General features: G+C 41.1%; 1 protein-coding gene across 3 annotated transcripts; it reads left to right on the top strand.

Moving 5' to 3' along the window:
• Positions 1-12,246: 12,246 nt before the first annotated feature.
• On the top strand, positions 12,247-52,611 carry Nab1 (NGFI-A binding protein 1). Of its 3 annotated transcripts, XM_051190137.1 has the most exons (9): positions 12,255-12,400; positions 12,615-12,761; positions 21,868-22,702; positions 32,595-32,728; positions 33,978-34,029; positions 43,412-43,501; positions 45,411-45,570; positions 48,183-48,299; positions 50,720-52,611. In XM_051190137.1, exons 3-9 carry the CDS (start codon positions 21,887-21,889, stop codon positions 50,806-50,808), a joined length of 1,458 nt encoding a protein of 485 aa, XP_051046094.1. In that variant the 5' UTR covers positions 12,255-12,400; positions 12,615-12,761; positions 21,868-21,886; the 3' UTR covers positions 50,809-52,611. The 3 variants fall into 3 exon arrangements, with proteins under 3 accessions (XP_051046095.1, XP_051046093.1, XP_051046094.1); XM_051190138.1 differs by lacking the exon at positions 12,615-12,761 and having other exon boundaries at positions 12,247-12,400; positions 45,414-45,570; XM_051190136.1 differs by lacking the exon at positions 12,615-12,761 and having other exon boundaries at positions 12,248-12,400.
• Positions 52,612-72,089: the final 19,478 nt, after the last annotated feature.

Here is a 72,089-nt window from a genome sequence, read left to right on the forward strand (position 1 = left end):
TGCATCTTCTTCGAATCCCCCATGACAGCACCCCTTACCAGCAGGAAGTAGTTTGGAAAGAACGACACCTAAATTCCCAAATATTGTCTATAAATGTTTGTTTTCATTTAAATGGACTTGGTTATAAAAAATTAATTAATTAATTAATTTTTTAAAAAAGAAAGTACTCAACATCCTTAGCTATCAGGGAAATGCAAATCAAAACAACTCCGAGATACCATCTTACTCCTGCCAGAAAGGCTAAAATTAGAAACACCAATGACAACTCATGCTGGAGAGGATGTGGAGAAAGGGGAACACTCCTCCACTGCTGGTGGGAGTGCAAACTCATACAGCCAGTTTGGAGATCAGTATGGCAGTTCCTCAGGAAAATGTCAATTAGTTTACCACAGGACCCGGCAATCCCCCTCTTAGGCATATACCCAAATGATCCACATCCATGTAACAAAGACATGTGCTCAACTATGTTCATAGCAGCATTATTTGTAACAGCAAGAACCTGGAAGCAACCTAGATGCCCCTCAACTGAAGAATGGATAAAGAAAATGTGGCACATCTACACAATGGAATACTACTCTGCAGAAAAAAAAAATAATGGAATCTTGAAATTCACAGGCAAGTGGATGGAACTTGAAGAAACCATCCTGAATGAGGTAACCCAGTCACAAAAAGAGGAACATGGTATGTACTTGCTCATATATGGATTATAGACACAGAGCAAACGATCACCAGCCTATAATTCACACCACCAGAGGAACTAGGATACAAGGTGTATTCTAAGAGATTCATATAAAGTCCCTCACAGAAGGGGGAAGGGACAAGTCCCCCAGAGCACAGGGGAAGTGGGGGGGCAGCGAATGGAGAGAGAAGAAAGAGAAGGTGAGGAGAGGAAAGCACGTGTGACTAGGAAGATTGTGTCAGGGTGGGAATAGAAAGGTAGAAGAGAGAGAGAGAGAGAGAGAGAGAGAGAGAGAGAGAACATAAAAGAGGAAGACATTATTTGTTTGAAGAGAAAACTGAACCTAAAGAAAGGTCTAGAAACCTACAAGACTGCCACCAACTAACAATTTGGGTGCTTACTTTTTAATCAGTCATTGAAGTCCCCAAGCTGCTCAAGGTACCTATACCTATAATATCTTACTTAAGGAATGTCCTATTGGAGATTTTGCTAAAATAGAAACTAAATCATGATACATAGAGAATGGCAAAAATCTTAGAATGCTTAACATTTTTACTACTACTCAGGTGTGGTGGTATCACTACAGTCCCAGTACTCAAGAGGCAAGGACAGGAGGGTCAGCATAAACTGGAGATCAGCTAGGCCTACATGGTAAGTTCCAGGTCAGCTAGGGCTACAGTAAGACCCTATTCAACACACATACATACACACACATCACATATATACACACACATATGCACAAACACAATATAAACACACACACCCCACATATGTACATACACAATACACACATACAACACAAACACACACACACACACCACATATGTACATACATACACACACCACATACATACACACACATACAACATAAACACACACACACCACACTCACATATTATTGGCACCTATTATTATTAGGTAAGCTTGGGTCAGTATAAACTCTAAAAGTGTAGCTGCAATGATATGTGACTAGATCCACCCTTGGTACTCCTTTTTTAGTAGTCTATGTAGAATATGTTCACTGAGCACCGTCCTTTTAAAGTGTCGCCTCCTAATTTGTTGTGACAGTTAACCTGACTCATCAGTATGAACACTCGATATTTCGGTAGCTGGTTGGATGTTCAGGCTAACTATGCTAATGTAGTCAAAGCATTCAGTACATCTGGGTGGGGTTGAACCCCTTTTGCTTTCGTGTGTACGTATTTGTGGGTGTGCACCTCTCTGAGTGTAGAGACCAGAGGTCAACATCACTCTCCACCTTAATCCTTGAGATAAATAAGGTCTCTCCTTGGATGGGGAGCTCATAAGTTCTCTAGCTTGGCTGGCCATTCCAGGGTCTGTCCTGCCTCTGTTTCCCCAGCTTGGGGTTACATGTGGGGGTGCCTGGGCTCTAAACTCAGGTCTCATTGCTTTCACAGAAGGGACCTTACTGACTGAGCTGCCTCTCACGTCTCTGCTTCTTACACACCTGTACTTGATGCACAACTTCTCCCGGTCCAGAGATCCCTCTTTGTGTGGGTCTCTGTTATTCTATTCACCCTCAGGTTATTCACTGTCTTGGCTCCACCCCCATCTCTGCTCAGGCCAGGAGCACAGTTCTGTGGCTCTCTCAGAGGGAACTGAGAATTTAGTCTCGGACTTTTCTGCAGTCTTTGCCCCAGCAATACTGTACTCAGTACTTTTTCTTTTATTTTTCACTCTTCCATGACAGCCATGTCCCATTCAGGGAGCTTCTTCTACACACACGGGTACCTGCCCCTCCAAGTCTTGCCCACTTGCTTCATAAAAGCCTCTCTTCATCTCTCTCCTTTCACCTTGTTTCTTTGTTCCTTTTATAAGGCAGGAAGGGGCCTTATTTTGATTACTGAGTCACACATCTTTTGTCAAGGAAAGAAAAAGAATTTCTCCCTGTCCTTACACAGAGCTCCTAACCAGGTAACTGTGTCTTTTCCTGCTAAGTGTCAACCTACTGATGGAGATGGCTTGAGACCTATCAGGGAAAGTGGGCAGAGGGTGCTAATCTCAGCAAATCCAGCAAAGAGGAACAACCTGGAGCAGTGAGGCACAAGAAGCCGAAGACTAAAGGGCAAGCAAGGGAAAAATGTTTGAATAAATCTCAGAGACTACATTTGTTCACTTAAACATTTGCTGTAATTCCCACCTAATATTCTGCCTTCAGACTTTTAGGTTAGCAATGCATGCTGTACATTTCCTTAGCTGTGGGTATTAGATGATTTCTAAGATGCTGTCTAGTTCCCCAACACTGTAACAGAATAACTTCCCATGCCTGTTCTAAGCCTTTGTAGTCGGTCTTAAGACTCCAACCAATCCATTTGTTTGCATTCCACCTGGCTTTGCATTGAGAGCTCAATACTACCAATTTACAGAGAAACTATGGGAAGCCAAAATTACTTTAATACTTACTTTCTGTGAGGTATTTAAATATACTTTAAATATTCAAAGGAGGTTGAAGTAGGGGAACTTTATAATCCTTCACCCCTTAAAATTCCACAGCACCTTGAATAAAATGCAATGAATGCTGATTTGTTTGGTTTTGTGTAGCAAAGAAGCTATTTCTTAATTCATTACTCTTAAATCCATCAATTATTGTATTTATCTTTCATTTGTTAAAGATAATAAATATCCTAATTTAACTTTTTATATCCTCCATACACTTTAAGAGACAAAAGTTTTCAAAAAAAAATCTATTTAACCCTCATCATACTTTCAAGGTTTTAAATTTCATATTGCAAAGTAGGGGGAATTTGAATTACATTTCTGTTATATGAATGCTGAACATGACTCAGTTAATTGCAGGATCACTACCACACAGAGCGGAAAATTCATTAAGTAGAGAGCTGCTATGAGGCAGTAATGGTGGATAATAGAATTATACTGACCTTAGATCCTGCGGGTCATCAGCCTAATGTTACTTTCTCTCTGTATGCTTCCTTTGTTTGAGTCACTGAAGCATTTTAAAGAACCCTTCCTAAGGTAATAAATCAGCGTTCTTTCAGTATAATTCTCACTCTCGTGCCAGAGCCACCACCTTCTGTACATTTTTCATTAAAAATGGTTTTAGATTTAAACAATATAGATCTTAAAATTTTATTTTATGGGCATTGGTGTTTTGCCTGCCTGCCTGCCTGCTTACCTGTGGGAAGATGTTGGATCCCCTGGAACTGGGGTTACAGACAGTTGTGTGCTACCGTGTGGGTGCTGAGATCAAACCTGGGTTCTCTGGAAGAACAGCCAGTGCTCTTAACTGCTGAGCCCCTTGGTTCTGAAAGATCTGATTCTTGGCTTTGTAGTCTAGCTTTCCTATGGGACTTAGTATTTAAGTAATCTGCATTTTGATTTCCTCTTTGTGTATATGTGTGAGTGCGTGAATGTGTGTGCTTGTGTGTGTGTGTGTGTGTGTGTGTGTGTGTGTGTGTGTGTAGTTCTCCTTGCTGGTCGTGGGCTGGCTCCAACAGTCAGACATTATTAATGTTAGGCCACAGAATGCTGTGGATGTCCCAGGACACCTTCAGGTGTCCTCCCCTTCAACCTTGCTTGAGGAAGAATCTCTGTTTGCATAAGCAGTTTAGACCATGAATTTCCAGAGCCTCTAGTCCAGGCCTCCCACATGGCTGTAGGAACCCTGGATTTACAAGTGAGTGCTAGAGTGCCTAGCTTTATGTGAGGTATTGGGGTTCAAACTCAGGCCCTCATAGTTGCCCAGTGTAATACTTTGTTATTCAAGTTAATAGAATCTAAACACTCCTGTAAGGGGCTTTCTGGGTTAGCCTCTGGGCTTATCTGGGAGGATTCTCTTGACTAGGTTAACTGAAGGGCTAGCCTCAGTCAGGCAGTGGTGGTGCTCACCTTTAATCCCAGCACTCAGGAGGCAGAGGTAGGAGGATCTCTGAGTTTGAAGCCAGCCTGATCTACAGAGCTAGTTCCAGGACAAACAAGCAGGGCTACACAGAGAAACCCTGTCTCGAAAAACAAACAGAAAAAGGCTAGTGGGGAATGCTGAAAGTGGATGGCACCATTTTCTAGGCTTGGGCCCTGAACTTTACAAAATGGAGAAAAGTGAGATGAGCACATTCATTACTTTCTGCATCCTGGTTGTGGATATGGTGTGACCAGCTGTTTCAAGCTCCAGAAGATGTGACTTGCTGGTTACAATGAACTCTACCCATGAACCATGAGCCAAAAAAATCCCTGTTAGTCAGGGTTTCTATTGCTGTGAAGGGACACCATGATCATAGCAACTCTTATAAAGAAAAACATTTACTTGAGTGGCTAATAGTTTCAGAGGTTCAGTCCATTATCATCATGGTTAGATATGGTGGCATGCAGCCAGACATAGTGCTAGAGAAGGTGCTGAGGGTTCTGCATCTTGATCCACATGCAACAGGAAGTGAACTGTGTTCCACACTGGGCATAGCTTGAGCACAGGACATGCCAGAGCCACCCCCACAGTGACAACTTCCTCCAACAAGGCCAAACCTCCTAATAGTCCCACTACATTTTGGGAGTCATTCCACTCCTGGCCCCCATAGGCTGGCCACCATATAATAATGTGAAAAATGCATTCAGTTCAACCTCAAAAGTCCCCATAGTCTATACTAGTCTCAAACTTATTTAAAAGTCTAAAGTTCCAAGTCTCTTTTGAGATTCATGCAATCTCTTAACTGTAATCCCCTGTAAAATCAAAGTTAAAAAGCAGATCATATACTTCCAACATATATCGGCACAGGATATACATTACTGTTCCAAAATGTAGAAAAGGGATGATAGTGAGGAAATATTGGATCAAAGCAGGCCCGAAATCCATCTGGGTGAACTCCAAATTCTGCATCTCCGTGTCTGATGTCAAAGCTCTCCTTACTTCAGATCTCCAATTCCACTTAGATTTGTTGACTACAATATACTTCTTTCTCCTGGGCTAGTTCCACTCCGTTTAGCGGCTCTCCTCCACTGGTATCCCATGTCTCTGGCATCTTGGGGTCTCCAAGGCATTCCAGGCTTCTCCTTCACAGCTTTATGCAATGGCCTCTCTGGGATTTCATTCAGGAACACTCTTGACATATGACTGGCCTTAGTGGCTTTCCTTAGTCAAGGAGGAAGATTCCATCACCTCCTTCTATCCTTGCCTCTAAAACCAGAATCACATAGCTGAAGCTGCCAAACTCTGCCAATTGCTGGACTGGAACATGGCTCCTTCATTCAATTACATCTTCACCAGCTTTCTGTTTTCAGTGGTTTCTTCTACTGCCTAAGCTTGGCTGTCCTTGAGCTTACTGCCTTCAAACTCAGAGATCCTCCTGTCTCTGCCTCTGCCTCTGCCTCTGGGGTTCTGGGATTAAGGCATATACCACCACACCTGGCTCTAAGATTTTCTTTAATTCCTTTTCACAAGTTGGAAACTAAGCTGGGTGAGATCTTTCCCTGAGGTTACCACACCCTTCTTCCATTTCTTAATTTGTTTAGCTCTTTGAACACAGGACTAAACTCCATTCTACTTCCTGGAGCTCCTTTTCTCCTCGATTTGTACATTTCTTATTTTTCTTTGCTCAGCTTGCACCATATTATTATAAATTTTCATTAGGGTCAACACTAATACATGACAGATTATTTTGTTTTGAGATTTCCTCTGCTAATAGAATTAATCCAAATCTCTTCATGTCAGTCTCAGGCAGACTGTTCAGACAAGGGCAAAAAGTACCCACATTCATCATCAAAATATCACAATAATGATCTCTAGGTGGCATACTAAATTATTCTTCTCTGAAACCTCTTGAGCCAGGTTCCCACCATTCAAGTAACTCTTTGCACCACTGTCTTCCATGTTCTTACTAGGATGGCCCATTAAGCCCCACTTAAAGCATTCCACTGCTTTTCTAGTTCATAGTCCCAAAGTCCGTATTTCTCCAAACAAAAACATGTTCTGGCCTATTACAATACCCATCTTCTCATACCAACTTGTGTTAATTAGGGTTTTTGTTGCTGTAAAGAGAAACAAAGACCACAACAACTCTTATAAAAGAAAACATTGAATTGGGGTGGCTTACAGTTTCAGAGGTTTGGTCCTTTATCATCATGAAGGGACATGGTAGCATGCTGGAGACATGGTGTTTGAGAAGTTGAGAATTCTACATCTTGATCTATAAGCAAGAGGAAGTGTATTGATGGAAGTTTCTGTCCTGCCCAGTACCACAGCCACAGTTTATTAGTCCCAAAAAAAAACACACAGAGCTTATATTAACTATAAACTGTTTGGCCTCCTGCTCAGGCTTATTACTATCTAGCTCTTACAACTTAAATCAACCCATAATTCTAATGTATATTTGGCCATGTGGCTTGGTACCTTTTCTCAGTAAGACAGTCTCATCTTGCTTTCTCTGAATCTGGCAGGTGACTGTGTCTCACCTTTTCTCTTCCCACAATTCTCTAGTCTGGTAATCCTAATTTTACTTCCTGCCTGGTGGCCAATCAGCATTTTATTAAACCACTATGAGTGACAAATCTTTACAGTGAACAAGAGCATTATCCCACATCAGAACTGAACTGTTTACTACACTGAGAATAGCTTGAGCATAGAGCCCACACCCACAGTCCCACACTTCTTCCAACAAGGCCATACCTACTCCAATAAGGCCACGCCTTCTACTATTGCCACTCTCTATGGGAGCCATTTTCTTTTAAACCACCATACTCTTTGTCCTTTAAGTTGCTTTTGTCAGGATACTTTGTCACAGAACAGGGAAGAAAATGTGTGTATACACAGCAAATACTTTATCTATTAAGCCACTACCTCCTTAGCTTCCACAGCATGTTTGGACACATACACACTACGGGGATGGTCAAATCTAGCTAAGTTACATACGTACTACTTAGCAGTCACCATTTTTGTGATGAAAACATTTTCAAAATTATATCATATTGGTAATTCTGTCACAAAGTTGTACAGCAAATCTCCCAGACTTACTTCTCTTTCCTAAATGAAGCCTGGTATATCCTTAGCCAACCTCTTCCCACTGACCTGAAGCCATCCCAACTCCCATTAAATATCATTGTGTTTCTTCTCATATAAGATAGATCGGCTTTCTGAGATTCCACATGAATGAGATCATGGGGTATTTATCTTTCTGTGCCTGGCTTATTTTGTTTAACATAGTGTTCCAGGTTCACAAACAGTGTTGCAAATGACAAGATTTTGTGCCCTTTATAAGGACTAAATAGTATTTTATTGTGCATATACCACATTTTCTTTGCTCATCCACTGATAAGAAACTTGTTGATTTCATACCTTGGCTGTTAAAGACATCTCTCTGACATTGATTTCATGTCCTTTCAATACATTGCCAGTAACATATATTAATTATTGACATATGATTTGGCAATTCTTGTTTTGAATTTTAAGGAAACTTTATATTGTTGTTTCATCAGTCACCATTCTTAATTACCAATTTCACAACTTACTTTCCTTAGCAGTTTTCTTTTATACATTTGGGTTTACTTTGCTCAAGTACATCTATTTAAAAGATGTTTTGATATCTTTATTTCAGTGAATTTCACTTGCCTCAGTGGAGGACAACCTTAAAAGGGAAACAATGTTTTCAAATTCTAGCTACAGACTAAGGCCTGCCAGAGGCTCTGAAGGAAACCTAGTATCTCTCCCTCCCTCCCCCTCTCTTTTTTAAGGCAGAATTTAGTAAGTGTAAGAGGATTAGAGGCAGACTGGCACCAACTTGGATTTCTCCCTTCGGAGGACAGAAGGAGAAGTATAAGGGGAGTCATTTCCTCAGCATGTAATTTGCTGCTATCTGATGCCACCATCCACAGCAATCTTGATTCTTCTGGGCCAGCTTCCCATGCTCCGGAAGCCATTAGAAGACAGGGAAAGGGTGGCACGCATTTGCTACAAGTCATCCTGTTTTTAAAGGTGCACTGTTTGCACCCATTGAGGCTTTTTGATGGCATACATTATATTCTTTTATCATTTTGAATCCACATCCAAAAACTCTTCAAAAATTATGATTTCTAAACTCTAAAGAGAAAATTTGGCTTCTTTCAGGATAAATATTAGATTTGACTATGTGATATGACACATTTCACATTGGTTAAAATTAGCAGTAGAGGAGAAAAAAATAGCTCCTGAATCTTTATCGGGGAATGATAGAAGCTAAGACAATAGCCTAGAATGGGCTTTCAGATTCTTAAAAAAGTGTTTTCAAAGATTAGAACAATCTAGATTTAAGTCATGAGAAATCGCTCTATGTACCCCTTCCTTTGGAGATAAGGAGTAACCCTGGGATGCCTGCAGATGGTGTACCCAAGAATAAACATGAGCTAATAAGGGATGAGGGACAATACTTCCTAGGCTACTTTCCAAATCACTAAAACTAAGCTCAGAACTTATTGTATTTAACAACCTTTGCAATTTATTTAAAGAAAAGAAATTTGTGCCTGAAAATATAATATGAATTATTCAAAAAATCAGACATTATTTTGGAACTTATTATATTGCAATACCCTTAATATTTTATTGAATGAATTACATACGTGCTCAGAAGTAGATAGCATACGCTTTAGATTCTTCTATTAGGAAATAAAATTCATACTAAAAACATCAACAAAGCACACAAGAAGTCATTTGCTAGTAAGTTCCTCTTTTCTATTTCATTCAGTTACTCAACAAATATTTATTTACTAGTATGTGTCAGCCACTGTTTAGCAACACACACACACACACACACACACACACACACACACACACACACACCTCTAAACAAAAGACCAAGAGACAGAAACAGATGCCAATTAAAGATGACATCCCAGTACGCTCCAAGCTCTTTCTGGAATATGGAATGAGACAGGGTCTTTCCATTTTAAAGAACTTGAGTTGTATTTCATTGTGACTTGTATTTGAAGAGTGCGCATGATGATGGTCTTATGGCTAGTCCATGTATCTGTGAGAGTATATAAGGAATGAAACACTAAAAAGAAATAGATCATGTTCCTTGGCTTTTTGGCTTTCCTTTGATCTCCTTATTTTTGCTGTTTTAGAGAAAAATTCTGGGAGCAGAACCATGATTTAGATAGGTTATTTGTGTCCCAAGAATTTAACCTTAAACTTAGTACTTAATTATCACTTAGCAAGATGTACTAGAAAAAAATGAGTAACTTTGGCATACAGGTATTTATGGTAAAATCAAAACAGAAAAACAAACAAAAAACAAAACAAAACAAAAAAAAAACCAAACACCAAAACCCAATAAAAAACAAAACAAAGCCACTGCAGGGATCTTTTAACAAAAGATATCCAAATGGTCTCAAGAAGAACTGTTTGTGTTGCCATGTTCTCTCAGAACTGCCTGGGACAGCCTCCAAGAAATTCTAAAACTGTGTAATCTTTCCCAGAGGACCTTCAGAGAACAATCAACTCCATAATTGCTACCTTACAGAGTGGATCCCTTCTCCTACCATTAACCAACCACTAGGGCACCAGGGGGTGGTAGAAGACCCTGTACTGAAACCAGTGAGGTGGTGTTCAGGGATGGGGGACTGAGGCATCAGTGCTGGCTCCTCCAAGTTGTCTCACATACAGGTGAATACCTCAGTTCTTTCCCAGCAGTCCTGTTGACCCCAGTGTCCTCTTGCAGAACTGGATGCCTAAAAGCTTAAATTTTTCTTTCATTTTCTTTCCTCCCACCACCTCCCCCAGCACCATAGGGCATTTAAGCAAATCAAAGTGGGCCCAGAATGCCATTCTTAATGTGGGAAGAACACACTATCTAATGTGCCCAGAGAGCAAACAAGGAAGGACTTGACTGTTTAGCTGTAGAAATAACCAGCTACCAGTCAGTCTCTGGTCACATTTCCTCATCTGTGTCACCTTCAGCATGACAGGTCCACTCTCTGTGCAGCATAGAATGCAGTTATTCCAGGGAAGGCTATGCAGTTCAGGTGAAACCAAGTCCATGACTCACTAACAACATCCCATAAAGCGCCCCCACCCCCACCCCAGCTTTTCAGAACCAACAATGTTTGCAAACCATCAGGGCTCCAGCGAAGAATTAGAAGAATTTTGTGGATTTTATTGCTCAACTACCCATTAACCTCTACCTTTCCATACCAGCCAAGAAACTGTCTCTCCAGGCTGGACTGTACTGCAACCACCCAAATTAGCTTTCCTTTGGAGAGCCAAGCCACAGCTGTATACACCCTGACAATTAGAGTGGTGGAGAAAAACTTTCAGCAATGATTTTCTTTCCCTGAAGAATTTGAGGAACTAAGCAGATTTATTTTAAACACCAACTATTCCAGATAGACCTTGTCATGAACAGGGAAGATATTTCAGTTTAAATGTATATATTTGTGCATTTAACAACATAGTTATACGTTTATATATTTAAGTACATATTTATTCCACTCATTTGTACAACATGTTTTTACAAAAATAAAAAAAAGATTTATTTAATAAGGTCTTTTTCTCTCAATATTATCATCCCATCCATTGTTGCAACATAAAGATGTGGTTGAAGAATTTCTCTTCTCAAAGAATGCCTTGTATCCCCTTCAACCAAGTAGGCATACTCTGGGAGGCCAGCCAGGAAGTGGGAACAGCCTCCTATATAAAACTGGGTTTTCATATGTACACTAAAACAGGATTCTACCTGTATTGCAGAAGGGCATACCATTGAAACTTGAACACTTTTGGGGGGGGCAAAGGAAGGCAAAAATAGATTTAATATATTTTTCCTAATTTCTGGCAATCGCTTCAATTTTGAAGGTGCTTTAATGCTTTCTTTGGCTAGAAAAGTTTATGCAAAACCAAGCTCAAAATTTCTACAGCGTGTGTGCCTTAAGAACTCTATTTTCAAACACTCCAAAACAGTGCTGGTGGTGTCATTTGCTTACAGGAAGCCAACAGGGACCAGTCATAGGTCTTTCAGATGGTGAAAAGGGTGACATTAAGTTACCAGGCCAGAGGGTTCCCTTTCCTCCCTTCTCAACCAAGGCCCAGGCGAGGGTGGGGACAGGGCGGGGTGGGCGAGGCAGGAGCCCTGTGGCACCTGTGAGCCTGCTCAGTGCGCGGCCAGCTTGCCCAGCGCGGGTGGGGCGGCCCGGGCACGCTCGGCTCTCAGTCCCCTGCTGTCCCCCCTCCCTCACATACCCGGGCTGGCGGGCGCGGGGCTTGGCATGCAGCGCTGTCTGCGGCCCCACGGCTGCACCCTCCCCGGCCCGTGTCCCCGCGCGCCCACCCGCGCGCTCCCAGCTGCCGTGGGAATGGGCCGCCCCCGGGACCGCGCCGAGCCTCAGCCCCGCCGGCCCCCACCCCCGCCCCGCGGCCGCCCACGCCGGGATCTGCGTCACTCGGCCGCGCGTGGGCGGGAGCCGGAGCGGCGAATGGAGCAAGAGCGGAATCTCCCGATGTGACAGCGCGCGGGGCGGGGGCGGGGGCGGCGGAGGTGGCGGGGGAGGGAGAGGGGGAGGGAGGGGCGGCGGGAGAGGCCGAGGGAGGGCGCCCCGAGCCGCCGCCGCCCGCCTCCGCCTGAGCCTCCGCCCGCGCAGCCCAGCGAGCGCCGTCGGGGCGGGCGGGGGACGGAGCGCGCGCCCACCGCGTCCCTGCCCCCCTCGATGGGCGCGGGGGCGTCCCGGTCGCTGCAGCCGCCGCAGGAGCCGGGCTGAGCCTTCGTCGCGGAGCGCGCCGCAGCCGCGGACCGCGTAGGTACCGGGCGGGCCTGGGGCTGGAGAGGGGGGCGCGGGCGCGTGGCTCCGCGGGGCCGCCGCGTCCTCACGGGCGGGGGGCGCGGGCCGGGGTGGGGGTGGGGGCGCTCGCCCTCCCGCGTGGGGAGTGAGCGCCGCGGCGATCGGGGACTTCCTAAAAGTGCGGCTTAGTCTTCGTTTTCTTCCTGTTATCCGCCCCTTCCTACTGTAGTTCTGTTTTCAAAGCGGAAGGAGAGTTTTGCTTGGAAGTGGCTCGCAGAAACTTGGCACCCAGGTGCAGGGAAGCGAGATCGCCGAGCCTCAGAGGCTGAGTGGGGAGTGTGCAGACACGTGTAAGACGTAGAAGCTTTGGATGCAGGTGTGTGTGTGTATCTCTGTGTGTGTGACCTTACGGGGACAAACACTGAAGTAAGGTCCAGCTGAGATCTGCAAAGAGGCTTCTGGGGGTAGAGCTGGAATGTGCGTTTGTAGGTTGCGCAGACCAAGTTTTGCAGCAGGCGACCAGGAGGAACCATGCCCTGGATCAGGGAGGCTTGGGAAATTTTGGAGTGCCTGCTAATTTACAGTTTGATCCGAAAGAGCTGGTTTGGAGTAACTTGTCACCACTGATTGGTTTGCCAGTGACGTGCCTGCCAACTTTACGGAGTGCAAAGATCAGAATCTCTGAGGGAGATTCTGGGATCTCGTTTAAAAATATTTTGGCAGTTTTAATAGGTAATATTAGATTGCAGAGGAGCCGGATTTGAAATAGATTAGTCACATCCGAAATGCTTCGCTGTTTTGTGCACGCAGCGAATTACCCTTTTTAAATATTCACTTTTTTGAAATTTCTTTCTTTGTGGAATATGTTATGATATTTATAATTCATGTTCCGGTTTTAAGAAGAGATATTGGAGAGAGGATGTATAGGCTGCTCTGGGTGGAGGCTGTCTTTCTGAGGTTGAAAGAGCTGCCACACTCCCTGCTTATGTGCCAGTACCAGTGACTTTGATTGAAGGATCCTTCCTCCTCCTCGAATTATTTGAGACATTTAGTTCTGTTCTTTCATTAAGTGTAAGCAGATTAATAGGATGTTGTTGAGAATTTGTAGATGGCCATCAAGGTCGGCTTTCTTCATCCCTGTTTCCAGTTCAGATATTGAAAGAAAGTAATCTCAAGGAACGCTAGGGAGATTTTTGTTTGTTTGTGTACTTTTTTTTTTTTTTTTTGATGTGAGCATCCTTGCTTGACCTGCCATTCCACTACTGAGTATACTTTTTATCTCCCAATGCTGAGCCTCCTGTTATGTGGGGCTGTACCAGTAACAACAGTAAAGAAAAACACTGAGGATATGAATATATTTCAGATGACAAATTCTTAATATTGATATGGCCGGTACGGGAAATTTTAGTGAGTTACTATGTCTAATAATTTTTACATCAAATAAGTAAATGAGTGTAATTGCATAATCTTAACCAAACTACAAGTTTTCCTTTTGTATTGCTGGTTAGCAGCAACCACTGCCCTATAGAAAACCTAGCCTGTTTCCTCTGTTAATTTAGACAATCAGTTAAAGCATTTCATTTTTCCTTCAACTTTAAGGCCATAATTTATTAAAATTTGCACAGTAGTTGCTTTGAAAGACAAAACTGTGAGTGAGTGAGGCAGACCTTTCAAGAATCTGTTTGATGAACAAAATTTTAGAGGAAAAAATGGTTGAATGGTAATAAGTGTGTTAGGTTTTTGTGTTTGGCAACTTAGAATCTGTCCTAGAGTTAGGCCTTAACTTTCATTGTAATAAAACCTGCTTTTTGTTGCGTTTGGTTTTAAAGAAAAGCTCTGTATTAAACATAATGTGAAGCTGTTCTGGATACCACAGGGCCATCATATATTTGGTTACTTTCATGAAAGTGACCATTTTATGAATGGTTTAAGATCATGCTAATATGCAACTCCTTTGTGTGTGTATATTCCATTGTGGATTTTATCAGATGTATTGCAGAATAAAAAACAGCCACTTGAGTATAATGTAAGGTTGCTAGCTGCTTTGCCTGGGTCTTGTCTCACTTGCTTCTTTTGATCCCTTGAGTGGTAGAAGAATAGTGTGGTTATTATAGTAAGTGCAGATTTCCCTTCTGAGATGACATGTTCAATAACTCATACAATAGTAGAATATACTCTCATCTTAATAATGGAACAAGAGGAAAATTTCAGAAGTGATGCTGGGGAAAAAGCATTAATCCTCATCTTGAGAATTCTCACAGCTAAAACATATCATTAAACTTTCAAATAATATGTCATTTTTCAACACACTGTATTTAAGGGCTGTGTATTCATTTACATGGTATGTTAACACTTCTCACAGAGGAACTTCTGAAGACCATCAGATTTATACGTGTATACTTTTTGCCTGCGGTCTACCCAGATGCTCTTAATGCCTGTGTCATTCCTTTCCTATTGGCTGAAGAAGTCCTAGCCGTCATATAAGATGCTAGTGTTTGTTGATAATTATGTGTAGTTGTAAGTGTGATTTATGTTTCTAATTTTAATAAATGTGTTTGGCTTACCCTTTGATTATTTGGACTGAATTAAAAATGGTCTCTCAAAAAGCTATGCCCAGTTTTATTCAGAATTGAGGGAAGAGTCCATAGGGAAGAAGGCTTCAGTTTTTCTGAATTAGCATCAATTCATGAGAAGCCAAGGGTGTAATCCTTGTGTGAACAAGAAGACCTGAGATTGCCTTGACTTAATATTTACCACTATGAGCTTGAGGCTGTAGCTTATGGTAGAGTGTGAGCATAGCGTGCTAGCTGTTCAACAAAAGCTAAACAGGATGGACATTGCCCCATGCTTCCTGGTGACTTAGGGGTGTCTTTTGGAACTTGAAACACAGGAACTGATAAATATACAGAAGAAGGCTGCAGTCTTAACCCAGGAACGTACCTGAACCACAGCTTAGCCACACATAGATGGTTTTAGCTTTGAGATCTGGATCCTAGTATTGGAAACGATAAAACACAATCTCCTACAGTTCCCTCCTTTCATACTTTTGAGTCCCATCATTTGCTGTGGTTACTGCTCCCTTCTCCCAAGTCTCTCTGCTTTCAAGCTATGGTTTGATACTTGCTGGTATGTCAGAGGCCTTAAGGACACTGTCCTCTTCATATTTAAAATTTCACTTGGTAGGGTCAGGAGACCTCACTTAGATGCTAACAGATAAACAGTCTAGTGAAATTAATTCCTCTTTATCTCTAAGTGATGCATGACATTTTTCACTAAGGTTTTACATATGTTTTTTTTACAAGGTTGTTACTAACTCCCAAACTTTGAAGTGAAAATTTAGGCTATATTGCATAAATAAGTCAGGCCTTACCAAGATTTTCCACTTGGTTCCTCGCTAGTCCTTGAGTCTTCTGGACTGCCACAGACTTACCAAAAGCATATATTCATGTGCTGAATGTGTGTGTGGCAATCATCTTCACAGCATTGAGGGAAAGTATTTAAGAACAGACAATAAATCTGTTACAGGGTAGTGATGATTTGTGAGATGGTTGCTGTTTATTCGAGTTACACTGTATTGGATTTTAGGAACACAGGCAAAAATGACCTAGGATCTCTCATGATAGAACTAAATTCTTAAAAAAATGCTGACTTAGGGGGCTGACTTCATACACTATGACCATGTTTAGTTTCTTTGCTGAGCCCTCATCCTTTGATCTCTTGGGTAGATAGATAGCCTGTTAGGAGAGGCTGCATCATAGCCCTCTGTGAAAGTAAAGTGTTGCGGATGAGAGAGTGAGGATGGTAGGTACGGGTGGGATGTGGAATATGCTGCTGCTGGATTGAAGTTTACTGGGGTCGCAGTTGACTGAGGGTATCCCTTTTGAGATACGAAAGGAGGCTGCTGACTGACTTACACATTGGGTTTCACTGTACCGAAGGCTGTAGAAATAGTATTCCACTTAGAACACTTTGCTGAGAACGAAGGGGAGGCAGAGATTAATGACACTTCCTTCTTATCCCAAGGGTGCCTATAACCAAAAGTGCTTTGATGTCAGAGCCGGGTTAAGTCCTTCGTTCTGTAGCCCTTTTATGTAGTACATTGCATTATGTAGTTATCGTAGTACTTAAACGTGAGCTTCTGCTTAACTGGCTCTTCATGAAGGACTCTTTGCTCAGTGTCCTTAGATCTGCCTCAGAGTGTCACACGTTGTAATCAGTAAGAACTGGGGAGGGTGTTGGACAGAAAGGAAAGAAAACATTACGGTGGGCAAGGTTGAAAATCAAGAGAAAATCTATAGCCAGGCTGTGTATGAAAATTTTTTATGGGAAAGGTTATAGAGGAATGCCCAGGACAGGGCCATGAGAGAAGGTCTGAAAGGCAGGTTTAGGTGGAGGATGCCTGTGTGAGTAGTTTAGAACGCTAGTGGGGAGACTTGTGGAGAAGGGTGAAAAGCCATGTCTTCTTTGAAGTGGGGATGGGAGGGGGCCAATGAGGCTGATGATACGGCCTGAGTATGTGCGGATTGGAAAAAAGAAATGGAGGAAACAGGAAAATTAGTGCAGTGAAAAAGACAGGTACAGACACCAGACCTGGGAATTGGAAGACAGGAGAAAGAAGAGGCCATGCCTTGTTTTGGGGCTCAGCAAGCAAGGTGTGGCAGTCCTCAGGTTTGACAGTCCCTTGAGTGATGGCAAATTGCAGTTCAGAAGAACAATTCAGGTTCATAATTCTCAAATATTTCAGGTCTGAGAGTCCCTTTTAAAAATAAAATTCTGCAAACACTCAGGGTTACTTTTAGCATTGTTCATTGAGAGTGCATGAAATGATCTCAAAGTAACCAATTTAGTTACACTTTAGATCACTTTGTATCTTACAGAGTCAGAAGAGTGTTCTTAATGATTTGTAGTGAAAACTTCATTTTTACTTTGAGATCTCCTTGTAGCAACTCCATATTCTGCCCATGAATTACCCCCACTAAGCCACAGGTTCTTAAAGTATAGGCCATGACCCCATGCAGGATCATACAATTCAATGTGTAGGTCAGTGAAGGTTTTTGGCAATAGTAAAAGGTTTCTGAACTCAACAAGAATCAGAACAATAAATAAAAGATTTAGAATTAAAGGTGTAATGAAGCTGTAGTATGTCTGGCAGGGCGGCCTGCATTGTGTCCTGCTTCTTTACTGGCACCTTGGTTCTGTACACACAACACACACACACACACACACACACACACACACACACACACTTTGTACCACATATCCTTCATTCCACAGAATATTCACAAATGCAACTAGAAACAATGTTGACTCACATTTGAGATTGTTGCAGTTCATGAATTACATTGTTTTTACTGTACATAAAAAGTTTCCTGCTTTTATAGAAGCTAATGTTTTAGATACAGAAAACAAGGACTATTTTTACGCAAGTCCTTCTGTAGTGGGTTAGTATCTAATTAGCATGTCCGTGGATTTATTATGTTAGGATGTTTGAGTTTAAAAATCGCTGTTTTGAGTTGCTGACAAGTTTTATAAACACACAAATTTATTAAATAAAATTTGGCTTAAGATTGGGGCAGCATTTCTAACAATTTCTGAAATAGACACAAATACACTGCTGCCATTTTGTTTAACGTATTTATTTATATGAAGCATCATACTCAGCATAGACAATTATAAAATAAGAATATTGATCAGCTCTAAAAACCAGTATAGATGCTGTGTGTCCTGCAGCTCCACACACTCAAACAAGGTTTACTCTTTATGTGAAGACAGGCACTCCTCCTCCTTAGTGTGTACATTTGCTTTCATCTTTACTAAATGTAGAATTGCATGTTTACTAATGATTGTTTTTTTAAAGGCTTCCTTATGACTTATTGTCAGTAAATATTTGGTTTGTATAGTCTTATATGTGTGTGATATCACACACTCTCACACACATACACACACGCACGCGCGCGTCTCTTTAACAGTTTCTCAGAAAGAAGTGGCAAGTAGAACAGATTGAAGAAATCCTGGCTAAAGCCACAGACACAGATTTGGTGACTGCCTGCAATAAGTTGACCTTTGGCATAGGGGAGATCGTGAAGGAATAATGTGACAGACTAGAAAAGAGATGAAGTTCAAAACTTGCAGAGATGTTGGTGGTGTCCCACACCTGTACTGAAATCTCAGCACTAAGGAGCTGCGACAGAGGACTACCCAAGGCTAGCCCAGCCATCATAGTAAATTCCCCTCTCTGCCAACATCTTCAAAGAGTGCCTGAACTTAGAATATAGTGGGGGAAGGCGGAAAGGGAAATTAATATGCCCTTACCAGAGTCACGGGGCATGGCAGATGGCAAGGAGACTTTGGGAAAGCCCTGGTGAAAACTTGGTAGCCCCCTGAGATTTTTGGATAGCCCAGTGGGTCCTGATACAGCAGGCCTGATGACTGTGAAAGTTCTCCAATGTGTCCTACCCTGAATCTTCAGCCCCAGGCCTGGAAAATTCTGTTCCCCTAGCAGAGTAAGAGATGAGCTGTGACCAGACAGTTGCTCACTTAGCACAGCCTGAACCAGGCAGGTGACCAATGCTACTCATTGGGCCACCGTGAGAAACACTGTGTGAGATTTAGGAACGTAGTGTGAAGTTACCATTAAGTGGACAATAAGCAACCTAGAAGTAATTTTTATCTTTATGCTTTTTTTTCCTGTTTTTAAATTCCTCTTTCTAATGCTGCAGTTCTTCTTGTCAACACAGGTGTAGAGATTGCGTGCTTTACAGGGGCATCAGGGCATGTGTTACCTTTGGGAAACAGCAAGAATGAGTCAATGGCCTTTTCATAAAATCCATGGTTTTGCATACTCTCATACTAACACAGAATAAAAAATCCACACGAATAAAAGTATGTATATGCAGTCTTTCCTGGAACAAGGCTGTAGCCTTGCAGGGCCTACCGAATGCTACACTAACCGTATTTTCTTCCCCAGATCATGACAACATTTAGATTAACAGACCCTTTCGATCATTTTATAATAATGAGAAAAAAAAGAGTATTTATTAGACAAATATAAAACTCGATTTGGTGCTCAGTTAGTGTTGTGGGACAGCCAGGCACAGTCACTTCTAGTTGAGTGGATTTGTTGAATCATCAGCTACCCATGTGTCAGTGTGTTAGGACCCCTTGATACCCAGTTCAGAGAGACGCGGGCACAGCTTCTTTTTAGCTAATTTGACCTTTACATTGGAGAATGAATGGTTCCAGGTTTTGTGGAAACAGAAAAATCTCACAGGAGTTTTAAATCGAATCAAGTGAATGTATGAAGTGGTGGGTGTTTAAATGATTGCAGTGGGTTTTGGAGGAGACTGCAATCTTTCAGCAGGAGAGCTTGGGAAGAGACCTCCTCTCCCCACTGTGCAGGTGCTGTTGGTGCTGAGGGCGCTTTGGGTGAGGGTCTTCAGAAAGCCTCCTGGGGTTCTGAGCAGTATGTCTGCCTTTTGTCTGTTATTTTGGCTTTGGGAATGTACACTTGTTCTTCACATGGTTCACTCTTTTCCCCAGTCTGCAAGGATTTTCTGTCAAGAACTATGAGGTTTGGTAAAGTACCAGAGAAAGGAATAAGACCAGAAAGGTGCTATTTTGTAAAAACCATAGCCTCAAAAAACTAGTCTAAGTTCTAGTCTTTTGGGTCCTAAGTTCCTTTTGTATTTTTATATTTGTCTAATAAATACTCTTTTTTTCTCATTATTATAAAATGATCGAAAGGGTCTGTTAATCTAAATGTTGTCATGATCTGGGGAAGAAAATATGGTGAGTAAGTTAGTGTAGCATTCGGTAGGCCCTGCAAGGCTGCAGCCTTGTTCCAGGAAAGACTGCATATACATACTTTTATTCGTGTGGATTTTTTATTCTGTGTTAGTATGAGAGTATGCAAAACAGCTTCTTAGGTAAATGATGAGAAAGTAAGTTGGCTCTTTTGTTGTTTTTGATTTTTTTGTTTTTTGTTTTGTTTTGTTTTTGCTTCTGCCCCAGACAGACTCCAGAAGCCCTTCTGTTTGCTACAGTGTGCTTCAATGCACATTTAAACTTGCATGCACTCTCAAGGCTAAGTTTTGGGGGCTAGTGTCCAATCAGGTGGTAGACCCTGCCTAGATGGGTCCTCACTGAGGTGAGTTAGAAGATAGAAGGTTTTACTCTGAAGAGTGAGGTGGTGTGACTACAATGGTAGACTGAAGCTCTGAGGCACTCGTAGAACCTGCAGTTTTTTGTAGCCTAGATATATAGACTGAGAATCTTCTCGTAAGTTTGCATCATTTGCCAAATCCAGAGTCCCACACAATGGAGCTGAGGGACTGAGGAAGTGTTTTTCAGAAGCACACTATATGTTTTTCCTTTTTAGGTGTTAGCAGAAACCACTGAACACTCCTTAATATTTTTTCAATCTGTTGGGAATTCATGAGGCCATCCTTATACTGGTCCATGTAAACAGAGAGACTACTCCATGTAAACAGAAAGCCATGGCATTGGAGGAGGTTGGTAGTTGATCAAAATGTGGGTTTCAGAGGTCCCAGGAGGTAGTTCTGAGTAGGTAGGCAGTTCTTAGTGTAGTAGACTCCTTCTGTATTGGGGGAGGAAGAGCTGAAATTGTCATTTCTATAGCATTCTAGTCTTTTAAAAACAGGCCCAGACATGGTGACTTTCTGAGCATCTCTGCGTCTGTTGCCTCCAGTCATCTGCCCTCTACAGTAGAGTTGGTCTTCCCCCATGGTATGAGTGTGTTGGCTCTCTATGACTACCGTCTTTCAATTTATACATGTGTTGGTTACAAAGTTGCTTTGCTTAATGAAGGTACCTGAAACCTTTCCTTCCTGAACTCATGGAAAGTGTTGATAAATGATAAATCTGCCCCCTTCCTTATCCCATATATCTGAGTGATCACACATTTCACAGCTCCTTCCCTCACCCCACCCATCTCTAAATAGGCTACCTATTTTCTTACCTTCAATTCATATTGAAATCTCTCCACTGGCTAAATTATAGACTGGGATGTATAGTATGTCTCAGGGGGTTTACATGCAGATTAGACATACTATGATAATGTTTATCATGTTGCCAGGCACAAACAAGAGTTCAGTGAATGGCATTGTAATGGCTTCTTTCTTCCTGCTAACTCTTACTGCTCTTTACCTCCATGAGCACACCGTGAAGGAAAGACAGTGTAAAGCTGACAGTGTGGCATAAACCCTGTGAGCATTGGTCTCAGTTCCCAGTCCGTGTTTAGTGGCTGTTTTCCTTTGAGAACATAGGTCAGGTCAGCAACGGAGTGTGAGTACAGACTTGGATAAAATACGTGTGTTGGGAGAAAGCGTCCTTAATTGTCAATTGCTCTGCAAATGTGTCGTGTCTTGTGCTGCCTTTGTTGCCCATCTAAATCTTACAGTGTCTCAACCTACCTATGAAGCTTGAAGCAAGTATAGTGAGTGTTTTCTCTTTTCTTCTTGTAGGTTAAGCCCATCCATAGTAATGGCCACAGCCTTACCCAGGACCCTGGGGGAGCTGCAGCTGTATAGAATACTGCAGAAAGCCAATCTGCTTTCTTACTTTGATGCCTTCATCCAGCAAGGTGGAGATGATGTCCAGCAACTCTGTGAAGCTGGAGAAGAGGAATTTTTGGAAATCATGGCACTCGTGGGCATGGCAAGCAAGCCCCTTCACGTTAGAAGGCTGCAGAAGGCTTTGAGAGACTGGGTTACAAACCCTGGCCTTTTCAATCAGCCACTGACTTCCCTTCCTGTCAGTAGCATACCCATCTATAAGTTACCAGAGGGATCACCAACATGGTTGGGAATATCCTGCAATAGTTATGAAAGGAATAGCAGTGCACGAGAACCACATTTAAAAATCCCAAAGTGTGCCGCCACCACGTGTGTGCAGAGCTTGGGTCAGGGCAAGTCAGAGGTGGGAAGTTTGGCACTGCAGAGTGTCAGTGAGTCCAGACTCTGGCAAGGACACCATGCCACTGAGAGTGAGCACAGCCTCTCCCCGGCAGACCTGGGCTCCCCAGCCTCCCCAAAGGAAAGCAGCGAGGCCCTGGATGCTGCCGCCGCACTCTCTGTGGCTGAGTGTGTGGAGCGGATGGCCTCCACATTGCCCAAAAGTGACTTGAATGAAGTAAAAGAGCTGCTCAAGAACAATAAGAAGTTGGCCAAAATGATTGGTCACATCTTCGAGATGAGTGATGAAGATCCCCACAAAGAAGAGGAGATTCGAAAGTACAGCGCCATCTATGGGCGATTCGACTCCAAGAGAAAGGATGGCAAACACCTCACCTTGCATGAGGTAAGAGTGTGTGTGTGTGTGTGTGTGTGTGTGTGTGTGTGTGTCTGTCTGTCTGTCTGTCTGTCTGTGTGTGTGTCTGTCTGTGTGTGTGTGTGCCTGTGTGTGTGTGTGTCTGTGTGTGTGTGTCTATGTGTGTGTCTGTGTGTTCTGTTTGCTGTTCCCTGCAAAGAGTTTGCTGATGGCTTGCAGGGGAGGCGCAGCCCTGAAAATGCTGAAGTATGCCAGCTCTGTTGTGAACAGAGGCTGTTTGTTGCCCCAGGGCTGTCTTGTGTTGAATTCAAACACATTGGAGTTTTAAATCTACAGTGCAAGGTAGCTTTTGAAAACTGTCAGAATTTAAGCAGTGAAGCAGAGACTTTGCATTTGCAAGGTGCTTTGTCTTTTAGTCAAGAAATAAAAATAAAATAGAATTTTAAAAGTGAATCTTCATTTTAAAAACTTTTTTTTTTTGTAAAACTTTGTAAGAAAACAACAAAGCAAAACAAAACAGCACCATGAAATGACCACAGCGTAAGGCAGTTTCCAGCTCGTATGGAACACAGAGTTATGGTAGATGAATGTTGGGAGTGAGATTATAGTGTTGAATCTTGCTTTGATTAGATACCTAGTATACATAGGCCTCATTGTGTTATCTCCACAACACTTTCTAAGCATGCATATGTGAATGTGTATATACACACATATGTTGTATGTATACCTCATTTGTGTATTGCATATATCTTTGCACTTTCTTTTTTTCTCTTGTTATTTGACTACATCTATCTTGAAAATTCGGTGCACATGTAAGCTTGTCTTTGCTGTGATCTTTTCTTCCATGTAGAATGGCCTATCCATTCCCTTTTCATACTGCGTCCACTTTTGTCACAATAGCTCCAGAACACTTTGTTGTAGTGTTTGTACCCTGGTCTGTCCCTTGCTGGCTAATATCTTTTTCACTTTTTATCCCTAGAGTCTAATGTATCCAATGAGTGCTTAGAAAATGATGCATTTCAGGAGTGAAAAAAGATTTTTGTGGGTGAAGTTTTTTTTTTTTTTTTTTTTTTTTTTTTTTAAATAACCATATACCCTTTAGAAAAAAATTTAGGTTGACTATAGTATCTCATTCAATATTATTTTCTTTCTCCCTAGTCTTGTCTTTTAATATGAAAAGGAACATTCATTCTTTGTATTCTGGTATAGAAGGAGGTAAATTACTGATTTGTAAACTTCCCAAGACTTATCTTCACATATACAGACATGAGGTCATGTTTCATGAGCTGTCTTCCAGATTCCTTTGTTGGTGGTGAAACACCATGCCTCCCCAGAGAGCTGCCCAGTCAGTTCCCAGTCAGTTCTCTGGCTGCATTATGGGCCTTCATTCACCTTAACTCTTCACTTAAATGTCATTTTAATTGTTGCCAGCTTAAAACGTTTACATATACTAGTGTGTGAACATTATGGCATATGCTTAAATGTATTTATTATTTTTAATTTAATCTATGAGTCTATTGTATAGGTATGTGTGTTAGTGTCCATGGAGGCCACCCATATTACATATCCTGGAGCTTGGAGTTATAGGCAGCTGTAAGCCATCTGACATGGGTTCAGGGACCCTGAAAGAACAATGTGCACTCTTAATCATTGAGCCATCTCTAGCCCGAATCACACATACCATTTACAGTCTTATGGGTATTCTGTGGAATGGATCACAACATATAAATTGTGGGATCAGGGAGTATGCAGATGTGATGTTTCAATCTACTGCTAATTGCTGCAAAATCGCCTTCTAAAAGGCTGGGAACATGGCCCTTCCATCATTGTTATGCAAGTGTCTGTTTATCCACAACTTGCTAATAATGAACTTTACATTTTAATCTTTGTGAATATTAACTGGTAAGAATTTATTGCCCAGATTTTCATTTCCTCGTGAGAGTGATGGATTTCTTTTCCAGTAACACATGATCAGTTTTATGTTCATGAAACTATCCTAGTACTGCAGTTGTTGTTTTAAAAGTTGATTGGTTTTGGGCAGAGTGGTGCACACCTTTAATCCCAGAACTCAGGGGCCAGAGGCAGGATCTCTGTGAGTTTGAGACCAGTGTGGTCCACAAAGTGAGTTGCAGGACAGCCAGGGTTATATAGTGAGACCCTGTCTCAAAACAAAACAAAACAAATCAAAACAAAAAACAAAAGACAAAACAAACAAACAAACAAACAAACAAAAAAAAAAACAAACCAAAGATTGGTGAGAACTTCTTGTATTTTATGGACATAAACCCTTGTCTTATATAATACTGTTTCTCCACACGATCATTCTTCCTTTGACGTTTCACTGTTTTACTGTTGTATCTGTTGATCTGACCTTGTTAGGCTCAGCTGAGTTTTGTATCCCCCACCGGCATAGACTGTAAACCCCAGTAGCTTTATGAGGCAGTCTGCCACAGGGAAGACCAAGTATATTCTCACATTACAGCTTTTCAGGGTTTTGTTTTGTTGTTGAGGTTTTGGTAATTTTATTCATTTTTTCCATGCAAATAAAATTCTAGATACATTTATCAAGTTTCTTAAAAATGTGTTATTTTGACTAGAAATATTGTATTGTGTAGGTTAGCTTGGTAACAGTTGGCATATTTATAGTAATGGGACCTATGGGGGTACATTCCTCAGTAATTAATTTTGTAATTCTTTTATTCACATGTATCTTGTACATTTCTTATTTGGTCCAATTCTATGTATGTTGAAATCTATATTACATATATTTAATTTTTTTCTCTGCTTTAAAGGTGTAAGTATATGTGAAACAATAAGAGAATTTTTTTTTTTAACTTCACTACCCTTTCAATGACTATCACTAGTTGGTTTTCAGCAGTTCATCATCTGGTCTTTTAAAATAAATGGCTTTGGGTATGAAGGCTGAAGTTTATGACTGCAGAATTGTGTAGCAACAATGACTGACCGGAGTGGACCAGTTTCTGTTGGGATTAGCATAGGAGGTTATTGGGTGTCAGCATCTGCCCTGACTCACAGGGACCCTTGCACCAGAGCGCTTGGATGCTCTTTAGTGCTATTTTTGCTACCTGTAAATGAATAAGGGTATCCTGCAAGAAAGCTGTAATCATAGGAAGGGGGTGAAATGTGTTGGTGATTTTAGTTAATGCTTTAATCTATCTTTCCTGTAACTTTTAAAATTTTATAGATGAGGCACAAAGTTGAGTAAAGAACCCATATTTTTATCAAAGTAAAAGTGACTTTTTACAACATTAATAGCTCTAATCAATTTCACTATGAAAACATCCTTAAATTAAACAATTCAAGAGAATTGTATTTCTGCAAGGTGTTTGCTGCAGGGCTCTTTGATAAGTAGATATAGATGGTGTGTTAGTCTCTTGGGGCTGGGCACTGGGAGATAGGGCAGAGCTTTTGGAAAGTCAAGTGATGGGTGCTAGGAGGCGTGGGTGGAGCCTTGGGGAAGTTGTCTTGCTTCTTAACAACACTTGGACAGTTCTTGATACTTGAGTCTCAAGTGTGTGAATCTGTCAAAACAATGTGGATGGGGATAGAAGTTAAGTTACCCAGCTTTCTTCAACCCTCAGATTCTCTCAGACCCTGGAGAACAATAGGAATCTTAATTTCCAAAAGGATAAAAAGGTAGAAGTACTGTTGTGACCTTTCAGGAATTATGAAAATATTAGCTAATATAACTATATAAGTCAGAGAAAGGCTTTTTAATATTTATAAATATTTAAGATGAAAAAATGATACCAGCTTATCTTCAGTTTCCAAAAAAAGGAAATATGTGACTTCCTTAGCCCCATCTAACTGTCCTGAGAGTTTTCTTTATAAAAACCTTTGATGCTTTCATTTAAATCTTTCAAAGCCAAGGGTTGTCTATAGTTAGTAGTGGTTTTGCACTGGCACCTCTGACACTAGGTGGCAAAAAGCAACTCCAATGAGTCTGTAGGAATTTCTTTTTCTTGTAAACAGTTTTGTATTTGTTGCCCGAAAGCATTGTATCCTCTACAGTGAAGAATTACACAATAGAACATTGTTCTATACTTTTAAAGTTAAAGAATAGGTTATTGATGTGCACATACACCACACATACATCATGCTGGGCAATGGCTCAGAACCAGTCACATTCTTGGTATGGGGTAGGAGCTAAAGGACCAGAACAACCCAGGTGTGGTACTAGGAATTTCAGCAGGCAGAAGATCTCATCTGTCCAGAATTACAGTAGGAGATAAGAGGCAGTGAGCAGTGTGTTGTGGACCTTGAGTCCATGGATGATGTGAAGTAAGCTGGAGATTGGAAATGGCAAGGACTTAGAGTGCAGAAACATAAGCACGTCGATGGCTTGTACTGCAAAGTATCTGTCAGCTGATCAAGGGACTCTGAAGCATGGAAGTTACAGTTCCACCAAAACTGTGGGCACTTGGCTACTGAGATGTCACCAAGATAAAGCCCCAGGCCCACAAAACAGTCAGCTGCCTGTTCGGTGTGTGAAGCCAGAGATAAGACTTTGCAGAAGATTCCAGCAGTTTGGGTTTCGAGAGAAGAAACACTTCCCAAACAAGAACACGCTGTGCACAGTTAGGATGCCTTACTCATGCTTTCAGCTCCGAGTGGGCGCTTTTCCCCACCCGACACGTGGAAAGATGTGCCGGGCTTTCTTGGATGGCTTTAAGAAATAAATTGTAGGAAAGGTAGTCTGTTTCTTCTTCAATCACTTAGTGTGTTTACATTTTTCAAACATGGCGAGTAAGTTTATCTTCAAACACTGGCACTAAGTTATTTATAGCTTTTATTATCTAACCTAGTCTGCATGGTCTCTCTCCCACCCATCACATCACCCTTGCCCATTTAACAGTTTTTCTCTGAGCACTGCACAAACAAGGGTCCGTGGGCCTGGGCTGGCCTGCCTCCTGTTTTTGTGAATAAACTATTGCAACAGCCCATGCTTTTTTTATATAATGTCAGTGGTTGCTTTTAAGCTACAGTGGCAGAGTTGGACAGCTGGACACTGCCTGGCCTGTGAATCCTAAAATGTCTCTCTGTGTTTTACAGAAAGATCTTGTTCTATTTGAAGAACTTGTTATTCTTCATTGAGGTTTTGGTGGTGTTGTGTCTATGGCCTCTTCTAAATTAAATTGGGTGTGTGGTTCATTAGTGTTCATTATTTTTCTATTTCTGATTTAAGTTGTTATAGCTCTTGAGTTTTCACTATGCATGGATCCATTATTATTTTTAAAGTTTTGACATTTATTATTTTCTTTTTATGATTTCTGACTCGTTATTTAGAATTTTTGTTGTTGTTTCTAAACATGAATAAATCTCCCCCACCACCGTTATTTTTTCTAATGATTTCTGTCTGAATTACGTGGTGGTTGGTTCTCTCTGCCATGGAAGTGCTGGAGATTGAACTTAGGCAAGAAAACATGGTGGCGATCAGCTCACTGGCCCTTTTTTTTTTTTTTTTTTTTTTTTTTTTTTTTGATGTCTGATTTCTTTGACTGAACTCACATTTTTAAGAATGTTTAGAAGACCCTGGAAGGAAGTAGCTTTTCCTTAGCACATAACTGGCTTTGTTTCTATGGGTTAACAGGGAAACAAAAACTTGGGGATAAGTTCTCAGTCCATTTGGTGGTGAGGCCTTATGTGAGGACCAAGAGGCTTGTTTGTATTCCACATAGCTCTGAGGTTCAAGGCAGGTGGCTTTCCCTGTATGCTCCTGGGTTGGAGCTTGTTTTCTAATGCTAATGCTTGGAGCTTTATGGGAGAGCACAGTTTAGGACTCCTCACCTTGGGGAGCACCAAAGTTTGCTCCTTGGTCCTTTCCCACCCTTTCCAGCCTAGTGAAGATGGAAACTTTTCATCCTTAACTTCCTCTTTGAGGTTCTGCCATCTTTGTTTTGTGCTCACATGTGTTACTCCTTTTCTGGCCCATGAAGCATGTCAGGGAATGTCCCTGCCATCTTGCCTCCCCTCTCTGCCTGTTTTACTCAGCATTTTTTGGATTTTTTGTTTGCTTTGGATTTGACTTGTATTGTAGTTTTTATGTTCTTAAAACACCCTGAAAAAAGCAACTCAAGGAAGAGTTTTAACGTGAATCGTGCATGGTTCATCATTGGTGGGAAGTTGAGGCAGTGGCACTGGAACCAGCTGGTCATGTTACATTTACAGTCAGGAAGGTCAGAGCAGTGGATGTTCAAGACCAGTTCACTTTCTCCTTTCTATGGTTCTCAACCTTCCTAATGCAGCGAACCTAGTATAGCTCTGCATGTTGTGGTGACCCCAGCTAGAAAATTATTTCATTGCTACTTTATAACTGTAATTTTGCTACTGTTGTGAGTTGTAGTGTAAATACTTTTGGAGATAGAGGTTTGCCAGAGGGGTCATGACCCACAGGTTGAGAACTGCTGATCTAGACTTTCAGCCTAGGGAATGGTGTCACCCACAGTGAGCATGCCTTCCTACCCCAACTAGCCTAGTGATTGACACACCCAGAGGCCCATTCCCCAGGTCTCATCATGTTGACTATTGAAATTAACCCTCATGTCTTGTTTTGGGCAATCATGGTCTTTGTCCTTTTGAATGTCAAAAGACAAACTTCAGTTACCCTTTGAGGCTCTCTGTCATGTAGCATTTGCCAAGTGTTTTTATGTCAACAATACTTCATTGACAGTTACAGTTATTTGGTCACTAAAGATGAACATGTTAAATACAGTGAAAGAAACTTTCACAGAATTGCTTAGCCGCCTCTTTTGAAGACGAAGATAACTCAGTTAAGTTTTAAGTTTGGCCATAAATGATTGAGAGCAAATCTTGAACATGATGATAAGAATGGAATCTTACTATTTGGGGTTATGAAAATAGGAATTAGGAGAAATGCATAAACCAGTTGAAGGAGAAAAATGCTTTACTTTTTACTTTGACAAAATTGCAGCAGTGGCATTCAGCAAAAGCTAGTGGTGTTAGAGACAGCAACTGCATCTTTCTTTAAAAGTATATTAGCCACTGATTTGCTAATTATTGCCAAGTGGAGGCCTTGAAATCCTGGGAACACTGACTGTGGTGATATATTATTTATGATTTACTAAAGCTTGCCTGAGGATTCAGAAAGCAAAGTCAGCCACAAGCCATAGAAGCCAGGCACACACCTTTAATCCCAGCAGCAGGAAGATTTAATCCTAGGAATCAGGATTAAGAGGTAGATGGATCTGTCTGAGTTCAAGGCCACCCAGGGATACACGAGATATAATCAGTCTAAAAGAGTAACAGATCACACGCTTTTACTCCCAGCACTAGAGAGGGGCATAAAAGATAGAAACAGGGTCTTCAATATGTAGTAGAAGGCATTCATTTTCCAGCCATGCTGAGGAGAGAGTACAGTCTGAGGCTTGGGGAGAGATCATGGAGACGGGATCAGCCTTTTCAGCCTGAGGTAGAGGTAAGAAGCTAGTGGCCAGATGTTTTGCTTTTTGATATTCAGCTTGAAGTTTGAACCCCAATATCAGTCTCTGGGTCAGTTATTTAATTGTGTTATAACTGACAGATGGGTAGAAGGGAGGGACTCTAATTTATCATCTTACTACACTTGGGAGTGAGCCAAGGTCTTATTTTGCTGACAGGAGGGTCCTTTAAAACAGGGAAAGTTCTTCCTACTTTTCCAGTCTATTGGAGTTGAAATTCCATGACAGTGAATGTGTTACATTGTTTGTCCTGCTTGTCAGTAAGTTTTCAGAAGAAATATAAAACAGTTTTCAGTTTATGTTGAAAAATTGTTTTCTGTGGTTGTACCTAAACTGGCAGTTCTGAAGTGTGGGTAATTCAGGTATCTCACTGGCAATCCCTGGCTTCCCATAGATAGCAATTTACATCTGTGAGTATAAAAATGGCTACTCAGAAAGCAGTTTGAGAAGGGTCTGCTTGCTGAGCCTGCACTTCATGAGGTGTCTTCTATGAACTGTGTTTCCCTATTAGTCTCAGTCACATGGTGTCCCTTCAAAAGCAGGGACCAGGTGCGGTGGCACATGGCCGTAATCTGGTGCTAGGAAGTAGAGAAGGAGGACCAGGAGTTCAGGGCCATCCTCTGCTGCATAGAGAGTTTGAGGCCAGCCTGGGATATATAAAACCCCACCTCAAAAGCAACACAAATGATGACAAGGAAAAAGAAAACCCTTGAGGACACAACTGGTCCTTGCTGATGCTTTAGGGGAAAGGAGGAGGCCATTGTCTTCTGCTGCGTGCTTAGCTCAGCTGAGAGTTTACATACTTGGAAGGCCCAGGTTTATAGCCTTGTTGTCAGTAGTAAAACCAGCCCCCAGGACATGTGCTCCAGTCAGTTGGAAATTCAGGGAGGATGGTGGTAGACTTATCCAAACACATAATGTTAGATGTTTATGCCGTACTACATGATGTCTGACACTTGTGTCATACTTTATACCCTAACACATGATGTCAGATACTTGTGCAATGCTACATACAATTAAGTGTGATGTCAGTCACTTATGGCATAGCACACACGCTAACGCATGATGTCAGGCACATGTGTCATGCTACATACCATTAAGCATGACATTAGACACTTGTGTCATACTACATACTGTGACAGATTATGGGTGGATTAAATACTAACCTGGGAAAGGTAAGGTAGGCTTAAATAGAGGAACCTTTATTTGTTTCTAGAGAAGGAAGAGGTCCATGCATGGCATTTTATATATGTATAGCAAAAATGACATTAGAAAGGATTTTAAAATTCACTGATCAGTCAATGATTACTGAGCATTGATTGTGCCCATATCAGGTGCTGATGTAATTGTGCCAAGTTTCTGTCGTAAACCATGATTAAAAAAAAATAAAAGGTACATTATTATGTAAATTAAAAGGGACTTGAAAGTTTTTAGTGTAGAGAAATAAGAGACGTTATTAGCAGTAACAGTGAGATCCCTGGGTAGAGAGAAGAGGTCAGTGCCTGAACTTTCTAATTAAAGCGAAACATGAACTAAGCCCCAATAGCAGCTTTCCACCAGGTGTGGCTCCTCACTTTCCCCCTGGGGGAGCTTCTGAGGGGGTGCTGTCTTCCTGCTGCACCCAGAAAGGCTGGAGACAGAGCTTTTTGTTCATCCAGACTCACACACCATGACTGAGTGGCAGAACAGAATTAACCCGGGTCTGTCAATACCAAGCCCTCTTCCTGCCACTGCCCACACTGTGATGCAGGGCATTTCTTGCTTTCCAAAAGAAATCTGGTTTGCCCACCAGTAGCTCCCTGGGTTTGCTTGACAGACTGTGGGGAACATGCTGACTTGTTAACGACTTCCGGTGTGACTTGCTATGTTGACTTCTAGCACAGGTGTCTGATCAGCCAGCAATGATGTTAGCAGTATTTTAAGAGTTATTGAATCGAGTAAATATAAAACAGCCTCTGAGATGTCACCTTTCCCCTGTCACTCAAACGTGCAATTACTTTGCTGTTTGAGTAGTTCGATCAGGGTTGCGCTGGGAATTTTCATGGCAGTTCAGTTAAGAGATGCTACCAGCTGTGTATGATCATGCTTAACTAACGAAAGATTAGCATTTCAAAAACCAGCTTTTGGGGTTTTTCCATAATAGATGAGATGCAGAGTGTTTCTTTATCATTCGTAACTCCCCCTACCTAGCGAAAAATGCAGAATAACAAGTAGGTAAAAGTAAGGCAATTATTTCGAATTGTTTGAGCTCCAGAAGGTCAGTAAGTCAGCCACTGCCCTGCAGCCTGACATGAGGGGTAACTGGGGAGAGAGGGGGTTTATGAAATATTTCTTCCTATAATTATGTGAATTTTTTTCACAGTAAGCAAAACATTCTATTATCTAATGAAATAGAAATGCTTATTATCTCTCGTGAACTTTTTTTTTTTTTTTTTGATGCTTAGCTCACTGTTAATGAAGCAGCCGCTCAGCTCTGTGTGAAGGACAACGCCCTGCTGACAAGAAGAGATGAGCTTTTTGCCTTGGCTAGGCAGGTCTCTCGAGAAGTCACCTATAAGTACACATACAGGGCCACCAGGTAAGAGCGGAGAGGTGAAACTGCACGATTGGGTAGGGGCGGAGTTTGAAACATCATTCATGGATAGGCTATGAGTGTCTCAGAAAAGGTAACATGATTACCTTTTCAAAACACTGTTCAAAGAGATTTTTTAAATTAAATTAACTGGCTCTTAAAAACATAAAAAAAATGTATCAATAGGTACCATTTGAAATCATGTGTGCATTGTATGATGCTGAAATCTGTTGTCAAGCCTACTTGTTCGAACATTTATCATGTGTTCTTAGTGAAGACATCCCAAAGTCTTTCTCTGAGATTTGAAATAAGCTGTATGCAATCTACCCTCAGCAGCCCACTACACGGTGGCCACTGGAACTTAATACCCTAAGAGCAGTTTCTGTTTTTGTGTAATCTTCCTCTATGTCCCCACTTTTGAAAGATATGGTTTCTAGGGCTGTGATGTTCTGCCCATGGTGTAGACATTCTGTCACATAGACCTTGGCTTTGAGTGTGACACTGAGGTCTCTGCAGCTTTCCAGACTTACATGTACACACTTACTAATAGCTGGACTTGGTGATGTCTGCGAGGAAGCTGGTTCCTTTGCTGGTTGTGTAAGAAGACAAGAGGGCATTGGCACAGTCCCTTCTTGGTTGTAGTCTTTTATTATTGGAAATAACGTCACAATAAGCAAAATTATGTTTTGCCTATTCCAAGATATACTTTTTATGTTTTAGTATCTTTTTACAGTAACAGGTTAGATTGACTTCTCATAATTTAGTTGACAAGAATATATCAAAGTTGGTGACTTATTGAATGGGTGTCCTAGTACTGATGGGTGCCATGTCACAGGTGTGAAGTGTGATTCTGGCATAGCCAGTCAGATTGTCTGAAGCATTGAGAGATAGACACAACACATCTTATTTCATGTCAAATGACAATTTAATAATTTTATCTGAAGTGATTCCTGCTGAACTCTTAAAGAGACACATTTCTTGATACTTTTTTCTTTCTTTCTTTCTTTTCTTTTTTTGTTATATTGTCATGAAATACTGCTTTCTCTGGTAGAGTTCTTGAAATATTTAATATTGCTTCCCTAATATTAACTTGGAAATGATGAGACAGTCTCTCCCATTATGTAAATGATTACTGTATATCATTTTTCCTGTTGTGGTTTCAGAATTAAATATTCCAAGGGAACATTTCAGACTGAGATCACTCAGTAATAAAATTTGTTATCTTCTCAAGCTTTTTTTTCTCCCTTCCCTTTAGGTTAAAATGTGGTGAAAGAGATGAATTGTCTCCAAAGAGAATTAAAGTGGAGGTATGTATGCATGTAATGTATTTGTATGCCAATAAGTTTTGCTTCATTTGTAAGATCACCAAAATAATGTAAAATCTTCTTAGTTCAGACAAAAAAGAATGGCCTACAATTTAGTATGTATGTATGTATGTATGTATGTATGTATGTATGTATGTATGTAGTTGTAGACTCTTAAAAGCAGTATTGCATGTTGTTACCCTGAAGTACATGTAGTAATCCCAGAGAGCAAACCAAGGAGATAGTTTTTGAAGACATATTTTAGATTTATTATTTTTATGTATGTGAGTATTTTGTCTGCATGTATGTTTGTATATCACATGTGTGTAGTGCCCATGCAGGCCATAAAAGGACATTGGATCCCCTAGAGCTGGAGATCCATCCAGTTGTGAGCTGTCATGTGGGTGCTGGGAATTGAACTCTGGTCCTTTGGAAGAGCAGCCAGGGTGCTTAACCACTGAGCCAACTCTCCAGTCTCTCCCTGCTTCCCTAGGAGATTCTTAAAAGGAAACTGTATTGACTAGATTGATAGCAAGTTTATCGAAGGTTGATTTACAGGTCAGTGTCTTACGGACTTGAAAGTCTCCACTGGCATTAGCTCAAGGTGGCCCAGGAGCTGGCATGTAGTGCTTTGCATTTTTCAAGGGAACTGACAATTGGAGAAACTGTACTTAAAATGTTCCTCAGGGGACCTTGGTTGAGACTGTTATTGTAATTATAAGTTGTAAGTGGGAAGGGGAGAACTGAGTGAGAAAAACATACTTCTCTTAGGATCCCTGTAAGTCAAGAGTGGTTTCAGAACTGCCATTCTTCAGTTCGGGTGGCATGCCTTTTCTGAGTGTAGTCTGCAGCAGGGGGGATGTTATAACTGGGCAGTCGCTCTTCCTTCCTCCCCTTTTAGGTGGAGGTATGGGCATGTGTTCTGTGGTTCACCCCATTATTTAATTTCAGGTTCCAGCAGATAAACTCTGGTTCACAACTCCAACTTTCCATCATCACACCATCCTTGCTTAGTGTCCTTTATTGGTACCAAGCCAGAATTGTCTTGTAAAAGCATATTTTTTTTCTTGCTTAGACCCTCCCAGTGGCTTTCTGTCCCTGTGAGGAAACCTAACTTGGCAGTCAGGCTCCAGCTTGCTTCTCTTCTTTGCTACTTTACATTGCTGTTGTCACTGTTTCGCCTGCACAGACTGACAAAGCTGGGACTGACCAAGCTCAGTGGGTACATTTACCACCGTCCCTGGTTTATGCCTGAGCTTTTGACTTCCTTGCCTCCAGTCGGGGGATGGGGCTTGTGTACCCCAAATCACCCTCTGGCTGTGGTCCAGCTTGTTTTGTACCGCTTTTGATTACTTGGAATTGTTGAACATTTGTTTAATTGAGGGTCTGTCTGCCCTGCTGGAGAAGAAAGGGCTCTAGCCTGTGTGCCTTTGACTACATCATGAGTTGATAGCATTGGTTTGCTTTGAACAGGCACGGATAACAGCTGTTGGATAAAACCGTGAATGGCTGTGAATGAATATTTGTGGTTCCTAAAAACTTTATCCTCACGTAAAAATTCTCAAAGAAGTATTTTGTTCCCAAGAGACAGTTCTCTTTTAAGTTGTGCTCACATTCGTCATCTTGTCCTGATGCTTGCTTTGAAAGTGCTGTTTGAGATGGGTTAGCCTCAGATAACACTCAGGAGGTTTGCTGACATTGTCTAACGGGTTATGCTGAAAGATGGTGAGACAGTTTAATCATACTGCACACCAAGATAATGGCCGCTGCCACCCCCAGAATACACATGAACGCAGACACTGCACAGCCTGTGCTGTTGGAGCATTTGAAGGAGAGAAGATTTAGTCTAACCAAGCAAATCCTGCTGCTGGGGAAGAGCCTAACCTGCCTTTTTTTTAGCACTGGACCTCAATGTGGTCATGACTTGGTCTGCTCTTCATATAAGCCCATCTGTCCCACACAGAAATGTGTGGTTATGGTTGATTGGAGCTGCCACTGTTTCTTGACCCTCTCAGTGGACCTGAGCTGCAACTTGAGCAAGTTCTGTCTGCAGTATTTTGAGTTTATCATTAGAAATTCCAGTGTTGGGTTATTACATTATCTGTGAATTTTTAATTCCTTGAAATACATCTCATTGGGGATAATTTAAATAGTTCTGTATGTTTGGCTCATCGCTTTATTCGGGTCAAAAAGCCACTTGAATAGTTTCCAATTCAGAATTACAACTATCAGTGTTGTGTTTTTCCTGTAAAAGTTCTAATCTTTCCTAAGAAAGCCAGTGAATAATTCACTAAAGTTTCTGTGACAGGAAAAGTTAAAGACCCAGAGACTGATCCAAACTGAAAGTCAGAAAAGCAAAGTACTGGACCAATAGCTCTTACCACTACCTCAGGCTGAATGAGCTGACCCTGCTTCTGTCTTTTATACCCCTCTAGTGCTGGGATTAAAAGTGTGTGATCTGTTACCCTTCTAGACTGATTCAATCTCGTGTATCCCAGGGTGCCCTTGAATTCAGAGAGATCCATCTACCTCTTAATCCTGAGTCCTAGGATTAAAGGTGTGTGCCTGGCTTTCATAGCTTGTGGCTGACTTTGCTTTCTGAATCCTCAGGCAAGCTTTACTAAATCATAAATAATATATCTCTACAAGTCTCGTTAGAACTTGTGTACGTCCTTGACTCCCAGGAATAAGCAGAAACCTTAGCTTGAATTTTGGACAGTGATTCATTTTTTATTGTTTTTGATATTGCTGTTGTTGTTTGTTTTGCTTAGTTTTGTGCCTGGGAATTGCCATCAGTTACTTCAAAATGTGTCCTGTATGCAGTGTGTGAGGTGACATGTTTCGCTGATTGTGACCTGGCATAGTCCTAGCCTAGCTCTGTTCTGAGTCATGTTTGGGTATTGTAGCTGTCCATGTGCTTCAGGAAATTGACCCTGGGGTGGATAGTTTGGGCTGTCATGGGATCTGTTTCCTGTAATACTTGTCACCAAGTAGTAGTGCCTTGTGAATATCTGTCTTCCATGAGGCAACTCTGAGAGGGAGACTGTGGCATAAAGTGTGAGTGTGGGGGCTCCTTTGGGAAGTATCATTTGAGCTGGCTTTCAAAGAAAGTAGGAATGCCCGTGGGTATTCAGGGTGGCATTGTAAAAATGGACTGGTATGAGGGGAAGACAAAGACAATGAAATGCTAATCATATTTAGAAAATACAGTAGGTAGAAAAATTTGTCTAGAGATGTGCCTGATACAAAGGACCTCATAATGAAACCTGAAACCAGAGACATTTTAGAATTCTTTGAACCTACTTTTACTCTCACTTTAGTAAACCTTTTTGCACTTCTCATTTTATTTGAAGATAGTAACATAAAAACAGATGTGGGACAGATCCCAAGTTGCTCAGGCCAAAATTAATGCAACGACTCCTCCTCTACCTTTGTTCCAAAATCTCTTCCAGCTGCCAAGAAGCACACATGGAAGTTGCTCATTTGTTTTCATGTTAAGCAGAATATTTTTTTTGCAGCAAACAACAAAAATTGTGATGTCCAGTAGATAAAAGTGATGTCTGAATAATTTGACATGTTAAGGAACGAAACAATTTTGCCTGCTGTTATCAGTGCCTTGGGTTGCATGTAAAGCAATGCTGTGTCCAGGGCGGTAAGATCTCTTCCTATTGCTGAATTCTGTGTCCTGATCTGCACCCGAAGGGTTGGATGGAATAAACCATAAAACATTCATCCGACTTTTCTCCCTGGGAACATACTGTTCTCCCATAACAATAGCTGTAATTAGATTTTCTCAAGCATCATCATACACTGACTATATAGAAATATCTCTTCTCCTTAAATGGTGAAACCACTATACAAGATATGTTAGGCATTGGAATGTGTAGAGATTTTGAGCATTATTTCTTCAATTTGGAGATTAAATGGTAACCACAGAGAGAAACCTTTCCCACTTGGGTGAGTCTTGGGGAAGGCCCCAGTGGACGTGGGTCTCCAGGGAGAGAGCCCTTCTCCAAGCCCTGTGTGTTAAGAAAGTAAGGTTTGGTAACACTGCACCGATGAACTACTATACTGCAGAAAGCTTACCTTTAGCTAAACAAGAATGAATTGTGTGTTGTCATTCTTGTTTTTCACTAGGGACCCCAGAGCATCCAGCTGTGGGACAGTCATAACAGTGCTGGTTTTCTAATTCAGGCTATTTTATGCCATTCCACACTAGACATTCATCATAAACCCTTTATGTATACTCTATGATGTCCATTTGGCAGCCATGCAGACCCAGAGTTGCCATGTTGCTGTCCAGGAGTTTCCAGCCTATGTCTTGAACTTGGGGGTTCACAAAACACCTTACTGGCACGGAAAAGAACTGCTGGGCTTAGAACCTTCCAGTATGTGTTTGTAAATGTTTGTATGGGACTGGTGGTCTCTGAAGAAAAGGAATGACAATTATTATTTTTCTAATCCAAAGATGGCTGCCTGGTAAACAATTAAGTCTTCAGTAGGAACTTTAGCAGTGGTAACTACAAAATATATTTATATAGAAGAGAGTACTGTGTGGTATGCTTCCTGTTTAGAATGAGTATAGAAGGTATGTTGGGAAGTTAGTTGATGTATTTATACTCTACTTGTAACTGGGTAAGATGGCTTGACAACTAATCATAGAACACAAGGAATCAGTAAGCAGGAGCTGTCGTGTCTCTGCTTAAAAACACAAAATACTGGTTAAAAGTAGAGTCAGTTGGTAACATTTCTTTTTAAGAACACACAAGGTTCCTTGAGCAAACTGTCATTATCTCCAGTAATGCTAGTGTCATAGGAGCTTCTTAGAAAGGGAGGTAAAACAATTTCAGCTGCATGGATGGACTGTCTGCTCGGTGTCTTCTTGTTAGTTTTCTTTCACCAGAATTGCCAGGAACAGGACAGGGGTGAGTGGCAACAACTCTCCTGTCCCTGTGGAGTAGAGTACAGAAACAACAGAGTGGAAGAAATGAGTGTTAATAGAGCCCAGGAAGTCAAAGAACTGGGTTTGAATAAGAGGAAACATCTGCCAGCTGCTCCAGAGGGGCGGGGCGGGGCTGGGCGGAGCAGGGTCAGCATATCCACCTACACTGTGACTAAGCTTGTGAAAAGAAAGCTGGTGAGTCTGAAGTAGGCTCTTCTCCCTGGATCAAAAAAGCAGAAGCCGTCCAATCTGCTATTCATACAGAAAGCGTGAAGACAGAAAAGGGAAAATGCACGTGGGGTTAGGAACATCTGCCACTACACATCACTTCAAGACAGCTGGGCAGCGTTTAAAACAGCTCACTGGTACTTGGTGGGAAAGATAGAGAGCAGGGAGGGTGGAGACCAAAGGGGTGAGACTAATTAGGTCATGAACAGCCTCCAAACATGTATCTTATTTTCTCAGTGCCGAGACCCCAAGTCTCATCACCAAGGGAACACTGTGATTAATGGCAGCAGCCATCAGTGTGACATGGAGATAAATTGCTCATAGCATGGTACAGCTGGTGCCTAGAAAGAGAGTGACAGAGACCCAGAATAAGTCCTGTGCCAGACACAGTGAAGGAGACCAAGCTTTTCCTCTACCAGTGTGCCACTGTCGTGGGGATGGTCTCCCTTTTGTTTCTCTGCCACACATTCCGGATAGCTTGTTTCTCATTGTTAATGATGGAGCACTCTCCACTTCCCAGAAACCTTTCATGTGCAGAGTTTGGAGGTACCCTCCCCAGCTCTGTAGTATTCTCATGGCTGAACAGTCCTGACTGTGAGGCACTCTGTGACAAGATTCGCCATCTGCATTAGTTCATTTAATGCCCACAGATCTCCCCTGAGCCCATGAAGCAGGTGATGTAATCTCTGTGGAAACATTGGGAACATTGTGAATAATGAGGTTGGCTTGCTGAGACCACACATCTGGTCCTAACTCGAGCAGACTGGTTAGCTTCTTCCTCCTTCCCAAGCCTCTTCAAACAGTGTCTGAGAGATTGGAGCATCTGGGGCACCAGCAGCTCCGCACAGCCCGTCCCTGAGCCGGTAACTGCTCTGACCCATCTCTTTTGTTCAGACTCACTACCCCTCTTACCTGCTTTGTGTGCAGGCAAGTCTTGCCTCTGAATTCATCCATTTTCTAGTTCCCCTCCTAAGCTGTGCCTCGCCTTGCAGCCTTTGTTGAAGTGCAGGTCTCCACTGCATTCCCAGGCCTCTGTTCCATCTTCACCACAGGCACCAACTAGTCTCAGCTGTGTTTAGTGTGGCCTTTCTAAAATCAGGTCTTCTGAGAACGTCAGTGACTTCCCTATGCTAAAGAGAATACTTAACTCATCTATTTAGGATAAGATTCAGATGTTGCAGTGCTGTACCGGGCACACAGAATCTGGCCACGCAACTCCAGTTTGCTGCTACTCTCTTCCTTGTGGCATATCTTACTGTAACTATAATAAACCAAGTGCTGTACAGGCTGTTACTTTTGCCTTCAGGCCTTTGTATAAGCTGTGCCTTTTCCTGAAGAACCATCTCCTTTAAACATAATGCCCTTGGGAAGGCTTCTAAGTGTTCTGGGTCTCTATCGATGCCTTCTGCAGCCTGCTTGTGAAGGTGAAACACTGTCTCTTTTGTCTGTTCTACCCCAGGTGCTTCTAGATTTCCCCTGTGGTTTTCACCAGCGTAATCCCCTACCAATATACCCAGGATTTTCTTGCCAGTTATAGTTTTAAATATGGAGTTCCCACTCACCCTCAGATAGCTATACTGTGTAAATATCCCCAAAACACCATATGAGATATACATACATAGATACATACATACATCAAGGATGTTAAGTCACCTACACTGAGGTGCTTTATTTTGATTAAGCCTGGTATTTTTTTTTTTTTTTTTTGGCTGATCTGTCTAAACAACAGAAACATTTTTCATGCCAAGCACTGAACTAAGTGTTTTCTAAGCATTTTTTGTTCCTCTAAAAATGATTATGTAATGTAGACTCATGGCTGCTATAGTGTCCCTCCTCAGATGGGACAATACACCCAGGGCAGAATAGTCTGCTCTGTACACCAGAAACAGCAATAGGATTAGATTTCAAACCCAGCACAAATCATAGAGCGGAAGTCAGTCCTCATGAAAACCAGCTGTGTCATGTTTCAGAGGCATCTTCACATTAGGAGTGTATGGGTTGAGCCCAGGCTTGGAGCTAGTGTCAATAGCTGTAGACTGTGGGAAACCAAGCATCGTTTATGAGAGCTGAATAGAAAATGCCTGTGAAGTGGGAACAGGTGCAGTCGGGGCTCCTGCCAGCCTGCAGGGCTGTTGCTGGGGACTCTGCTGATGCTTGAGCTTAAAGGAAGGTTTGCTCAAGTTGAGGCTGGCATTTTAGGAGTGAAAAAGTTCTTAGAAGAAAAATGTAATGCAGTATATATTCATGCTCTTATGTGAAGCTGACTCTAGCTCACCTACTGATTACAGACTGTACATTCCTATACATCAGTGTGGGAGCTAGAGAGGCAGTATCTTCAGTACTGGAGAAGTACTGTTGGATGGGAAGGTATGTAAAGTTATTCATAGTTATTTACTCTTCACCACCAGTCACGTTATTTCATGTCTGACTTCAAACAAACAAACTGATAATTCGCTCATTGTGGTTGTGGTGCCTTTAATCCCAGCCTTCAGGAGCCAAGGCAGAAAAGTTATTAAGTTCAAGGCCAGCCTGAGCTACACTGTGAGCTCTGGGCCAGCCCGGGCAGTAGAATGAGACCATCTCAAAACAATAAAATCATTTTAGAATTAAAGATAGGTAACTAGGTATTATTTAGGAAATTAATTTGGTAGATCAAATATTTGAAAGCATGGCAAATGAAGACCATAGTGGGAGAATGTTTTGAGCCAATATCTTGTCAAATAAAGTAAAATATTTTTATTATACCACCACATCTTTTTCTACTCAGTTATTGTAACAAATTTGGCTTTTAATTGTTAACCCTGTGTTAGAAGTATGTGTTAGAAGGTTATCCAACCAAGGGGAAACTGTGTTGGTAATAACTGTTTCTGTAAGGAGACTGTTAGTGGATTTCCTTAACTTTACTAAAGTCATTGTGGTTGCCCATAGCGTTTATAGTCATGTAGAAGAACAAACAGGTAGCTAAAAGAAGCTTGAAAGAAATGGTGGATGGATTCACCCAGACACACAGGACCTGACCTGATGTAGCTAAAGGGTTGTTCAGGCATAGAATGCCTTGCAAAAAGACTGTAGTCCATAAAGTGTGGACTTGATTGCTGTTTTTGCATAGCAGCTGTCACGTACTAAAGGCATGATCCATCGTCTCTTCCCATTTGGTCCTCTCAGCAGCTCCAATAGATTGCTTGTCTGTACACTCCCCAGAAGGAGACTGACTTGGGAAGGCAGGTACTAAAGTTCTTTGCAGTTCTGGGAAATTCAAGTAGGCAATTTAAATTTTTACTTTAGGTCTTTACCACATAACAAAGTTAGTTCTAGATGAATTACAAACAATAACAAAAAACTTTTGAACAACTGGCAGTTTGTCTGTTTACTGAATTTCTAAAACTGCATTTTGAACTTCAGTGCAGTCTAAGTCACAGCAACACAGACACTTATGTGACAATAATGTATAAATTAAATTTTGTGTGTCAAAACAGAAATAAATTGAGCAGAAAATAGTTTTAAAAGCCTAGCAGTACCCAGTGGCAGCAGAGAAAGCCATAGTGGTTAGATTAATCAGATAAACCAATGGAAGTTTTTAACCAGTGGTCCTCAAACTGTGGGTCATGACTCCTCTGAGGGTTCAGCAACCTTTTCACAAGGGTCTCCTAAGATCACATGAGAACAGATGTTAACATTTTATGATTCATAATAATAAAATTACAGTTATGAAGTAGCAATGACAATAATGTTATGGGTGGGTGTCGCCACAACATGAGGAACTGTATTACAGGGCCAGAGCCTTAGGGATGGTGACCACTGCAAACAGTGATAGAGGACAGCAAAGGTGGAGGGTTTTGCCTGTTCATATTTTTCTACTGGATAATGCTATTTCCATGGAAATATTTCACAGAGCTTTTCATAAAGCCAGAAATTAGGGAAAGTTAGGACACTCTGACATGTCCAGCGTGAGCAGGTAGTTAGCTGGATGCTGGCTGAGATGTTTGTCATCATCTCTGTGGTCACAGAATTTGCTTGCCAGTGCTTGCTTATGATGGTGACGATTACGTTTCTCATCTTGTTCATTTGTTGCTTTACTGTAGAAAACAAGGCATGGTAGCTTAAGACTGATGCACTCTACAACCTCGGCAAATCATTTACTACTGAAGGTGAAGTGTTGTTTTTGCTTTACATGCTAACAAGGTTTAATATCCAGGCCCTGTGTTCTGCCCACAGGACGGATTTCCAGACTTCCAGGAACCAGTGCAAACCCTCTTCCAGCAGGCGAGAGCCAAGAGCGAGGAGCTCGCAGCCCTTAATTCACAGGTAACCTGCGGGGATGCCTTGTGGAGATAGCTGTAGGCTGGAAGGTAGGGGACTGCTTCAGCCAGTTGCAGATTGCGGCTTTTGAGGATTGAGTTTGTTTCTGGTTATTAAAATGTCTGCCCCAGAGCTATCTCTGTAAGGTGGCAGGAACAATGTGGTTTCATTTGGTTCATGAACAAAATCTGGCAAGACATTACTTACCTGTAGGAAATGAGACATTCTTTTAGTACTGGGGGAAAGCAGCCGTTCTCACCGTGGCACCGTGGCTATGTGCAGCACAGATCTTAGGTAAAATAACACAAGATCTCAGTAACATATTGTCAGCATTGTAACTCTTACCCCACTTAAAGCCTTATTGAAGAATTGTTAAATTGGTGTGTAGCTTGGATAACTTTGTTAATTTCTGTGTATATACGAGGGGTACTATGTTTGTGTGGGTGCACAGGGGTGCAGGTGTATGTGCACCTGTCTGTAGAGGCCAGAGGAAAACCATGCACATTGTTGATCAGGAGACAGGGGCTCTTGTGAGGGTTGATGTTGTTTATGCTGCTGCTAAGTCCCAGGGATCCACCACTCTCTGCCTCCCCAGTGCTGGGATCACAGTGTATCTCCATGCTCAACTCTTTATGTGGTTCGGTAGGGGTTGAATGTGGCTTCTCAGACTTGTGCAGCCAGTGCTACCCCCGAATTTTAGTAAATTTTTAACTATGTATGTGCTCAGAAACAGACATTTCCAAAGTCCGTGTTTGAATGCCCCTTTTAGACAGTGCTGCAGACCTGTTTGCATTCACATTTAGTATTGCCAAACTGGTCATGGGGAGGAGAGTAATGCTGCTTCCCTCTTGGAAAGTCTGGCTGAAATGTCATCAGTTAATTGTTTGAAATTTCAAGTGAAATGAAGTTATTGCTACCTTTGCTTTGGTTTGTGCACATTTAGAAAAGTAGTATGGGCATTCTTCCTAGTTATTTAATTCATTATGTGTTCCATCTATTGAATTTTAAAATTATGAATCATGACTTTTATAACCAATTTTGTATAGAAGAATTCTTATAGTACTTTTATATAACATGGTAATGAATCATATCTGCATTTTGACTATTACTTCCTTGACAAATGTCATAGATACGCTACTTTGAATATCACATGCAAGTAGTTTAGAACATCGCATGTGAAAGGAGCTTTTGACATACACACAGAGATGACTTTGGATGTCACACACCAGTTTTGTATTTTAAACATGTCCGTTTTTGCTTGGTGGGGAAATGCCGCTTCTCTGGGGTGGAGGCAGAGATCCTTGCTGGCACGGATGCGCCTCTGCATAATTTGCATTGTTTAATTTTGGTGGTAGGTGTGTTTGTCTTGTTCTTCTAGACAGCGCTTTACACCTTTTCTCCTCCAAGCAGGCTGTCATCATAGCAGAGTCTGGGTAGCGCCAAATCCCAAAATAAAATGCCAGGATTTCACCCTGTGTTCCAAGTAGTTGACAACAGATGTTGCTAATGCTCTTGGGCTCTCTCTCTCTCTCTCTCTCTCTCTCTCTCTCTCTCTCTCTCTCTCTCTCTGTCTCTCTCTCTCTGTCTGTCTCTCTCTCTCTCTCTCTTTAAAGAAGGGAAATCCTTTAAAAATTTAAAAGACCCAGGACCTTGGAAAACAAAGTGGAGTTAGGCTGTTTTTAAGCTTACATGGGATTCTCTTTATGGAACTGAAAATAAACCTTTTAAACAAAGTCAGTATCTCACATGACATAGACATTTATTCATATTTATAGAGGCAAGCATTCCATGGGAAGTGTGAGCTCATTTTAATAAATACTAAATACATTTGCTGGAGTCTCAAATTGGCATCTTTAAGCTATTAAGAAATCTAGACTGCTGTAGTTACGGGTTTTATTTTTGCTTTACTTTCTAGCAGGCTGAAAAGGGGATGGCGAAGCAGATGGAACTCCTGTGTGCCCAGGCTAGCTATGAGAGGCTGCAGCAGGAGAGGAGACTGACGGCGGGGCTCTACAGGCAGAGCTCCGGAGAGCATAGCCCAGATGGCCTGCCTTCTGATGGCTCAGATGGACAAGGTGTGTCTCTGCAGTGACCCAGCCTCCAGAGCCAGCACCACGTACCTTTCAAAGAGAAATGGAGAGAACAGATTAGATTTAAATCAGTATTTTGAAGGGATTATTTTATCTCTGTGAAAATCCATTTTTAACTAGTTCCTTTCAAAGGAAAGTAGTCATCCTGTATATTTTCATTTCTGAAATCCTAAATTTTATTATTCCTTTACTGTAGCTTGCACATGTGTCTTGTAGGGGCTTGATCAAAATGGATATTTCCCAAAGAAACAGAGTCCATCAAAGACAATTCTTAGATGGACTCTGTTTCCTTGTTTTGCCAGGCATTGAACCCAGGACCTTCCACTGAGGTATATCTCCACCTTTTCAAAACAGTCAAAACATCTTTCTTTAAATTTCAAAACCAATTTGTCCAAAACGTATAACATTTTTTTCTTAAGAGGATGTAGTGGTTATTTCCGAGACACACAAAACACAAGTTCATGCTAGAAAGCTCAGTGAGTTCATGAGTATTTTTACTATGAAAATTCTTTTAGTTTTGTCATGTCTTCAGTATGAAGAAAATTTGTAAGTCATTGTTACCCACTTATTCAGAGGCTTTTTAAAAAGTGTTTTCTATATGGTAGGCATGCCTCTAAGCCCAGAAGGCATAGCAATTCAAAACCCATCCTTGCCCATGTACAGCTTAGCTCCAAGTAGAGAGATGTGCCATGAAAACCTATAATAGGTTCTGCAGTTTCAGATGTTACTAAACACTATGTCAAAGGAAAATGGTGTTTCGTGGTGTTTTATTTTATGTCCTGTTCACTTTTTAGGAGGTGACTACCCCTATTGATAACTCCTCTTTCCAAGTGAGAATCCATCTTTTTAAAAATGCTTTAAGTTCTTACAAAGTCACAGGTTTTGATGTGGCATTTCATGCAGACTTTGTTCTTATAAATCCTTTTCCCCCGGTTCCTTCCTCCCTCCAACAGCCCCTGTCATATCACATGGATGGTGTTACCCTCCTTTCGACCTCTCCCTCCCTAAAAACTCCTTCTTTCCAGCTTATTGTACCTTCCTAGTTTCAACACACACACACACACACACACACACACACACACACACACCTAGGTTCAACATACAAAAGGAAATGTGGTATTTGTCTTTCTGAATTTGGCTTATTTCATTTAACATAATATATATGATGATTCCCATCCCATCTGTTTTCTTTACGGCTGAATAAAACTCCCCTGTGCATCCGAGCCTCATGTTCCTTATCGTTCATCTGCTGGTGGACATCTGGACCCGGTTGATGTCTTAGCTATTGTGAGGAGTGCAGCAATAAACAAGTGTGTGCCTATCTCAGTGGGAGGCTCTCTGGCATCCTGCAGGCATGTACACAGGAGTGGTGTAGCTGGATTATATTGTGGTTCTTTCTGCCTTTAGTTTTTTGAGGCCCTTCAACACTGGTTCCCAGTAGTTTTGCAGCACAAGTGCGTGCTCACAGCACTGGGTAGGTTCTTCTCACCCTGTACCCTCTCTGGCATTTGTCCTTGATGTTAGCCAATTCTAACGGGTGAGGCAGAGTCTTAAAGCAATTTTCTGTTTAATTTGCTTTTACACAATAGCTGAGAATGTTGAGCAGATTTTCAAATATTTGGGAAGCATGTGTATTTCTCTCTTTTTCATTAGTGAAACTACTAATTGGAAGGTTAGAGGTTTTGGTGACTAACTTTACACTCCTTTATATGTCCTGGATCTTAATCCCTTGTTTGGTGTGTATTACCAAAGATATTTTCCCCCACCCATATAAGAATAGCATGTTACCAAGCATTCTCTAGCAGTGGAATGAAATATTGCCCTAGATCATGACACAAGAGTAAAAGAAAGATTTTCTTTCTAAAACATGACAAAAAACATTTCAGTTGAGGTCTTTATGTTCTCTGACCCTTCTTAGTAGCTAAGAATTAACAGTTAAGCAAACATAATTACAAAAGATTTGCTGGAGCTTAACTTATGACACTAGTATAACTTACTGTGGGACGGCTGATGTGATGGATAATATCATTTGTAAAGCATTTTTCTGTGTCTGTACTAATTATTTTTTCATGGATTGTGCTTAAAAACAAAACTGTAATTGGCCTGAAGCCATCTCTGCCTCTACTCTCAAATGTGTGGTTAGGTAAGGGCACACACACTTAGTGCATGGTTACAATGTTAAAGAAAACGTACAGAGGAGCTGTATTAATACAGTGCTGGAAGCTTCTAGAAACGTTTTGTACACTTCAGGTGCCGGCATTAGAGATTTCCCTCGTAAGTTATCTCTATCTCCCATCCAAGTATTAACCAGGCCCAACCCTGCTTAGCTTCCGAGATCAGATGAGATTGGGCCTGTTCAGGGTGGTATGATCGTAGACATAAGTTGTTATCTTAACTGTCTTTTCCCAGTTATTATACGTGTTTTAGTCCTTCTTGACCCTTCCCATCCTCAGAAGGTGTGTTCTAGCAATTTGTGAACATTTATCTACAAAATCAAACAGAAAACAAACAATAAAATACACAGGAATGTTTTAAATGTTATTGTTTTTTTTTTCTCTCCCTCTTCTCTCTCCCTCTCCCTTCCTCCCTCCCATTAGGAGAAAGACCTTTGAATCTCCGAATGCCTAATGTACAGAGCAGACAGCCCCATCATTTTGTGGCCGATGGGGAGCTAAACAGACTTTACTCCAGTGAGGCAAAGTCCCACTCATCAGGTGAGAATGAAGTCTGCGATCATAGAAAACCTGGGTAACATTCCATCAGCTCTGCTCCCCCCTTCCTGTCCCTATTGAACAGTGTGTCGCTTGCCAGTCCCCCTTGGAAATTATAGATTACCGAAATATCAGCCAGCCTCTTTGAGAATAACAAGGAATAAACAAGAGGTTAAGACTCTTGAACTAGCTGTTGCATGGATGGCAGCCTGTATATAGCTTGAGCTGAGTAATAAATGGCTCTGATGAGTTGGGCAGGCATTGCTTTTGTGACAATACTGTGATATAGCACAGGTGTGCTCTGCATCTGTTCTCGAGCTGAGGAAGCCTGTGTGCCCAAAACTGTCTTTTCATGCAGATGCATTTTAGGGTGAAGTTTTCTGGTATTAACTCAAGTGAAATGAATCACACAGCATTGATTTAGTAGATGCTAGCACCACTCAGGAGATTCTGGTATTGTTTAGTCTTTGAATAAAAGTAACTTTAGGAATCACTTGATGACAGTCACTGATTTTAGAGATGGGGAAGTGAAGACCAAATCATACAGTTGCCTGGATTTGTTAGGTTGGTAGGAAGGTGACTTTGCAGCTGACAGTAGGTTGAGGATTAACTAAGAAGTTTGTCAAGAGAGTCTGTGTCTTTCTGCTCATATTCCCAGGAGCAGATGCTAAAAGACTGATGGGTGAAATAATGTCTTTTGCTTGTGATCTTTAGTCCATTGTTTGACACAGACTGTCAAAGAGGTTGACAAATGAAACTATCCTAAAATGACAGCAAATGGGTCTCCTATTTTCATCCATATGAAAAACCAAGCTCTTCCTGCAAATTCTTAACAAACTACCATGCTTAACAAATGCATGTTGCTTCGAAGACCCTCCATGAAAGAAATACAGTGATCATATCTGTCTCCCATGGAGACACACTTGGTATCTCTGCTCCATGGAGATTTAGTTAAACTGGAATTTTACATGGAACAGAACAAAGGAATGCCTAAAGAAGGGCCTTTGCCTTTTTTTTTTTTAATTTTAGTTTTTAAACTTTTCTATTTTTTGAGAATTTCATACCTTCCCTTCTTAAAATTTCTCCTAGATCCTCCCTGCCTCACTACTCACCCAACTTCATGTTTAAAAAGAAACAAACAAACAAACAAAAAACAAAATCCCACCTCCACTCCCACACACTCACAGAACAAACACCCCTTGGAGTCTGATTCATGTTGGCCAATGACCCCTGGACATGGAGCCTGTCCTGGAGTGTGGTTGATGTGTACCCAGTGTTAGTCCATTGCAGAATATTTTCTTTAAAAGAATGAGAAGAGATGGCACAGGTGTCATGCAGTAAGACCAAGGGACCTGGAGTTTGTTCTCCCTGCTTCTCCTGGATTCATCTGTAAAGTAGATACTCCACAGGGTCATTGTGAGCCGTAAACAAGAGAGTGCAAGCTGCACAGCTGGTAAAAACGAAAGTATTGTGGCTGTTTTTCTTACCCCTACATGCAATTAAAATCCCTTTCTGTGTAGATAGGTTGTGTACATACATTGAGCTATGTTCAGATAGGTAGATAGACATGTTGATTCCCTTTCTGCAGCCCTTTCAAGGTGTGTATGTGTGTTTTATGTATGTGTGTGCATTAGCCCACATATTTGCATGTATATAATGTATATCTGTGTACATATCTTCAAGTATTAGTACAATATACAAAGATTACATTTCACATGTAGTAGCCTACATTGTTGAAATAACTATTAATAAAACTCCATGGAACCTTTACTTATGAAAGTACACTTTCCATTCTTTATTCCCACTTACACCAGTTTAGAATGCCATGGAACTTCCATATTTAAAATTGAAGATGTATTTCAATCACAATTTTGTAGTAAATATTTTAGCTATTAACATTTGTATGTGAACTGTTTGATTCTCAGTACTTACCACAGTGAACCAACATTTTAAAAAAGGTCTGCTTATTCATGTACATTTCATGCTTATCCCTCATCCTACTCTGTAGATATTTTCCTCATTTAAAGGTAAGGACATGAAGGTTTGCCTGGTAACTCACTCACATTAATTTATAGCTAGCAAGTGATGTAGTTGGGGTTGAAATGTAGCTGTGGCTTGTTTTTGTTTTTGTTTGTTTTTCATGAGACAGGGTCTTGCTGTGTTGTTCTGGATAGCTACCCCAAGTTGACCTGGAACTTGAAGCAGTCCTCCTGTTCCAGCCTCCTGATCCTGGGAATATAACACTACTATGTTCAGCCAAAACACATGCTTTTAACCACAAGTCTGTAAATAAAATTCTATGTGGAATCTCACAATTTCGAATAGTTAATAATATTCGCTGTGAAGTTGGGGGGGCTTAGTAACTTGAGTTTGTGCTCCATTAATTTCAAATACCTAACTCTTTCTGGTTTTGTCTTATGCAGAGACCCTTGGGATTTTAAAAGACTACCCTCACTCTGCTTTTACCTTGGAAAAGAAAGTTATTAAAACAGAGCCTGAAGACTCAAGATAGCCTAAATTCTCCTACTGTCTCCGAAAATGGCACCAGATTCAAGGATAATGCTCCATCATAGAATAAGCCTTAATAACCACTGTTGCCTCATTCTGCTCAAAACAGACCATAGCCAAAGCATAAGAACTCACAGTAGTCTGTGGAAACCAGGACAAAGCAACAGCCACAGAAGAAGAAATCAAAAGAGTGTTGCAACGTAACAAACACTGACCATTACCTTTCTGTGTAAGTTGTTTGTATGGAAAGGCTCAATATTGTAGGCATTCACTATTTAAGAATGTACAATGTGTCTGTGTAATTTATAGAAGCAAATCTAGGTGTTAAGACCTTTTGGTTTAATAGATGTGGATACCATTCTTTTTACTTGAAATTTTGTTGTCTACTTTAAGTGTATTTACGGTAAATGTTACTCATCAATATTTAGGACTTTTGAGTCATAAAAAAGAAAGCTTAAGCAATGTAGTTATTGGCAAGGTGACAGTGATTGGAGAGAGATGGAAGGCAAAGGGAAAGATTGCATACTTAATACTTGATTAAAATTGATTTTGGTTAATAGGAAATGTGTAGCCATCACTAAATAATGCCGCTTTCATTGGTTGAATCCATGCACAAATTAAAACTTGGTGTAAAATTTCCAAGATGAGGTAGGCTACATTCATGATAGCTGCTCAAGATGTAAGACAGAAGACTTGAAATAAATGGGCTGATGTAAAAGCCTTGACTTATTTCAGAGTATGTTAAGTAAACGAAGGCATAGTAAATTAACCCTAACTGTGATAAAGGTGATGACATGGGACAATTGACATGGGGTGCGTGTTTTGATTTTAGTCCTGCTTTAAATCGTGGCTGTAATAAATATTAGTTCCTAATCTGTTCTGTGGAAATCTGTTGACTGAATGTTAGATGAGATGCCCATACCACAGTCTCTAGTCACTGTCACGTGGTCACTTTTCCTTCTGACCTGTAGAAGAGTGTTACAGTAGAAACACCAGTAAACTTTTCTACCACTGAAAGGCTTTTTTCCCTTCCTGAATGTTTCTACTGGACCATGGCATTTGCCCAATGAAGAGATGTCTCATGAACCTTGACCTCTACTGCTCTTGATGTTAACTATTGTGGTTTCATAGCCCACTGTGTGTAGAGCTAATGTGACACCATTTGCGTAGAACATTCAGTTTTTGATTAGCCACAGCATTGGTTAGTGTCCCCCTACTTTCTCTAACCATTTCCTGTATTCTATAATCTATTTTGAGAAAATTTTGTGGTCCTTTTTTTTTTTTTTAATGTGTCTTACAGTTCAAGTTTGTAGATTTTAACATGCAAGTTTTAAAAGATGCAGTAGTCTTGCCCCTGATGTTTGTCTGTCTCTCCTGGACCTAGAACCTGCATCTTTAAATCTAGAAGTAAGTTTCCTTAAGTAGCGTACTATTCTGACTTTCAAGCTTAGAGATAAAGAAGCACAAAAAAATGTCAGTAGAAAACAGTTTTTATTTTGTAAACACTAATGTATTAAACTTGCTATACATTAAAGCAAATAATATATATTTTTATTTGAATGATGTATATAAATTGGATGTTATAACTAGTGATTTTTTTTCATTTTGTTTTAAGATATTTTCACTGAACAAGGTCAATTTGTTACCTCAGTATTACAGCCAATATAATCCAAGGGACCATTTCTCCCCCAAGTCTGTGTTATTCTTTATTGTATGGATTCCACATTCTTGTGATTCTTAAAACTGCTGATGAGATGAGATGAGTGCACTTGCTTCCTGTGGCAATAAAGAATTCCTGTGCCTCATGGATTGATGCTTAGAGCATTCCACAGCTGTGACACTTGTCCATTCGCCTCCCTTCCAGCATGTCAGGGGACAGGGTGACATGAGGGCTGAATATGAGGCCTCACTATTGACTAGAACTATCTACTACTGAGTGATAGTTCTAGCCCTCCTTTTACATTTTTATTCTGAGACAGGATTACTAACTTGCCCGAGCTGACCTTGAATTCACTCTGTGGACTAGATAGGTTGTAGTCACCTTGAGAGACCTTTGCTAGTGTGTGGTCCACACATTACATGCTTCAAATGGCAAAGTCCTATTGGCACAGCACCATTTTATTTGTGAGTCTGTTGCTGCTCTGAATCTTCAAAAGAAAGCCAAACAGGTTGTCACCACAGTGAGCAGGAGCCTGTATCTGTCTCTTGTAGCATGTAAGGAAATATGATACAAATAGTTCAGTAAAACCCACTTCTGGTCTGGCAGTGTACAAGCATTGTTTCAGGGACTCCAAGCATGTTTACTTGTTGTTAACTGTGGGCATCCTCACAAATCCTACAAGTGAGGTTCTCCAGTGGGCTTCAAGTTAACAGAGTGCCCCGAGATTGCTGTTGAAAACACAAATTAATTTCAAAAACCCTTATGATAGCTATTTTCATAGTGACCCTGAAAAACAAACTTTTGTGACAGCTAAGTGATCAAGAGCTAACACTGGTGGTAGCATTTTTTTTTTTTTTCCACTGAATGTGTGATGGTTAAACCTTCAAAACTCCATGGCTTGGTTCTACTGACTTATAAAAACAAAGAGAAGCAATCACCGTTTCTTATGTGAATCAGAGGTTTAAGCTCTTAAATTTTTTTTTAAGTTTTACACTCTGTATACAGATGTACTTCTGTCTGTTTAGCAAAAAAAAAAAAAAAAAAAAAAAAAAAAAAAATTTACCATGGTTGTTGAAAGAATAACAAATAAGAACAGGTTTCATTCTACATTTGTTTTGTTAGAATTCCTTCCTTCCTTGATATCTTCACATCTATTAGGCCACATAATCCTTAGGCATTGCAATCATGTCCTTTTGAATTCTGGTCCCTTGAAGTCTGATTCTGTGGTCACAATTTCCATGATTGTACTTCTGATAGCTCCACCTGCATCCAAGTCTCACTGTAAAGACAGAAAGGGTCCAGTTTCTGCCAGTTCATCTTCAACCAAAGAAAATGTTTAATATTTTAGTAGTAATTCAGTATGACCATCAAAAAAGAGACATTTGAAATTAATCACCAAACACTAATCTTGGGGTTTTTCTCGGCATCCCTATGAAATGCCAGCTACTATTATTTTCCCTCTTTCAGTTTTAAAATATTTAATTGGGCCAGTGTGATGCCATCCTTTAGTCAGTCCTTGCAGGTTGAGGGGGGAATCACTGTGAGTTTGAGTTTGGCATACACAGGAAGACTGTCTCAAAAGGAAAAGCATTAATTATTAGTAAATAAAAATTGTATATATTCAAGTATGCAAAATGATCATCTAATTTTTTTTGAAAATGTGCTTATTGTGTGTCATATGTGAGTGACATAGATGCCATGGCACATGTACACCTTGGTGGAGCTGGCTCTTCTCTTGGCACGCGATTGAACCCAGGTAGCTAGGCTTGTGTGACACCTTTACCATGAGCCACCTCAAGAACCTTGCTCCTTTAGTTTCTGTGTACAGTGCATGCTGGTTCCCACAGACAAATCAAGACACCTTGGTGGGAAAGTGCCCCCTGATTGTGTGTGACTGTCACTTACATTTTTAGGCAGTTTCCTTGCCTTTGCTAAACTTTCATTAGGCTGTTTTTGAACTGTTCACTCAACACAACACCCCCAAACCATTTTACATTGATGGAAATTGAGAAAGACAGAAATAAAATTTTAGGTTCCAGAACTTTAATCCGTGTGTGTGTGTGTGTGTGTGTGTGTGTGTGTGTGTGTGTGTGTGTGTGTTCCTAGAGTTGAACCCAGAGCCTCTTGCATCCAAGGTCAAGACTTAGCTCCTGTTTTCTAATCTTTATAATTCTATTTAAATTTCTCATTGTGTGAGCTCCAAAGAATCATCCTACTCCTTCACAACCCCACAGAAATGTTCTTAGTGGTTGCTGCCACCAGGGCTTGATGCAGCCATCAGTGGCTAATGATGTTGCTTGTCAGGGCCTGATGCTTCAAACTACAGGCAAGTCTGTAACATCAGCTCAAGATGGAAATGCTACACCAAGGCTAAAAGCGACCCAAGAGTCTTTCTTCTCCATCAACTTCAGAGTGACAATTTTGGAGCTTGCTGGTAGTACAAATAGTTTCCTAATCAGCCCACAGGGCTTGCTGTGGGTGAAAGCCCATGACATTATAAATTAGACTGTGCTTCATATTTACACATTCTGAAACCTTATGAGTCATCTTTGTATTAAAAGTTTTCACCTCATAAATTTATGTCTAAAGTGCCATGCTTAGCACTCACACAGCATCCTAGGCCATGCCTTTGTAACTGTCTTAGGCACCATCTTGCGGGTCACTTGGGCTTCAGTATGTAGGAAGATGCTAAGTAGTGCCTGTGTAGGTGGAGTCCTGCCAGGAACCAGCTCAGCAGAGGCAGTTGGTGATTTTCTGAGGCTGACGACTGCCGTCACCTGTTATCTGTGGCTTAGCACCAGACCTGCCCTTTCCAACCCAGACAAAGGACTTTCTTTGTGAAGATGTCCTTACACATAGGTCTGCTGCATCTCACCATCTTGGTTTTATTTCCCTCCAACATTCATGCCTTCTCCTCTCAGGTCCTGACTCATACAGCGTGATTTTCCATAAAAGCTAATGTTGACAAGGCCATCCTTGCCTTTCCAGCCAGTCTTTGTGTTGCCAAACACACCTGTGTGGTCATTGTACCAGTTCATCTTGTGTGTCTGTATATGTATGTATGTATATATGTATGTATGTATACAATTTCATCAGCTAACTCAAGTTCTTTGATTGATAAAACACAAGGTAGTTTGTATGATGACATCAGACTATCATAGTGACAGCTAAGTACTTAACTTCAATTCTTAGGGTAGTCTATGGCAGTTTCCATTTAGAATTAACACTGAAGGTGAAGTAAATGGAGATTACCTAGTTTTTCAAAGAACATCCACATACCGCAGTGTTTTAAATGGGAAAAGGGTTTCTTTCACTGAGACTGAACTTGTGTGTGATCGTTAGTTTACAAGGGAAAAAGTAACTCTTTTTCTTCGGTTCCATATTAAAAGACAAGACTAGTTCTGCCTAATGAGACAGATGACCTAGAACATGTTAATCTTCTTAAACTAGCCCTAATTGCAACAGTGAGATGTCACAAATCCACAGTTTCCTGGCACAGGGCCAAGAGCTTTACATTTAATCTGCAATCTCCGTAGGTAAGTGTTGTCACCCTACCTATGCAGATGAGAGGCACACCCCTAAGATGTTGTAATGGTTGCTACACACCTGTGCTAGTCCATCACACCATAAACAAATATCCCTTAAACCCAGGAACATGAACACTGCCCAGTAAGCACATTCTACAGCATAAATATTCACATATGAAGAAACACCAGACATGTATGGAATGATCATGTTGATAACCGTATGAACAAGGTAACTAAGTGCCAAGATTGCAGCAGAGGCTCCCTGAAGGAAACCAACGCACTGAATGCCAAGGTTGAAAGCCAGAAGCAAACTGAACCAACTGCTTTGGAACTGATCCACCAAGGTGGGGTGTGAAACAGGCACAGGCACATACTCATAGGTAGAGAATCTAAGATTAGAGAAGAAACACCATGGTTAATATCGCCTGAATCCAATCCCTAAAAACTATACAAAGATTCATTTGAAAAACAATCAGAAGCATTTTAAGTAAGGAAGTGAAATAGTGCAAAAAGACTGGAAATATCCCAAAATAATATAAACTGGATGCCTGAGTGTTCCAAGACGCTCCATAGGGTTTGACTGGACCTCTGGCTGCAGCAAGAGGTATGAGGGTGCTATTAGAGTTGCCCAACCTCAGCTCAAACTGAATGTACTGAATAAGGAGTAAAGGATATGCAGTCAGTTGATTATTCATTCTGCAAACATTTGTTAAGACATTTGCCTACGAATGTCTAGGTACACACAGGGTTAGGAAGTAAAGACACAAAAGATCTTAAACTGTCCCTGCTTCAGGGACACCTCTGTCTAGTAGGAGTGACTTTGTAGATTGCACTCATGGTTAGAAATTAACCATGCATATGACCTTAGGAAACAGAAGCTTGCCAAAGGGAATTTTATGAAGCAGAGTTTGGCACTCGATAATTTTTTTCTGGAATTATTTTAGAGTTGTTGGTGTATGTGGGAAGAGCTACCCTGCAGGCATCAAGAAATAGTGGAGTAGGCTGGAAATAGTATTTGCTTAGCAGGATTGAGGCCCTAGATGCAATTCCCAGCATTGGGGGGTAGGGGATTGGAAAGGAAAAGACAAAGGCAGTTTAATATCTAAGCTAGAGTTAAGGACTTGATCTGAGTTTGACCCCAGAATCTATGTAAAAAGCCAGGCATGGTGGGTCATGCTTCTAGCCCACTTGGTGGTCAATGAGAGACCCTGTCTCAAAAAGAAAACAAAACAAGAGTACTGTGTAGGAAAAACAACACAGGATGTTGCCTTCTGGTCCACACACACACACACACACACACACACACACACACACACACACACACACACACACACACACACCCTCTCAGAGAACCCTGTAATTAGAGGTTGCGGTGTGTTTTGTGTGTATTCTATATGGAACGCAAGGGAAGCCAGGTTCAAAAGAGACAGTGAGTTAGCTCTATTTCAGATTTTGGTTCATTTTAAACTGGTTTGCATCTGTAAATTGCAACGGGGAGGAGTTAATTTTACTGTCTTGAACTCTGTTCTCCTTCCCTGCACCCAGTGAGAAATTTCTAGAAGCTCATTTACTTAGCTTGCAAGGTTAACATTATCATACAGTTGTGACCTAAATAATCCAGTTTACAGTTTGGTGCTGGCATCCTTGTATTATGAGAGGAAAAACTACCAAGAAATTCCAGAACCCACTGATACTGAGAGAAAGAATTAATTTTTATGCTGTGTGTTGTTCCTGTCCTGAGTACTTTCTGTAATAAGGAAGGAAACACAGACTGCTTAACCATGAAGGTTATTCCTCCAGCCTCTCTTCCCTGCCTGCTGACCAGTATGTGGGCACCTGTGTCCTGTTCATACAGTAGCTGAGAAGAAACAGTGTAGATAACTTAAGATAACTTCAGGTCCAAATAGAAGTATCGTTTCTTTTTGGTTACACTCATTGAGGGTCTTTAAGATGAAAAAAATAATATAGATTTTAAAACTAAAATGCATGCCAGGCATAATGGCCAACGCCTTTAATCCCAATGCTTGGGAGGCAGAGGCAGACACTTCTCTATGAGATCAAGGTCTACATAGTTCTAGGACAGCCAGTGAGACCCTGTCTTGAAAAACAACAACAAAAATAAAATACCTCAAAGGCTCCTCAAGTACAAGAAACCATTGTCCAAGCTTTTCAGGAATACCCAATAAGGACAAGAAAAGGAGTGATTCTAGGACCAGAAATGTTTATAATTGGATACAGAAACATCATGAAAAATGCTGAGAATAAGCAAGAATTACAAACTATACCCAATGTATAGGCCTGTTCTTTGACTTGATTCATGGATGTGATCTTAGAAAATGGGAAACATTGGAGGTCATCTTGGCCATCTTCCAGAGTGGTGGAGCTAAGCTCTGTTTGGAACACACTGAATCACCAGTCATCTTAGAGCTATTTGGGATTGTTTAGAAGCAAAAGCCTGTAGTTCAGATAAAAAATGTCTTATCTTTGCTGTGAGCCATCCGTGTTTTATAAAAGCATTTGAAGCCAGGGCATCTAATGAGAATACAAGCAATGAAGAAGGTGGCTACAGATAAGACTTGGAAATACTAGCTCGTATGGGGGTAGAGTGACAAGAGACATCAAAGAACTAAGCAGCCAGAAGGTGAGAGGACAACTGAGGAGGGGGCATTCTGGGAGCCATGCAGGAAGAAGCCCGAGAATGAAGCCCATCAGTAATGCAAGTCAGGTAGGATGAATTGACCTAAGGAGGCCTATGTAAAAATTTGGAGAGTGATACCAAGCAGAATAATTGGGAAGAATAAATACTAGAATATAAAACTTTCATAAAAGTAAACTCTATAAACATTAGTAATAGGCTTGTTATATCTGAGAATTACTGATTCTCTGATAAATAACCTGCCTGGCTTTGTATCTGTTGGTGTGGTAAAGTACCCTGACAAGAAGCAATTTAGGCAGGAAAGGATATGTTTGACTTCACAGTTCCAGGTTACAGTTTGTGTTTGAGGGCAAGTCAGGGTGAGAACGCAAGCAATTAGCCATACAACACCTGTAGTCAAGAGCAGAGAGATAAATGCACCCATGCTGCCTGCTTGCTACACTCCCTTTCTCTTGCCTTATGTAATTTGGGACCTCCTGCCCAGGGAACGCTGCTACCCACAGTGGGCTGGGGGTTCATGTACCAGTTGACAATCAAGGCAATCATGCCACAAAGATACCCACCTGCCAACATGATAGTTACTTAACTCAGTCTCTTCCCAGGCAATTCTGAGCTGTGCAAGTTGATATTTTAAAACTAACCATTGGAGCAGGAGAGATGGTTCATCTGCCCTTGGAGAGGACTCAGGTTCACTTCCCAGCACCCACATAATGGTTCACAACCATCTGTAATTCCAATCCCATAGAGAGGACCTGATAGCCCTTTTCCAGCTTCCAGGGGCACCAGGCATGCATGTGGCACACATTTATACATGCCTGTAAAACACATATAAAACAAAACATAAAACTAACCGTTATACACCCTATCCTGACTCCATTCACATGCTAGAAAGTCACTTAGAACTACATGGAATATGTGAATACTCTATGCATGCCAGAATTCAGGGCACCTAGAATCCTTAATTCCCCCTTATTCCAGTCCCTATCACAACCTCTATCTCAAAGGGTAGAAGAAACCCCACAGAATGACAGATTGGGCAACCCCTAAACTTTAGAGTTGAGCAGATTCATGTAAAAGAAGACATGGTTTGCTTTTTTGTTTTTGTTTTTTCCTTCAGTAGAATGACTTTTAAACAGCAAAATACTAATAATTCTTGACCCAAGTCCCAGGCTACCCTCGAAGACATCTAGACGTTCCTAAGAACCTTTTTTTTTTTAATTTTACATGTCAATCCCAGTTCCCTCCCTCCCTCTCCTCCTCCCTCACTCCCTTCTTCCCTCCCTCCTCTTACCCTCTCTGCCCTCTAACATGCACCCTGACCACCCTCCCCTCCCATCCCCCCACCCCAATTCCACATGTAGGGCAATGCCATCCAGGTGGGGTTATGTAAATCTGTCAAGTCATTTGAAGTAGGGACTAGGACTTCTCTCCTATCTCTAGGTTAAGGTAGTATCCCTCCATGGGAGATGTGTCCGCAAGAGAACCTTTTTTTGTTTTTTTTTAAACTTCTATTACTGCTTATCTGTAGTTGTCATGGCTTCAAAACCAAGCAGTGGCTAAGTAGACTGGTGGGTATAATGTTTATAATCCCAGGCCTTGTAAGGAGACAGGGGGATTAGAGTTCAAGGCCAACCTCTACTATATGGTAAATTTAAAGCCAGCCAAAATGATCATCCTGATCTTTAAGAATGATGAATTTAATTCCATGAAAGTAAACTTGCCACCTCTACCTGTAGCTTCTGCTACTAAAGAGCAAATGTTCACATGACCAGCCTAAACTGAGTGTGTCCAAGCAAAAGTGTGCATGATTTGACCAGCTTCGATGGAGTGTGTTTAACAATGAGTGTGCACATGACCAGCCTAGATGGAGTGTGTCCAGCCACAAGCCAGGGAAGAAGAAAGCCTGGAAACACAAGACTTCTGACACTCTAAGATTATACAAACCTACAATTTACTATTCATGAGCCAAAGCACAAGGTATTTAAGTTTGATAAGTAATTCTGAGTTAAACATTTTTAACTTAACAGAAATGGCTTTTAAGATTCACTTCAAGGCAGGGAGATGCCCCAATGGATAAGAGCTCTAGCCACACAAACCTGATACCCACACAGACCCTGAAACCTCTATGAAAGGCTGTATACAGTAGCACTCATCTGTAATCCCAGCACTCCTAAGGAGAATGGGAGGCTGAGACAGGCGAATCTCCCGGGAGCTTAGGGATCAACATCCCATGGCCAAGATCCAAGAGAGACCCTGCCTCAAAAAAAAAGGTAGGGCAAAACTCCCTCTGAAAAGTTACCTATCATCTGGCCTCTACTTGCTTTCTCACACTCACACACACACATGTCATATACACATATCATAAAGCAACTAATGCAAATAAAATTCTCTTCATTTTCTCCTAGTCTTTTACAACACATCAACTTGTTTTCACAGCAAGGAATGCACCAGCGTATCTAATTAGTTAAATGTCATCACGTGGTCCCTGCCACCCAGACCAGAGAAACTAAGGAAAATTTTGAAGGAGCTTAAGATGCTGAAACCATTTGCCCATAAAGGACCCCAACTAAATCTCAGGGCCACCAGGTGAGAGGTTGGGAGATTCCCTCAGGCAGTACTTGTTTTCTGCCCACTGTTTGACAGGTCATGGACCCTAGGGGAGATCCTACTACTATTATTAAACTGTATTATTCTGATAATGGACATAGCAATAAAATAACCCCTGGCTTCTTGATATAGCCATGGGTCTACATCACTCAGCTCTCATCAGAAAACCTGCTTCACGAAGTGGGTGACAGCCAATACAGAGTCCCACAGAATATAGAAAACGAGAGTGCTCAGAGTGCCCAACTCCAAATGGGACATTTGTGTCATACCGTAAAGATTGCAAGTGCCAAAGGCAGTGAATTACTTCAAAACAGTGTTTTCTAAACACAGTGAGGGAGCTGTCCATGCAAACCCAGGGAGAATGTGACAGCAAGTGCAGATAGGGGCAAGCTCAAGCCAGACAAAATCCCAACCTGGAGAGGAAGGTGGACGCCCACTCTCTGGAGAACTGTTGACACTTGATCGCTGCTGGGAGAGGGAAAGTTAGTTTTCTTCAATGTGTGACACCTGGCTTATTGACTCCACTGGAGCAGGCATTCTAGGATCCCTAGTCCCCAAATCATGACACAAAACCTTACTTTTAATTATGAATGCTTGGCCTTATCTTAAGCTTGTTTCTAGCTAGCTTTTAAAACTTAATTTAACCCATTTCTTTTAATGCATGTGCTTCCCCAAGGCTCATTTACCTCATCTGTTTACTGCCTGCCTTGTTTTCCTGCTTCCTCTCTGTCTGGCTAGATTCCTACTGGCTAGTACCCAAGCTGGTTGGCTGTCTCCCCTTTTCTCTTTGCCTGCCAGCCCTGCCTATTGGCCATTCAGCCAATCAGGTGCCACAGGCAGGCAAGATGAAATAGCAACACATCTTTCCATAATTAAACAATGCAGCAGAAACAAATGCAAGACATCTTTACATAGTTAATATTCTATTCCACAACACTGCAGGACAAGTGCTCACACTAGGAGTATTCAGCTAATACAAACTGGGCTCAGTGGGTATCAAAGAGGAGGATGACAAACCATAATTACATTTTACATGAACTTGAGTCCCAACTCATCTATCCTTGTTTGACTGTCACCAAGTCCATTTACATCTCCAAATCATGGCTGTGTTCAAACCCAAAGCTTCCCTTGGACTTTGGTAGTTTACATCCACGCACGATGAATCAAAGGCTGTGGAGGAAATAATGCCTTCATCTTCCATCTGGCCTTCAGGATAAACATCCTGCAGGTTCCTGATGCCTTTGGCTTCAGTTTTCTCACTTGTAATGTGTGAATCTTGAGCAATGATCTTCAAATCCATAGGCTGTCCTAGGGTGTAAAAAGATAGAGGCATGCCAAGACTGGCACATTTTATGACTTGCAAGTACTTCCCTACTGAATGCATACCTGGAACTAAGAATCCATGACATTCGCCCACTTTCTATTTATTGACACACTCTCTCTCTCACTCTCTCTCTCTCTCTCTCTCTGTGTGTGTGTGTGTGTGTGTGTGTGTTCATCTCAGTCCACCTCATTGTTTGCGACAAGATCTCCCATGGGACCTGAAACTTGCTCTCTCAGCTAGACTAGCTGACCAGTGGGCTCCAGGAATCCCTTGTGCATGATTATAGCTGTGTAACACCATATCCAGCTTCTTGAGTGCTAGGGAGTCAAGGTCAGGTCCTTAGGATTGCTTGACAAGCACTTTGCCCATTGCCATTGTCTTCCCATCACCCAAGTTTTGTCCTTAAGTATTTAAATAATCATTAGCATGTGTTGAAAAATGAATCCTTAGTATCCACAAACATTTCTTTCACCATTGAAGGAAGGATTTGCTTATTTGTGGCATTCTCACTTTAGGGAGCTTCATTTAAACATGCAGAAGAACAAAGCTGAGTAATTCCCAGCACCTGGATCATAGTCCTGGGTTCTGCCAATGTATTTGGGTTACTTAATAAATCTCATTTATTTAGGTTTTTAGAGAAAGAATTTTGCTATGTAGCTCAGGTTGGCCTTGAATTCGCATTTTCTAACTTTTGCTTTCCAAGCTCTCAGATTACAGGCACAGGCGACTATGCCCAGCCTTCAGATGATTATTTTTTCTAGATCTCATTCTCCTTTTGTGAAAAGGGGTTAAGGCAGACATAAGGGGATTCCTGAAGCCTGTCTAGTCAAGTCGTGAGTTTCAGGTTCTGTGAGAGATCTTATCTGTAACAATAAGGCAGAGAGAGATGGAGAAAGATACCCATTATCTCCCTCTAGCCTTCATATGCATGGACTTCAGGTTAGCAAGCCCTGCCCTAATTGATCTCATCTAACTTTATCTAGGATGTTACATCCAAGCAGTCTCTGACTGGGACAAAGATGGCATTATATGTACAGTTAGCTTTTACATTCATGAAAGTGCAACCGAAGTCCTACAGATGTAGAGAAGCAGAATTTGAGAGGAAATGGGTGAGATGGCTTTGGGACTCTTCAGAATGAGAACTGAGAGTTTGTCCTGTCTTGATGCTAAAGCATTTTTTGGATGTCACATCAAGGCCTGTAATTAAAAACACAGTGATACTTTGGACCTTCTGGAATCTCAGAACAAGTTGAAATACCCTTCCTTACCCTGTATGTGGGAAGGCAGGAGAAAAACTTGGATTGTGCTATTTTTCATGATTTACCTGTTTGGGGCATCAAATGATGGGGCAACTGGCCACACACTATGAGTTAATGTCTTGCCTGTAGAGAGCTATAGGATACACTCTGGTACATTCAAATCTGAGAAAGTGAGGTTTGGGAAGGGAGACACAGAGATCCTGGGGAATCTGAAGACAGAAATGCAGGCTACCCTCAAGAGCATCTGGAATCCAGGACACTGGGACCTGAGAAGCAACAGCTCATTTCCCCCTTTCTGAGAGGGTGCATGGTCCCCTTACCCCACTTCCCTCTGCACAGCTGCAGGGTCTGCTTCAGGGTGTCCCCGCTGTCCTGCTTAACTTGTAATGACTTTCCGTCCAGACCTAACAATGCTCACTGAAGTTTCTATTGATTCCAAATTCCCCACAGGGAGATTACCATTGCTCCCACAATGGACATGGACATGGACCAAGTGAGCCACAAGAAGCTGGATCACACAACTGCCTGAGTAGTAGGAGACATGGAGCAAAGTTTCCAAGAAGGGACCTTACCCAGTTTCCCACTGTTCAGGAGCGCATCTCTATCGAGAAGTACATCTGGAATCAAGCACATCATGGTGTTGGATGTCATGGAGGGTGGCTAGCATGGGCACCACACTTGTTCCCTGTATTAACACTTAACATGGGAGGGTAGTCTACTGCCTTGGTCCTGTCTTCCCAGATGACTCCATCCCTGAGGAAGTTGTCACAGCAATCTGAACTCTTCACCTAGAACACATGAAAAACAGTGGCAATGAATAATTCAGACTTTCATAGTGAAAGCTATTGGACCATAGAGCTGCCTGCAGTACTCATTTCTACAGTGTTTTTTGTTTGTTTGTTTGTTTGTTTGTTTGTTTTGGTTTGGTTTGGTTTTTGGTTTTTCTAAAGACAGTTGGGGAAATGTAGTATAGCTTTGAAACTATAAAACTCTATTAATAAACATTGCCTTGGTTGCTAAAAATGGAAGTTGACTTGAGCCAGCTTAAGGAAAAGTTCAAATTTCATTTGTACGAATACAGGGATGGTGGGCTGGAAAGGCAGCTCAGAGGTGAAGAATGCCTGAGGACTGGAGTTCAGTTCCTAGCCCCCATGCCAGGCAGCTCACAAGCCCCTGTAACTACAGCTTCAGGGGATCCAAGCCCTGTCCTGGGCTCCCTGGAGACATACACACAAGTGGCAGACCATAAACACACACACACACACCGTTTTAAAAGAAGAGTAATAGAGGGACATTTAAGGATATGAGGGTGAAAGGGCATCTAGGGGGCACTGAGAAGGGGACTGGGACCTCAGACATAATGGAAACTCAGGCATCCCTGTTGCCACCAGCTTCCCTCACCGTCACTGTGAGTGCCACACATTCCCATCTTGCAAGCTCTCTCATCAGCTCCCTAGTTCACAAAGCATGTGACTTGTACAGCAATGAGTCCACCCATTGTCAAGATGATTTTCTTGGGAGTAGTTTGTGTGTATGTTTGCATATTGTCTGTGTGTTTGTATGTCAGCGTGATTCGTGTGTTTGTGCACATATGTTTGTAAACCTTTGTTTGGGTGTTTGTATGCCAGTGTGTATTTGTATGTTTGTGTTATGTGTTTTGTGCATGTGATGGCTAATTGGCTGTTAACACACACAGAAAGGAAGAACCTCAGTTGAAGGCCTGCCACCAGCAGGCTGGCCTGTGAGAAGTCTACAGGGTATTTTCTTCTTGCTAATTGATGTCAGAGGACCTAGCTCACTGTGGGCAGTGCCAACCCAGAGCGTGTGAGCCTGTGATGTACAGGAAAGCTAACTGAACATGAGCCCGGGAACAAGCCAGTAGCAGCAATCCTCTGTGGTCTCCACTTTTGAGTTCCAGCCTTGGCTTCCTCTCATGGTGGAACCGAATCAGCAAGCCAAGTGAACCCTCCGGCTTGCTCTGAATCTTAATCACACTATCAGAAAGCAAAGGGGAGCAGTGCACGTGTACTCCTTTGTGTGTGTTTGCGTATTTGCGTCTCTAAAATTGTGTTTGTATGTGTGATTGTGTATGTGCTTGTGTGTGTTTATGTGCTTGTGTTATACATTTGTTTGTGTATATTTGCACAATTGTGTTTTGTGTTGGTGTATGTTTATAGTGTCTGTGTTCATGCTAGCTCATGCTAGTGAAGGGTATGTTTTTGTGCCTGTTTATATGTGTGAGTGTTGCATGTGTTTTTATGCATGTCTGTATGTGTGTGTTTGTATTTCTACTTGTATGTGTGTGTGATTGTGCTAGTATGTATTTGTATGTGTCTCTGTAGTTGTGTATGCTGACATGTAAAAGTGTGTGTGTTGATGTGGGCATAGGTGTTATTATTGATGTTTGTATGTTTCTGATATCTGTATATTCATGTGTGTGTTTATATGTGTTTGTGTTAGTACATTTATGTATGTTTGTATGTGTAGGTGTGTATTTTTGTATGTGTTTCTGTGTGTTTTGTATATTTGTTAGTGTGTTTGTTTCTTTGTACTGTGTTTGGGTATTTCTGTGTGTCTTTGTATATTGGCGTTTGTGTTTATGTATAGTTGTGTTTGTGTATTTGTATGTGTGCTTCTATATTTATGTGTGTATTTGTGCTGGTTTGTATATTTGTGTTGTATGTTTTTTATTTGCATGTGTGAGTGCCTATGTGCTTATATGTGTGTATTTGCATTTGTATGTGTCTATATGTTTCTGTGCTTGTAATTTTGTATTTCTGAATTGGTATGAGTTTGTATGTATATGTTATTTGTGTTTATAATTGAATTCATGCTCATATGTGTTTTGTGTGTCTGCTTGTATGGCATTATGTGTTTATGTGTCTGTATTGGTATGTTACTATGTGTGCTTATATGTTGGTGTGTGATTGTATATGCTTCTTTGTGTGTTTTGTGTGTAGTGTGTGTTTTTATATGTGATTGTGTTTGTGTGCTTCTGTTTGTGTGACTGTTGGTGTGTTTTGTGTGTGCTTATACATATTTTTATGTTTATGTATTTGTGTTTCTGTGTGTTTGCATGTGTTTCTGTATGTGTCTATGTATTTTGTGTGTGTTTGTAGTATGTATATGTATGTATATGTATATGTTTTCATGTTTGTATTTATAGTGTCTATGTGTTTGTGTGTATGTGTATTCATATTAGTTTGTGTTGTATACATTTTTGCCTGGGTTTTTGTTTGTTTGTTTGTATTTGTGTGTGTGTGTGTGTGTGTGTGTATTTTCCTGTGTGATTGTGTTTGTATATTTTCTGTGTTTGCACATGCATTTATATTTCCATGTATTTCTGTATGTCAATGTGTGTACTTGTGGTTTTGCAGGTGTGTTTGCATTTGTGTTTCTGCATGACTCTTTCTACACTGTATTGGTGTTTGCATGTGTTTTGCTGTGTTTCTTTGTGTTTATATCTTTGCATGGTTGTGCGTGTTTTAAAATATTTGATGCATGTGTATTCTTGTAAGTTTGTGGTTGTTTTGTATGTCCTTATGTCTTTGTGTTTTGTGTTTCTATGTCTCTGTATGTGTGTGTTAGTGTATTTGTACATGTTTGTCTGCTTATGTTGTGTATTTGTTGGCTTTTGTGTGTGTGTTTATGTGTTTGTATCTATGCATGTATGTTTATGTGTTTTGTATGTTTGTGTGATAATATGTGTTTTGTTGTTGGGATGTGTGTGTTAGTGTTTGTGTGTATATCTGATTATCTTTATGCGTTTGTATGTTTGTATAGATTTGCTTTATGTGTTAGTTTAAATGTTTGTGTGTGCTTGTGATTTTATGTTTCTGTGTTTTGTGTTTATTTTTTATATATTTGTGTTTGTGTATTTCTGTGATCCTTTGTGTATATTGCTGTGTATGTGCATGTTGTATTTATGATATTCACTTCCTTGTGTTTACAGAAAGCAATCCACATTGACTAGTGGAAATTCAATTCATTTTAGCTCATATGCAAAGACCAAAACAAAGAGTTTTGTTTTGGTTTACAAAATGGACTCATTTTCAATAGTCTATTAGAAACACAAGTCTGAGCTTGGTGGGTTTTGTCTGTTTGGCTGGTTTTTGTTTGATTTTTGAGAACTAAAGTATTGTGAGAGATAAGGAAAGACCTTGAAGAAGCATAGAGCTTATGTCCTATGGACAACTGGAAAGAGGACTTGACTATAGCTACCCATTGCCAGAAAGAGGGAAGACAAGGCAAGTGAGCCTAGACTAGTGAACTCAGCAGGATGAGGAGACAGCAGAACAAATAGCATGGAGGGTAGAGAGGCCAAGGACCTTGTTCTCCCTGGCTAGGAACAACATTGGAAGTCCAACCTGTCTTGCAGTTATGGACAGTGAGCCCACACTCTGTGCCAGGTGCCACAGTTAGCTGGATTTTGTTGCTTTGGTACCTCAGAGCCCTTCCATCACATTGGTGTCCCAGCCTCAGGGATCTATGGATCCCTGACCCCTCTTCCTTTATGGGCAATAATGCTGACCCAAAACACAACTCTCACAACAAAGGGAAACAACAATGGTCTATTCCAGAGCTAAATATGAGTGATCATAGGCTGAGTACATAAGTGGGCTTCAGAACTGCCCAAATACTAAGTTCCAATGATGTAGACATTTCATAAAATGTTAAAAGTAACAACAAAGAAAGTCAAAATCAACATACTTTCAAGTACATTGATAAAACTAGAATTAAATCCAAATAAGTCTTTTCTCTCCAAAGTTTCTTTTTGCTATGGCACCTATCACAGCAGCAGGAATTAAACTAGAACACCTGGGTTCAATGTCCACTGCAGTACAACCTAATGGGGACAGTGAATGGAGAGGTTGATCTACTTTAGGCAATTTAAAGGAGCTCTTCCATACCATGCCAACATACTTATAAGTCATTTCACATGGGACTTTTCATACTCTATAGATTTGTTTTTAAATTATGTGAATATGTGTTTTTGTGTGTGTGGCAGGGTGCCTGTGTGGGTTCCTATAAAGACTGGAGCTGTCATATCCCACTGGAACTAGAGTTACAGGAGCTTGTTAGCCACACAAAATGGGTGCTAGGAACTAAATCCAAATCCTCTGGAAGAGCAACCTGCACTCTTAACTACTGAGCCATCCCTCCAGCCCTTCACCCCATCTTCAATTCATAGAAACAAATCATTACATGTCCTAGCTTTCAGGACTATTTTATTAACTATTTTACAATCTTTGGTACAGTGCTTCTGGTGCCCCAGTTTCTTTCTTTAAATTTTAAAGACACTTCCAGAAGTAGCTGTAGTATTTCTCATCACTCTTAAGATTCCAGGCTCTCTTTTATGTCACCATATCCGTACACAGTGGAGGAGTTAAAAATATACCTGCTGGCATATTGACTGTTTCGAATTAAAAGCATTTTAAAAGCAGCAGGTGTGAAAAGATCATTGTGACCTATTTTCTGTTTCTTAAATGCAGGAGAAATTCCCATATGAAAAATTCTCTTCTGCACCCGGAGGGAAATCATCAGTCACATCACCACAGCACAGAAGCCAAAGCAGAGAGGATGCTATGAAGACCTCGAAGACATCTTCCAGAATTTGTTGCCTCTTCATAATGTATTCTTTGTGAAACTCTGCCTATAGGTAGCTGACTTTAATGGCTTCTTTGATTCTTCATTTCTTTATGCCGTGAGAAGCATCAGTTAGATGAATCTGTATGCTTCTCTCCAGTTGACCTGTGTTATGCTGGTTCAGCTCTCAGGTCCAGATGCAAAGAAGATTTCCACAATTGGCATTAAGAAGATTAAAATCTTCCAAGATAACCAACTCTAGCTACACATCGAAACACCACCTCACCACTACACAGTGCATCACCACACATCACCCCCCCCTCCTTCACCATTCCTACACACCGGCATACATGAGAAGTTAATTGGTTCCACTTTTTAGGATTAACATTTCTGTTCTAAATCCATGAGGAAGAAGACATTTTATAGGATAAGTGGGTTGAGGGAGAAGGAAGATGGAAAGGGCAGATTGAAGTGTCTACTCCAAATTCCTTATATAGGTTTGGGGTCCCCTGAACAGCAATAGCTATTGAGTACAGGGAGAGCTGTCTCAGGGACCCATATGCCTGGGAACACGGACCAAATAACCCCAAGGATTGGCACTAAAGACAAACCCCTGATGTCTCATGAGCTGATGGGCATGGTGAGCCTTCCACCAGTTGCCTAGTGAGAAGCAGGTAGAGCTGGATAAAAGAATAGAAAGAAGGGCTGAATGTAGCCAAGCAATGCTGATGTGCTTTGGGGACATCTTTGAACCCAACTTTCCTGAGATGTCAAAGTTCTACTGTAACTCAAATGAAGGCTAAAGGTCATTAAATTTGTAAGGCCTGAAAGCTTTTCAGATACTGTAGGCTGAATTATATCCTCCTCAAAATTCATAAAACAAATCCATGTTTCCAGTACCTCAGAATGTGCCTCATGAAAGTTCCCTATTATCTACAGTTCTTATTAATCATTATCATGCCAAACATAAATTCTGTCATTGGTATAAATCCCTGAGGTGGGGCTCAGTATACATGTGTAGGATTTATTATCCTGATTCAAGCATCCACTGGAGGTCTTGGACTATATTCCCTATGGAAACTTAAGTTTTAATAAAAGATTATTTTGGCTGATGGTTTAAGAGAGTATACAGTCCATAATGATCTGGTGTCCCATGTGATGGTGCCACTCATGTTCAGGGTGGGTCTTGTCTATTCAGTGAATCTGCTTTTACCTTCATAGACACACCCAGATATTTCTCTTTTGTAGTACTGAGATGATTGTCTATGGCTTGTACCAATATTCCCTTTGAGATGAATTCTCTATGGCTTATATCAATATTCCTTCTGTTCCCAGCAAATTACAACTGTTACTCAGTGGATCTTTGGCCCCTGGTATCAGGAAATCACAAAGTAAAAAAGTTCAGAACTTCCTATTGGGAAGCAGCATTCTGGTACATGAGTGTGCTATGGCACCTGGAACAAGCAAACTGTGGATTGTTTGCCTTAAATAACAGAAGTTTGTTTTCTCACAGTTTTTGGAGGCTAGTGTTGTAAGATCAGCATGACTGCTGTCAGCAGTCTCTCTGAGGACTGAGGAGGGCCTCTCTGTTTAGTTGGTAGACCAGCACTTTCTCCTTCCTCCTTCCCTCCAACTTCTCCATATACATGTACATGTCACCTCTTGTATAAGACACTAGTCATTCTGGATTAAGGTCCATCTTTAGACACCACAGTTCTTCCTGGTGCATTCACCATGAACTTGACTAGATTTGGAATCACCTAGGGGACATACCTATAATCATTTGTTCATGTTTGTGTTTCCCGTTCATATGTCTGCTTATCATTTTTTGACAATAAAAATAGTTCAGAATAGAAGAGAGAATTTCAAATACAGTCAGTCTAAAGAAATCATGAAAGGTTAAGACGATGGAGCTGCTAATGTGTACTTGAATCAGTGTCTAAATCTTAAGTGAACAAAACTCCCATGAAGAGGGGAAGCTACACACACAGAAGAAAGTTCTACAGAAAAGGAAGATACTTTATCCATATTTTTCTACTCTGGATTTGGGAAAGCTTTTGAAAACAAGAAGGTGAACAGTGATAATATATTTGTAGGGATACACAGCTTTTGCTAATAGAAACCCGTGTATCCCCACTAATCACATATGGAACAACAGCTAATGAGTACTGGCTGAACGGGTCACATGTCACCATTGAGTTCCTCCTAAGGCTGATTTCCCTGTCTAGTTAGACGAATTTCATAATTAAAAAAAGGATTAATTCTTTCTCTTTCATGGATCAACTTAACCGGGTCCCAACAGTTTTATCTAATCAACTTCTATAAATAAGATGTTCCCACCAAAATATTCTCAGAAAAAATTTGAAGGGGGAAATGTTGAAAAATCCAGCTTCTATTCCTGCTTTAGTTATTTTTCTTATTGTTATGACCAAATATCTGGCAAGAAATCATGTAAGGGAAAAATGGCTTGACCTGGCTTAGACTCTGAGGGGATGGTTCCATTATGGCAGGGAAGGCATAGCAACAGGAGCACAGACTGGCAGGAGCACTGTATCCACAGACCAGATGCAGAGAGAGATCAGAATGTAGGGTGATGCTATAAAGCCCCCCAAACCACAATTGACTTCCATGAAGCTGCACCTCCTAAAAGGTCTACAACTTTCATA

This window comes from Phodopus roborovskii, unplaced genomic scaffold (genome assembly GCF_943737965.1).
Source record: "Phodopus roborovskii unplaced genomic scaffold, PHOROB, whole genome shotgun sequence".
In the NCBI taxonomy this organism is placed as follows: domain Eukaryota; kingdom Metazoa; phylum Chordata; class Mammalia; order Rodentia; family Cricetidae; genus Phodopus; species Phodopus roborovskii.

Excerpts from the sequence above, each read along its gene's own strand:
- Nab1 (XM_051190136.1), top strand. The coding sequence starts at position 21,887 with ATGGCCACAGCCTTACCCAGGACCCTGGGGGAGCTGCAGCTGTATAGA. Across the intron at positions 32,729-33,977 it reads TACACATACAGGGCCACCAG|GTTAAAATGTGGTGAAAGAG; the intron begins GTAAGAGCGGAG and ends CCTTCCCTTTAG. Across the intron at positions 45,571-48,182 it reads TGATGGCTCAGATGGACAAG|GAGAAAGACCTTTGAATCTC; the intron begins GTGTGTCTCTGC and ends CCCTCCCATTAG.